Here is a 72,089-nt window from a genome sequence, read left to right on the forward strand (position 1 = left end):
TTGAAGGGTGTGGTGATTGCTGGTGCAGGTGACGGTGATTAGAATTCTGGTGATGGTTCACGGGTGTGCTGTGGTGGTGATTGGCTGGTTGGTGGAGGATCGTGGTGATTGGGGCTGAGGGAACGTGCAGAGGGTGTGACAACAATAATGTAATTTAATCTTTTTTTATTATTATTATTTTGCTTAGTCACTGGCAAAGGGAAAGAGTATCAACACAACATTGCATAAGCAAGTGTTAGCCAGACGGAAATGGCAGGTAAGCAATAAAAACCTATATATTAAAAAATCATTATTATAAATCAATTATTAAAAAACAATGTTAATTTCTTAACTGTTCATTATGTCTGTTTCAGTGTTCACTCATTAGATACAAATCTAAAATGGTGATGAGATCCATATCAGAGTTGCTGGATGACTCTTCAAGCTATGTGTCCCTTGCTGTGCCCAGAAACCTTAAAGACGGTTCACGACCTCCATCGTCATCCTCCGATTCAGATGAAGACATTGATGAACTTCCTTTCATCCCTATGCCTCACACAATGATGTTCTCTGGTTCCCGGATGTCACTGACTGATATCCATGAGGATGATGTTGATGTCATTAGAGGATCCAATGAGTCCTACCAAAAAAATATCAATCGTCTGGAGGACAACACAGAATGTCAGACAACTGATGGACAGAAGAATGTAGACCACCTGGAGACTGCAGAAAGGGCTGTGAACTTGAAAGAATCCTTGCAAAGGGGTTCCAGTGTAGAAGCTGAACAGGTAACAGGCAAATCCAGAAGAGCACTAATGCGGAGAGGGAGTTCTGCTGATAGCGCACTTCTTCTGCAGATCTCACCTGAAGATGGTAATATGAACGATATTACAGAGGAAGGCCAAAAGCATATGAAAAAGGCAGTTTCAATGGAGCTGCCACACAAGAGTAATAGTCCAAAGACAGGAAGTCTGAGCAAGGAAGATTATGCTCTAAAACTGGATCTTATGCGGCAGAGGTTGCTAAGAGGAGGCACTGTTGACAAGAATATGAGTGGTCTTCGTGGCCCCCTCCTTGAGACACTGGGTGTTGATGATGAGAGGCGAACTGCTTCTTTGGATCGTAACTTTAGATGTGCCAGATTGAGTGCTTCAGAAGTTCCTTGGGCATTCTCTGCCGACAGCCCTGAGGATACTTGTCCAAATACTGCATTCAGGAAGAGGTCTTCTTTAAGGGATGGAAACTCAGAGTCAATTTCACTACATAGGAGATCTGGAGCCCCACTAGAGATTCCCTCATTTTCTTCTGGCGACCATAACTTGTTGGAGGCCACATCTGCTATCTCAGAACATACTAAGGATGATCCAAAGCCTGTGTTTCAGAGAGAAATTTCCTCCAAACCACCAACTCCAGACTTAGAAACTAAACAGGTATCTAAGGAAGAGGCTATTGGTGCCGTCCAAATTATGAACACATCTCAGCCTGCATCTATTTTAGATGACACAGATAAGAAGGTAGAGAAGATGGAAGAGCACACATTCTCCCAAGACTGTGTGCCAGGAAAGATAAATGAAAGTACTGAATCTTCTCTTGATATACTTCCACATGACATGTCCTCAAATTATTACAGTAAATTGCAGGCAAATGGCAAAAAGGCATCATCTGTAACATTGTTACCCACCCCGATCTTGAAAATCTCAGAGCCAGATAATCAACCAATCACTGGACATCCAGTTCTTTTTTCTCCTGCTTCCTCTGCATATCACTCAACTCTTAGAACTGATATTAAAGATATTGATTCAGAGGAAATCTTTGAGGCAAGGTTTAAGAAGAAGGAATCATCTTTGACACATGGCCTGAAACGACTGACAAGGACCAAGTCTGAAGAAAACTCACCTGTTTTCCCACGGAAATCAAATGAAGAGGTTTATCGACCTCGCCCTGTAGGTGCCCCATTGGAGTTTGGACCTGGAGGATTAAAGGCAAAATCCAAGTCTGTCCAAGACCTTAGGGAGGTGGAAAAGGAACCTGGCCTTGGACTTATTGGAAGATTCTCAATGCGTGCAAGAAGACTGCAACCAAAAAAAGGAAAAGAGGAGACCTCAGATTCTATGTCTAACAGACGGCGTGTAACCTGGGCAATGGGACGTAGCAAGTCCCTAGACAAAAAAGAAGTTGAGATAGGAAGTTCTGATAACACTATGGATACAGAGAAACAAAATCTTGAAAAAAATAGTAAGATGGTTGCTGAATCACCTCTTCTTGCAGTGCGGCGTAAATTTGAATCTAATGTTTCAGGAATATTTGACAGAGCGCATAGTAAGTCAAAAGACATTAAGGACAGGGAAACTAAACCCCATGGCGATGAAGAAACCCTAAAAGAAGAGAAGCAAGACATAAAGAAAATCAGTGATTCACCAGTTCTGGCACTGAGAAAAAAGTTTGAGTCAAAAGTATCTGGATTTTCGTTAAGAAAACAAAGTCAGTCTGACAAGAGCGAGGAAGAGAAGGAGGTTAAAAATGAAGGACAGAAAACACTTTTGTTTTCTCGTCATCGCCGCTCTAAATCTGATGGGCTCGTTCACAAGAGTTTGGATAATCCAGAGAACCAAGTTCCCTCACAAACTGCTTCTACATCGTCCAAAGAGACACTGATCTCCACTTCCAGTTCACAGTCTATACAATCCTCTCAGAGTATGTATTACGTATTTTTTGCAATACATTTTATTTTATTTATATATAGTAATGTGAAAAGGTTAGGACAACGTATTGAATTCCATGGTTTTCTGTATCAGGACATAAAAAATGATCTGGTCCTTGGCAGGTCTTAAAATTTGGAAAATAAAACCTCAGATGAACAACAACACATGACATTTTGCACTGTCATTTTTTATTAAACAAAAATAAAGCCAAGATGGAAAAGCCATGTGTCCAAATTTGGACAGCTTACGATTCAATTGCCTGTAGATCCATTTTTAGCAACAATAACTTGAAGTAATGATTTTCTGTATGACTTTATCAGTCTCTCACATCATTCTGAAGGAATTTTGGCCCACTCTTCTTTACAACATTGCTCCAGTTTATTGATGTTTATGGGCATTTGTTTATGCACAGCTTTGTCAAAGCATTTCAGTCAGGATGAGGTCTGGACTTTGACTGAGGTATTGCAACCCCTTGAATCTTTTCTTTTCAGTCATTCTGTTGTAGATTTGCTGATGTGCTTGGGATCTGATGTGCTTGTCCTGTTGCATGACCTAATTTCCAACTTTAGCTGTCAGGCAGATGTCCTCACATTTAACTCTAGAATATTTTGGTATACAGAGGAGTTCATGGTCGATGGCAGCAACAATTGCTTATCTAAGCATTGCTGATGTCTTATGTTGCTGATGTTGTAAACTTCAACAGTGTACAAGGCATTACACTGTGTGAAGTTGTGCGCCATCCTTTATCATTACTCCAACTAAAAAGGCAGGCAGTCAAGCTGCATCAATCGATAGATTATAGGCAACAGTGGGCCCACAGCTGAACAACATAATTATAGAAGTGTGAGTTAGACGGTTAGAAAGATACCATCAGGGTTTACACAACATAACATAGACAACTATGTATTTTGAACGATTGCTAGAAAATACAATCATCAATTATTAATCATACTTTCAGGTAGAGATTCAGAGGAGCAAGCCTCTGATAAACTGGGCACTGATCCATCTTTTAAGAGCAAGCATTTGGTGAATCCCGCATTGTATTTCTGGAGTTTGTAAAAGCAGTCAGTAAAATGACGAAAACACAATACAAGATTAGAATTGTACTGCTGAGGTGTTATTAAAAAATAAATGCTAACCACTGATTCTTTGTAGATTTATCTTTTGGAAAACAAATTTACTCTCACAGTGTAGAATACAGCGTCTTCTCGACATGATGTTAACCACATGGAAATTTGACTGTGTTTGTAGGCGGGCAAGTTGTCGCGATGTAGAATGTGGGCGGACATTATGCAAATGTGTTACTTTGTGACGTGCAGCCATAACAGAAAAAGATTTGAATTCCTGATGACTCGTTTAGGCAATTGTGAGCCGACTCTTTTTTTTTTTTTTTTTTTTTGTAGACAGTAACTTTATTTATTGTGCACTGCTTCACAACTTTGCAGGTAGTTTATGTTCACATACAGCTACATGACACACCGCATGAAAGGTCATTTTTGAAAAGGCATAATAGGAGCACTTTAACAGTAAGGATGTCCTAACTTTGTCACACAAGGCTTTCCATTTTGGCTTAATTTATGTTAAATAAATAATGACACATGCAATATATCATGTGTTCTTGTTCATCTGAGGTTTTATTTTCCAAATTTTAAGACCTGCCAAGGACCAGATATTTTATTATTATGTCCTGATAGAAAAGAATTCAATAGGGCATCTTAACTTTTTCACATGACTATATACTGTATATAAAATCAGTTATCCAAAAATATTTCAACAATTTTGCTAAACATGTAAGTATGCTATGCTGTAACTAATATACTGCAAGGTAAAGCTTGCATTACAAAACTGCATTAAAGTGATTCATTGTTGACAGCTCCTGAAACTGACACCAGGTCTAGGTGGGACAGATGGGGTTTGTCCAGAGGAAAGAGAGACAGGACACCATCAAAATCAATTGCACCTGCAGTTCCAAAGGAAGGTGAGACAATAATTTAATTAAAATATTTTTACTTCTAATATGTCAAGGGTAATTCTATACAAATGCTACTATTTTGATCACCAACTCTTACCGATTTATCCCGTTTTTATACTTTTATTTCAGATTTTCCTCCAGTTTTCCATATTACACTAAAGGACCATGTTCTTCTCGAAGGAAATCCAGTGACTCTTAGTTGTCTTCCAGCTGGTAGTCCTGAGCCAAAAATATTATGGATAAAAGGTATTTTTTCATTCATTTGTTTTCTTTTAATTATGAAAACAGTAGTGTTCCAACAATTAACTTTTCTCTTGTGTTCATAGATAAAAAACCTTTGGAGCTTAATGAAAGAATGAGCTTAGTGGCCTGCCCAGATGGAAGGCAACTTTTGATGATCACGAAAACCTCTGAAAAGGATGCAGGAATATATGAATGTGTAGCCTCCAATAACCTGGCCTCTGCTACTACTTCCTGTATACTGTCCATAGCCTGTAAGCTCTGGAAGTTTGCATATTATTCAGTATAGCATTAATGACAAACAGATGTTTGGGTGATTTCTGATCAATATTTGGTGTTTATATCAATTTTTAAGGTGTTCCAAAGCGGCCAGGAACCCCAGAGATTCCACAGATATATAAAAACACTGCTCTAGTGCAATGGAAACCATCAGACTCCAAAGTTCCTTGCACATACACACTTGAGAGAAAATGTGATGGTAGGGAATGTCTAATACATCTGGCACATACTGATTTATCATGTACTGCTGTGTTAAATATTATCTCTTTTTTAAAGTTTCTTGCCATTCACTGTGTGCAGTGATTTAAAACTTCACATTTGGTCTGTAGGTGATGATAAGTGGGTGACTGAAGCTACAGGAGTGACTGATTGTTTCTACAATTCCTCTGAACTTCCAACTGGTTCTACCATCCAATTCCGTGTGGCATGTGTAAATAAAGCTGGCCAAGGTCCATACAGTAATATATCAGACGAAGTGAGAATTAACATTGAAGGTACCGAGCATGCAGTTCGGTTTGACAGCATTAAAACTGACCATTGTTTTGTTTTGTTGGTAAAATTAGCTTTTAAGATCTTGAATATTTCAATTAACTGGATATGTGAATTCATATTTATTTTCTGGATTAGCGAAATACATTTGTGTGTACATAACTTCTACCTCTTTTCTGCAGTGCCTGCACAGTCTGAGATGCCTGTTTTTCACTCTTGCCCAAAGACATCAATCCCTCCTCTTGTTCACCCCAAGCCAACAAGCACTATCAACATGGTTCCTCCTGTTGCCCAAACCAAGACTGTATCTCCAAGGTCACACACAGCTCCACCCTCAATAGGCAGTACAATTTCTTCTGTCCCTTTGTATGTTCCAGTCACATGCTCAGTTGCTCCCAACCCTATCTCTCCTCCTGTGATCCTGGTCAGCAGTATCAGTCCAATAGGAGAAGGAGCAAGCTCACCCACACCAGAGACACCTACGGGAAGAGAGGTATCCTCCACCAAAACTGAGACCACTTTGAGGCAAGGAGTTCCTCAGAAACCATACAGCTTTTTGGACGAGAAAGCCAGGTGAAATAAATCCAATTCCTTTATTTATTATTCCCTTATATCAAAAAAAAACAAAAAAAATTCGGCAAACTTTTTTACACAACTAATTTTTTGACAGGGGTCGTTTTGGAGTGATAAGGGATTGCCGAGAAAACTCAACAGGCAAGATGTTTATGGCAAAGATTATTCCCTATGATCAGCAGACCAAGCAAGCGGTCACAAAGGAGTATGAGATCCTCAAGTCCCTCCGTTGTGAAAAAATCATGGCCCTACATGAAGCCTATATCACACCTCGCTACCTTGTACTCATAACAGAATACTGCACAGGCAAGGATATTCTGTATAGTCTCGTTGAGAGGTGTGTATTGGTCTAGTATGGTCAAGTTTTTATAGATTATCTGCTATGTTTTATGGGCTGTAAAAATTAAGTTCAATGTTCTCAGATGACTCTTGTTTTTCCTTCCAGATTCTGTTACACTGAAGATGATATAGTGGGTTTCATTGTCCAGATTCTTCAGGGTTTAGAATATCTCCACAACTGCCGGATTCTTCATCTGGACATTAAGCCAGACAACATTATGGTCACCAACCTCAATGTGATTAAGATCATAGATTTTGGCAGTGCTCAAAAGTTTAACCCTCTCTCCCTTCAACAATATAGCAGAGAACTTGGGACTCTGGAGTACATGGGTATGCACAGCAGACAATTCTTATCCTGCAATGTTTCATTGCATCATGATTTATTAATGTCTTTGACACTAATTACCTGTTTTCTGCCTTCTTCAAGCTCCAGAATTGCTGAAAGGGGATCTAGTAGGACCCCCAGCTGACATCTGGAGCTTGGGAGTTCTTGCCTTTGTTATGTAAGTGGAGTCTATCAAGGTAGTTGCAACCAACTTTACTATTGTATTTTGGTGCATTTTTGAGAGAAGCAGTAACATGCAATAGAAAGTAATTGTTCTTGCCTTAAAAATATTTAAACTTCTTTACAAAAGGCAAAATATTTTTCTTTCAAACAAAATTATTCATTAATTGAAATCTTATTTCATGTCACTTTGTTTATACTGTAGGCTCAGTGGTAGGCTTCCTTTCCAAGACAAAGACCCAAAACTGACAGAGACCAAAATCCATGCCGCAAAGTTTGACTCAACTAAGCTCTACCCAAAGGTGTCCCAAAGTGCCTCCACTTTTTTAAAGAAGATATTAAATGGCTATCCGTGGTGAGTATCAATTAAAAAACCTAGAGCCACTTGCAACTTAAGTTAAAACTTAACCCTTAAGTACAGGTTTTTTTTTAACTGTTCCTGGACTCTCCACAGCATTGCACATTTTGGATCAGGGGTAGCTTTTGGAGGGTTAATTTCATGCAGAGTTTAATTCCAACCCTATTCAAACACACCTGAATTAGTAGTGAAGGTCTTCAGGATTACTCAAAAGTAGTTATGAAGAGTAAATATAGTAGATATCCCAATGACTTGAATGATTTTATTGACTTATTCCTCAGGTGTCGACCCACCATTAAGGACTGCCTCAGTCATTCATGGCTTCATGACTCGTATCTAAAGAAGCTGCGTCGACAGACCTTGACTTTCACTACCACACGGCTCAAAGAATTCCTGAAGGAGCATCAGTGGAGATGTGCAGAGTCTGCTACTAAACACAAGGTCCTCTTGAGAGTCTACCAGAGTGGGTCTTCATCCCCAGCCTCACCAACCAAGCTTAGCTCCCCAAGCACACCTATCAGTGAGGAAAAACATTGACTTTTGAAAAGGATAAGGTAATGAATTCCTTCAGAGCTGGAAAATGTCTGGAAATTTTACCCAGGGGTTTCCTTGATGACAGCAGTAATTTGAGTAACAAGAACAAAATAGACTCTCAAAAAAAAAAAAAAAACCATTGACTATTTGTCAGTGGGTGATGATAATAGGAAAGTTGGTCGATAGCTGTTGAGAAGGAATGGTTTTTCAAGGAGAAATACTGGATTTAGCTAACTTTGGATCTGTGATTGTTACCCGAATGAATGTTTTTATAAAAGCCTTATTTTATTTTTTATGTAGTTTGCTACTTGTGATGCATCCATTTGGAATTTGAACTGAAAATCATTTTAAGAATTACAGAAGCAGGTAATAGAGCCTATCCATGAAGAAGAATACAGTAATAGTGTTTTCTACATTTCATGAAAACAGATTGTTTTCTTTTGAGAATTCTTAAAAAAAATTGTCTGCAGTGTAAAATGCGGATTTGTCAGTGTTTTATATATAGAGAGTGCAAGTAACATTGGTAAGTTTTATTAAAATTTAAAAACACATTATGCTCTGGTGTTTCAACTTGTTTCAGTTTTATTTATGACAACTTATTGTAAAACCAAGAATGAAAATGTTCTTTGTCTGCTCATTATGTTACTACTACTATGTACATTTGGTGGATGTACTTTTGATTTTATTATTTGTTACATTTGATTTTATATTAACTATTATCGCACTGTGTTTGGCATGCCTTTCAATACATTTTCATCAGATTTTTTGCTGTTTTTGTAAAAAAAAAAAACATGGATAAGGGTACTGTGATACCATTCATATATTTACAAAATGTGTTTTTGATTCTTGATAGAGACTTTTTCCTTTCTAATACGGTATTCTTTCAGCAAAATTTTAAATAAAATTTTAATTTAGGACAAAATGGAGACCATTTTTTGACAGCATCTTCTGACTTTATTTTTCACTTTTTTATTACAGGACATTTTACACCTACAATATCATTAAAAACCTGAAAATGGTTTCATATGACAGATAAGCCTTGATATTTTTGATTTTCATTTAACAAAATTCCAAAAATTTTAAAACATTGAATTTTTTGCATCTATAAAAAAGAACGTTCTGTTAAATGATGATAAATAATATAAAAAAATGTTCCATCCACATAACATACAATATACTTCCTCTTCTTCATCAACATTCATGAACAAGTTGTATTACTTTTGAAAATTGTTGTACTGCAAAACAACAACAACAACAACAACAACAACAAAACTGCATAACACTTTCAGTGTCCATCTTGAGTTTGCAATGACCCTTGCATCCTTCTGCATTCTGTTACAACTTAACTGGTTATTCCATACTGACAACCATCAGGTATAAATTATGACATTTTTCACCCATCCTTTTATATAGTATTCCCCTCTTTTATACTGTAATCATGTACTGTATGTGACCTTTGACAATTGCTACAACACTGTCAGTTTGGCACTATTCTTGGCTTTCCCTGTGGTAAACTTGACTGTCCCACTCATGTCAGTGCTAGTTTTTTTGAATGTCAGTTTATGGACAGTCCCTTGGTTCTCTATTCGGACATCGGTCCCTGACTGCAGGGTCTCCCCATTCAGAGTCCAGATTGGAGGTTTGATGAGGGTCACAGAGACTTCACACTGGAAGCAAGCTGTTTCAGGAGCTCTCACTTCCACGTCCTCCAAATCCTTTACCACTAGAATAGACTGGGCTGTGAAGTCAAAAAGGAAAAAATTTGAACAATGACTTTTAATGCTATGCATATCTCTTAATTTCTGCTGTCTATTTCAAACCATATAAAACTAAATATTGACTTAATCATATGTCCTATCTGATTACCATACTAAAGCCATTGATATATAGTCAACAGTTCAAAACACATGATTCTCACCTTCCACCATCAGCTTGGCTGTGGATGTGTGCTCTCCAACCTCAATACTGTAGGTTCCCTCATCCTCCAGCGCCACCTGGTGGATGACAAGTTTATGATAACAGCCTTCTTGTATTATTTCCATGTGTTCCGTGGATTCCAACTCTTGATCTTCTTTGTACCAGGTGACATCACAGTTTGTGGATGACACAGTGCATTCTAGAATGACTCGATGTTTTTCCAGTGCTGTACGATCCCTGAGGGGACGGACAATGCTTACAGGAAGCTCTGTAAAAATAGACATGGACATAGTATTTTTGCTGGGAACAAATAATCTTTTAAATTATGAATGTAGAATCATATTTTAAAAAAGTACAATACCTTCAACCTCAAGATAAGCAACTGTCTCCACTTGTTTGGAAACAAACTTGATTTCTCCAGAATCCTCTGGCTTGACATTGCATATAAGCAGGAAATGCTTTGTGCCTATTTTAAAAAGGTAATAGATAAATAACACGTCTTTTTCAAGTGCAGTTTAAAAGTCTGATTTTGTACTCAGAAGCACTTCATAAGTACAGAGAAATTATAAAGGATCAGTTCAACATTAGTTGAAGTTCCACATAAGTTTATCCTCACCCTCTGTACGAGTCTTGATGGTGTCAGTGGGGCGTATCCTGCTGCCATTTTTGTACCATTCCCCAGGCGTATCTTCCATAGACAGCTCACACATAAAGACAGCATTCTGGTCCTCCTTAATCCAAAGATCCTCCAAGCCAGTTATGATCTCTAATTCATGTTCTGAACACAATATGGAGCAAATTTTGATGAACTTTTAGCAAAGATCTAAAGAATTTATTTTGTACAGAAAAGTGCATTGTGACTTAGGTTCAAAGATCTATTTCCAAAAATGATTGTGTATTGCACTTATGGATTATAAAATATAACATTTTGCAAGATTGGTAGACTGGATTGGAAGCAGCTCTGTATACAACAAGTGTACTGTCATTAATGTCAAAATTTGACTTTTTGATTAAAGTTTACGAGTTCAAAAGTATATACACAGATGAATCATTCACAAAAAAAAATGTCAGCAAAAGCAAAACAAATATGGTCGGTTTTAATGCCAAGTTTAAACTTTGTCTAACTTTCCTAAAGTTGTAGTAAGTAAACTCTACTTCATTGTCCATCTTGATTTATGAGAAACTGAAGTAAGCAGAAAATGCCTAGTCTCAACTAAAATCCTCCCTAATACAACACATTAATTTTACCACGAGTGTGCATTTTCTCAAAGTTTCCAATAATCAACAATGTGGGAAAGAAATGAAGAATAAAGTGAAAAAGGCTTACCATAGACCTCAAGTTTGCAGGAAGTGCTGATGTCACCTATTTCACAAGTATAAAGGCCTGAGTCACTGGTGCTGCATTCCAAGATCTGTAAACAGCGTTTTCGTCCCATGGAATAAATCCTCAAAGTCTTACTCGATTTGAGCTCCAACCCATTCTGCCAATCGATCCATAGAGAGAAAACAGTTTATTGATAATGAAAGAAAACATATTTAAGAAGGTACTGTGCACTTTTTTTAGGAGTACCTTTAGCCATCTGACATCCACATTTGGCCTAGACAACTCACACTCCAAAATGACTGCAGATTCCTCTTCAAACCTGACATCAGACAGCTTCTTAATGATCGTTACTGGTGTTTCTAAAAAAAAAAGTAATGCAAAATACTTGTTATATTTGTAAATTATGTGAAAAAAAATTAAAGAAGACATATAAGTAATACAAGTCTCAGGTGTCCCCAGGATGTGTCTGTAAAGTTTCAGCTCAAAATACCCCACAGATCAATTATTATATCATTTGAAAATGCCTATTTTGAGTGGAAGCAGAAACAATGTTTTCTCAAAGTCTCAAAGTCTTCTCAAATGCAAACTCCCCGCCCCCTTTTCTAGAATATGGCTGTGCATTTACAGCTCGTTCCTCAGATACTCTGCCAAAAAACATCTGTTTGGTTTAGATTATCATATCTATCGCACTGAAATCACGGTTTTCCGAGGGCACACATCCAAAGCACACTAACAGAGTGGGTGTCACACAACATGTGAGTACTAATCTAAGTTCTTGTTCATGTTTTTTGCGCTTAAACTGTCAAATACACACAAGTTTGTTAGAAAGGATACCAAAACAACTTTAAACGTCCTTTTTAACGTTTTCTGGGTTGGTAGTTGCACTGGGGACACAATTATAGCACTTAATTAAGGAAGAAGTTAGTTTTTCATGATATGTCACCTTTAAGATCCCCTAAACTTATACCCACCTTTGACTACCAGTCTGGCAGTAGTTCTCAGACCTTCTGCAGAGAAGACAATGCTACCGGTATCCTCTAAGGTGAGGTTGGAGAGGGTGAGACCATGTACTCGTCCATTGCAACTAACACGCCAGTTGTTATTGGGTTTGACACGCAGACCATCTTTTTGCCACACACCCTCCACATCGGCATGAGAAAGTTCCACCTCGAAGGATGCCGTCTCTCTCTCAAATGTCTCGATGTCCATCAGACTCTTGCGTATGACAATCTTCCTCGCTTCAAATAATAACAGAGCTTATTTAGTAAATCTTATTTAATAAAAACTAAATTTCAATTTCAGAAATGTTAGGCCAAAAACTAGAATTGGATGATGTTTCTATTGAAATGACAGCAAAATTCTTAGGTGCATTATTTTATTTAAAATTTTTAAAATAAAATATTTAAAAATGCTCTTGGAAACTTACGTTCCACATTGAGTTTGACCTGTGTACGGTCATGGAGAGTCTCACAGCGGTAGGTGCCTCGATCAGACAAGTTGAGGTTATTGATGGTCAAGATGCGTTTGCACCCATTCTGGGTGAGTTTATGTCTGGGTCCTGGCTGGATCACCACCCCCTGTCTCATCCACTGCACCTCTCCAGACTCCAGACTCACTTCTGTCTCTAATATAGCCTCTCCAAACTCCTCAGCCATCACTGCCTCCATTCTCTTTGTGAACAACACCTGTGCCTCTGTATGTAAATGTAAAAGTTCAGTGTTACAAAGCCCTGAATTTACAAAACAAGTTCAATATTAGTAAAGTTAGTGAAGTCAGTATATGCTCTAATTTCGGTTTCAAATCTTGAACATGGCTTCAGTATGTTTAATAAAAAATATTCCCTTTTGGGGTGAATTAATCATCGAAAGGATTTGTTTAGTTACTTTATTTATATTTTATTTACTTACCCTGGACCTTGAGGCTGGCTTTAGAAATGATACCCTCAGCCTCTGCAGTGATCCGGGAGGAATCCAACAGCTGAACCTTGCGGATTACCAGAGTATGGCAGAGGCTATTCTGGTCAATATGGAAGCGATCACTGGGTTTGATGGGTTCTCCATCCATGAGCCAGACCAACTGAACATCATCAGGGGAGACCACACACTTAAAGGTAGCATCCTCACCCTCCATGACTGTGGTATTGTGAAGCTCTGTGAGGAATTCCACCACGCGGGGCACTGCAAATGGAAAGCAAGTGGATAGCATTGACTAAGTGTGTGTGTGTTAGTATCTTCAGAAGAGGAACTTGTTTCACACTTACATTCTACCCTTAATCTGGCGCTGGTGCAGTCATCTTTGGACTCACAAGCATACTCTCCAGCATCTTCTTTGGTGAGACGATGGATTGTGAGACTCCTCTCTGTTCCATCGGCACGGATAGAGAAGCGGCGACTGGGAATAATCTCCAATCCATCCTTGTTCCACTGGACATCTGCTTTGGCCTTGCATACCTCACAGCAAAGTGTGACCATACCATCTTTGTGGGCCACTTTGTCAACCAGTGGCTTCACAAATTTAATACGCATGTCTGTAACACACACAGGTTAAATGGTTATTATTATATGATAAATGAGTTTTAATACTCCTGTGACTCTTGCTTTTAAAGCTGTCTTAAGCAAAAGTGTGATTCCAGTTACCAACCTTTGACCAGGAGGCTGAAGTGCATCTCATCTGTGTTTGCATCACATGTGTACTCTCCTTTGTCAAGTTTCTTTAAAGGGTTGATGGTGAAAGTGCGTGTCAGGCCCAGGCTAGCTATGTGAAAACGTTCATCACTTATTGGAGTCCAGTCTTTAAGCCATCGCACTACGGCATTGGGCCTGGAAACCATGGCAGTAAAAGTGACAGCCTCTGCTTCATAACCAGTGACCAAGTTTACCTCTTCTTTGTTGAGAAACTCAACAGGAGGCTCTGGAGATAAATACAACAAATAAGGCATGTAAAATTTCATTCAGTTCATTCTACAAGGTGTATGTAAACTTTTGACCTCAACTGTAAATACAGTACCTTGAACTTTAACAATGGTTATCATTTGGTCATCAACAGCATTACACATGTATTTCCCAGAGTCAGAAAGGAGGATGTTGGATAAAGTCAGTTTCCGGAGTGTTCCATTGCTTTCAATGTGCGTGCGCTCATCAGGGACCAGTGGCTTATCATTGAATAGCCACTTAACTGGTGCATTGGCTCGAGAAACCTCACAAGTTAGGATGAGATCATCTCCTGTCACCATCTCCTGGTAATCAGGTTCACCAGAGTTGCCAATGATCTTCACTGATGGCTCTGTTTTAATCAAAGGTATGTAATTATGACTTTTGTTTGCTTTAGAGATCATGGACAGTTTCACATTAACACAACTGAAAGACACTTTTTACCTTGTACGGTGACGTGAAATGAAATTGTATCATCTTTGGCATCAAGAATATATTCTCCAGAGTCCTGCAGCTCTGCACAGAGAATGACTAGTGTTCTGAAGGCACCTTCCTCCTCAAAACAGAAGCGTTCATTCTCCTCAATAGGACTTCCATTTTTATACCAATTAACTACACCATTGGCTGTAGACAGCTCACACTCCAATACAACGTCATCATATAATGCAACCTTGTGGTTACTCTTGATCTGATCTCTGTTCAGGATTTTTACTGGTGCCTCTGGAAGAGATAAAGAAAGACTAAGCTTCAGAAAAAAAAGATTTATAACTTTGAAAAAGACTAAGAGAGAAATAATAGTTTTCCAGCATACCAGTAATTTTGACTTTAAAATCCATTGTGTCATCTATGGCATTGCAGGTATATATTCCAGAATCATTTGGAGTTGGAAAATGGATGGTAAGCTTGCGTATCAGGCCATTCTCAGTAATTATGATGTTGCTGCTCTCTTCCACCTTCACTCCATCTTTCATCCAGCACACCTCTGCATTATCACGGGAAACTTCAAGCTCGAGGACTACAGGTTCACCAGCCAAACTCTCTGTAATGCTGCCTGTCTCCTTGGAGCAAGAAAGTTTAACAGGGGGCTCTGTGGGAGAAAAAAAATAATCAGCAGATTTTACAAAAATACAATACTTATAAAGAAAACTAACCCCCTGAAGCAATAAACCCCAACATTAAACTTCTATAAGCTTTGTAAAGAGAATTATGAAATATATTAAATGTTAAAAAAGAGATTTAAAAATGGCATTTTAAAACAGATACTTAAAAGTTTATTCCCACAGTCCTGGCTAATTTCTAACCCTTGTACGTACAAACTACACAAAATTACCTTCTACTTTCACCCAAAATGTGACCGAGTCATCTGCAGTCTCGCATACATATTCTGCAGTATCATCAATGGTAGCACAGGGAATCACCAGCCTGCGGTAAATCCCATCTTCCTCCAGTTTCAAGTTAGCATTCTCTTCCACCTCCATGCCATCACAAAACCAGCAGACTTCTGCTTCTGCTTTGGAAATCTCACAGCTCAGGACCAGCCTCTCAGAGCTCAGTATACACACATCTACCTCTGACTCTCTGGGGGACACAATGCGGACTGGAGCCTCTGAGTTTGGAAGAAATAACAGTGGTTAACAAAACATGAAAAAAATACATGCTGCTGGTTTTTTACAAATAATGAAGAATTAGTTATTCCAGCTGTATATGAAATTAATATAACAAACATTTGGATTAAATAATTTAATTTTTACTATATCAATTACTATTTAATAAACAGCCATACTAATGACTTAAAAATATGTTTAAATATTTAAATAAATAATAAACAATCTTATCTAGAAATAAAGCATAAGAAATTAAACCTATCCTTTGATACTTACCCGTAATAATGAGTTGAAAGAATACTGAGTCGCCACCTGTGTCGCATACATACTCTCCAGAATCCCGTTTGGAAGCACAGAGAATGGTTACCTTCCTGTATGGCCCTTCAGCACTGAGTCTGACATTCTCACTCTCCTGGAGCTTTAGGCCATCTTTAAACCAGTGAGCCTCTCCATTTGTTCGAGAGAGCTCACAGTTCAGGACTACCTCCTCAGAGACATAACGCTCCATGTGGATGTCATCTTTTGGGTCCACAATTGTAACCGGAGGTTCTAAATGTAAGTAAACATCGATTTATTTTAAAATATTAATAACATTCACTATATGCAATATTAGTTAAACTGGATTAAATTAGATTAGATAAAGAGAACCACTCTTTCAACTTTACCTTTAATGTTGACAGAAAATGACATGGTTTGGTCGCCTGCTTGGCAAATATACGTCCCAGCGTCTACCAGTGATGCTGAACGAATTATAAGTCTTTTCATGGTGCCTTCAGACTGGATGGTGACGTTGTCTGACTGAAGGACCGGAACTCCATCTTTAAACCAGTGGGCAGGTGCATCTGGTCGGGAGAGTTCACATGTCAGGACCACAGGGTCCAGTTCCATAGCATTTTTCTGCCTCTCTTCCTCCGCAATCTCTTTGAATGACACAGGGGGGGCTGATAGAAAAAAAAGAACATTTTAATCATGTAAATTATTCATAAAATACATTACACATAGACATAATAAGGGGCACAACTATGTTTTGGTGAATTATTCTATTAATGTTAGAATGGTCCAATCGGGCATTTATGATTGTACAGTTGTACTAGAAATGTGACCACTAAGAAAAAAGAATATAAAAAGTTGTGACAAATTGTCAAGTATGGTGTCCCATACTCAAAATTTTCCCTCTGCATTTAACCCATCCAAGTGCACACACACAGCAGTGAGAAGTGAACACACACACACTGTGAACACACACCGGAGCAGTGGGCAGCCATTGCTCCAGTGCCCAGGGATCAACTGGGGGTTCAGTGCCTTGCTCAAGGGCACTTCAGTCATGGTATTGAAGGTGGAAAGAGCGCTGTTCATTCATAATCCCCACCTTCAATTCCTGCCGGTGTGGGAATCGAACCGGCAACCTTTGGGTTACAAGCCCAACTCCCTCAACTCGCCAACTCCCTCACCATTAGGCCACGGCTGCCCCCCTACTATTGTGTATAGTTTTTTACCTTCAACATTCACATTAAATGTGACTATATCGTTGTTTGATTGGCAGGTGTAGACTCCAGAATGAATGTACTCCGCTGACTGAATGACGATCCTCCTCATGTTGCCATCTGATTGGATATTCAGACCCTCCTCTACATGTAGCTCCTGTCCGTCTTTAAACCACTGAACATTGGCTGTGGGATTGGACACCTCACAGTAAAGCACAATGGAATTTCCCACCTCAGTGGTCTTCTTGGTGTCCATCTCTGACATGGGTAAGAATTTCACTTCAGATGCTGCAAATTAGGACATGGAGAATTTTAGTGAGACTATCAGTGTCATAAACCCTGAAAGGGATGGAATTAAGTATTGGTTCGAAATATGGTTGCATCATTCCAAGCATTATACAGACTTCAAATTGGCATGAAATGAAAATTCACCCTATCTACTTTCTAAATGCATATTGAGCTTATTGTAAAGAATGTATCTATGCATATGTGTCAGTTTTTTTTTCATTTACCCACATAAAGTTAAATTTCACGAGTTCGCCCTTACATCTAATCTGCTTGAGCGAGTAATAAGCATATTTTGGCGTGCTGTCCTGGGGAAGGGTTCCGGGCCCGGAATACAGGCCGGACCCAGAGAACTCCCCTGCTAGTTTAGGATAGAAACAGATTAGAAGTGGGGAGTAGGGGTGGAGGAGGGATGCCAAGAAACTGTCGCTGGATGGAGGTAAGACGGCTGGCAATATATAGATGATGCGCTAATTCAATGATTGGTTAAACGAGTTGCACCTGTGCTGAATGGATTGATTATCTGATCATGCTCCTCCCGAACCTTGTTAATAAAACATCATTTCACAAGTTCGCCCTTAAATCTAATCTGCTTGAGCGAGTAATAAGCATATTTTGGCGTGCTGTCCTGGGGAAGGGTTCCGGGCCCGGAATACAGGCCGGACCCAGAGAACTCCCCAAAAGAAGCTTTTATGCATGGGACAGCTGCCATGAAGCAAGAATTTTTGGTTGCCCCCAAAAATATGCGTAGAACTAAATTTATGTAAAGAAGGAGGAGAGCGCCGAAATTTTTCTTTCTTTTTTTTTTCTTTCTTTCTTTCTCGATTCGATGTGTCGGATGTGGCCCCCCAGCTGCGACCGAAGGGAGCCGCGACTCTGCTGCACCGGGAGGGAGAGCCCACCCGTCGTCGAGTACGCAGCGTAACTCAAGCGACGGATAGAGGGCTCACACTGCGACCGAAGGGAGCCACGACTCTGCTGCACCGGAGGGGGGGGGGGGCTAGTCCGACCCTGAAATGGGCAAAATATGAGGCGATTGGTGGAGGGACCCTCACTGCTTCCGAAGGGAGCTGCTGCTCTGCTGCACCAGAAGGGAGAGTCCCCCTTGAGGGGAGCGTCGGATGGAGGGCTCACGCTGCGACCGAAGGGAGCCACGGCTCTGCTGCACCGGAAGGGAGAGCCCATCCGCCGTCAAGTACGCAGCGTAACCCGAATGACAGACGGAGGGCTCACGCCGTGCCCGAAGGGAGCCGCGGCCCTGCTGCACCGGAAGGGAGAGCCCCGTCCAATGCTGGATAGGCAATAAAATAGGCGATTGATGGAGGGACTCTTCCGAAGGGAGCTGCGGCTCTGCTGCACCGGAAGGGAGAGTCCCCCTTGCGAGGCGACGAGCGTCGGATGGAGGGTTCCCACTGCGACCGAAGGGAGCCACGACTCTGCTGCACCGGGAGGGAGAGCCCATCCGCTGATGAGTACGCAGCGTAACTCGAATGACAGACGGAGGGCTCACACTGCGACCGAAGGGAGCTGCGGCTCTGCTGCACCGGAAGGGGGACCCCCGTCCGATGCTAAATAAGAAATTGAATTTGACGGCTGGTGGATTCTCTGTGCCAATATGATATTTTTTTTTAAACATAAAACGGGTGGTTAGAGTCGACAACAAATTGAGGATACAGTGCAGATTTAGCTTGCGCGTCCCCAAATTGAAAGTAATAAAAAGGGGTGTGATAAGGTTAAATTAGAGAAAGGAGGTTAAATGTCAATGTAGTAGCCTTTCCTTCTTGGTTTGTCTTTGTTTAATCAAATAAGCGATAGTTTCGTTATCCAGAATGGGTAAATCTGATGCCGGTGCCATAACAGTTTGCGGAGGCAGCTTCGCGCATGGATTAGCCCCTGGTTACTGATAGGGAAAAGGAGTAGCAGGAGGGTAAGAGTAAGAGGTCTTGAGCGGCCAGCGGAGGCAGCCTCACTCTAACTCTGCTGCTGGAGATAGAAGGAAAGGCATGGGAAAGATAGGAGGAAAGCCATGACTTACCTAAAACCACTGGACTTACCTAAAAATAATTAACAACACGGCCCGTCTCGCGCTAGCGACTGCTACAAGAGCTGGTGGTCTGACTACATGCAGCGCTGCGGCCGGAAAAGGCAGCGGTGAATAGTTGAGCCAAAGCGGGAAGCGAGTCGGGTTTGCTGCGGTGAGAAGTAGGGCGCGACCCAGGCTTGTCTGAGGCTTGTCGCTGCGACCCGACGCTCGAAAGCCGGGTCTCGTGCGGGACTAGTGGTGTCGAGCGAGGCGAAGTGAATCTAAGGCCGGCAGATTGCAACGGATGATCCAAAAAACCCCGGTACAGGTTTCGTCTTTGTGACTGTGATATTTTGGGGAGTAGGGGTGGAGGAGGGATGCCAAGAAACTGTCGCTGGATGGAGGTAAGACGGCTGGCAATATATAGATGATGCGCTAATTCAATGATTGGTTAAACGAGTTGCACCTGTGCCGAATGGATTGATTATCTGATCGTGCTCCTCCCGAACCTTGTTAATAAAACATCATTTAAAGTTTCTGTGATGTTACATTACATAACCTTTCTAATGACATATGCAGGGCTGCTCCAGTCATTTCACCCATTTGTTACAGTGGACTGCAAGCTTACATTCCTCTGCCTCCATCCAATTGACAACTCATGGATAGTACAAAGTTCCTGTCCTATATTTTAAGTTTTCAATAATCTGTTTCATATGGATATACACCACAAAATGGAAGAAAGGATCTGTCACTACTTTAATTTTATCTTGGCTTTAAGTGGAACAAAATGAAAGAACTTTAGAGAAAGCATGATGAGTGTGATGTCTGTCAACATTTGGACATTATTATTTAGTCTGTCATGATGACTGAAACCTAAAAAATCGGAGTCACCCAAATAATGACCTTTAATCTGTAGTGCCGCTGAATCCCGTACGCCAGTGGCAATGAAGGTGATTTCAGCTCCATCATATACATTAGGCACTTGCTGGATTCGTAGAATATGTTGGTTCTTTGACTGAGTTATGGAGAAGCGTCCACTATCCTGCAGCTGCTGGCTATTCAGGAACCACGTGCCAATCAAATTAGCAGAGAGCTCAATGGAGAACACGGCATCCTCACCCTCAGTCACCACAGCATTCTTCAGAGGGGTTTTGATCTTTGGACCTGGGACTGCAAACAAGAAAATAGAAGACATTATCTCATATTATCGTAACACTTTATTGTACATTAACATATTTACTGTAACCTAAAAAAATATATAATAGTAATAAAATAATTTCTGAAATATGTCTTTAAGAAACTTCAGAGGTATGTGCACTTATCCTAACCCCTATTTATTAAAATGAAACAACGATTTTATCATTCTGTATTATGAATATTGTAGGCTCTTAAGATCTTATGACAAATTGCTTATGATATTTCTCACCTAAAGGTACAGTAAATGAATACATGCAAATGAAATATGTTTAAAATTACATTCTTTACAGTTAATTTAAAGTGCCAAGCCTAATCTTATTGGAGACACACATATTCTACAGTATAGCGCTGTCCATACTGCTTTATTGTGCAGTGATTTGTAGTTATTTAGTCATTTATTTTTTGCTTGGTTAATTCTAAAAGCATAAGCTGTGTCTAAACATTCAACTATTTTATGAAAGTTTTAGCGGAATAATCTGCATTTCTTCTTTTATTGCCGGAACAGTTGGTTTTTCCATAAGAGTCTATTTGTTAAGTAGTAACTGTCACACTTCAAACAGTTTAATACTACAGAAAGTTTGTAAAAGTTTAATTCTTACCCAGATGTACTACTTTGGGGAACTCCACATGTCCACTTCTGCCATATTTGTTAACACAGCAGATACGGAAACGATAATCACCCTCACATGGCACACTGTCACCCAAGACCTCAGCAGAAGTGCCTGTCTCTGTTGTCAGGCATCGCTGCCACTCCTGAGAGCCCACTTCCTGACGTTCTAGCATATACACTGACTTAGTGGAGTTTTGCAAGTTAGGTGACGGTGACCAGGAAAGGATGGCACCATTTGAACCCTCAGTGTTCATTTGGACACTCACAGGACAGATAGGTGGGCAGTGTCGAGCAGCTGAATAAAAACAAATTACATTAGATTCTAAATACTGAATTTCACAATTTAAAAATGTTATTTTTAAAAAATGTAGTCGAAATAAATAATATTTTGCAATGATATAACATGTACGTCACAAAGCCATGTGTATTTTCTTACTTTTGACCCTGAGTTTGGAGCTTGTCGTTGATCTGCCCGCCATAAAAGTGATCGTGCCTGAGTCTTGATATGATGTATTGACAAAGACCAGGATGTGTGTTTTGCCAAAAGACTTGATAATGGTTTGATGTGTTTCTTTCAACTGCAGTCCGTCTTTAAACCAGCAGATATCCATCTCATCTTGTTCCACTTCCACAAAGAATGCTGCGTTCTCTCCTTCCATTACCTCTAACCTCCGTGGAAGTTTCTTCACAATTGCACCTACAGTAACAAAATATATGTAAATGAAATTAGCCAGATCTTTCTATTTCACATGTAAAACTGCAACACAAACTCTCATGGTCATAAGACACAAGTAAAATTATTTTATATTATTATTTATTTACCATTTTTATCTGAAAGTATTAAGAAATTAAAACGAATTGCAGCTAGGCAACACAAAATTTTACTTTTATCTTTTGTAAAGTTTTAATTGTTTTTTAGGCTTTAGGGCTTCTCACACCTACCTTAGAGCAAAAACAATGGTGTTAAAGGCACAATATGTAGGTTTTCGCCACTAGAAGGTGCACATTCAAAACAAACAGAAAACCAAAGGCATAGTTTGATCATGGGAGTTGTTGTCTTTATCCCCACAGCTGATGCAGTCCGTCGGGGCAGAAATCATGTCCATGGATAAGCTATGTATTAAAGACTTATTAAGGTCACTGTAGTATGAAGCAGGGTGGGGCTGAAAGTCATGGAAGTGAAATGAGGATGCTGGAGCGATTGCTAATGAATGATGAACGTGATACATGGCTTAAAAGCAGCATATTTTAGCAGGATATTTTAATCAAAAAAATCGTACATATTGTGCCTTTCAACATAATTAGCTGAAAAAATTACCTTTAACTGCCAATTCTGCAATAGTCTTTCCACCATCAGGCATCTCGCACAGGTAAACTCCATCATCATCTGCCCCAACATTTTGTATGGTTAGTCTTCTCCGTGTTCCCCTCTGTTCCATGTTATACTTATTTCCTTGCTGCAGCCGCTGATCCTCCAAGTACCATGCTGTGGAAATGGACTCTTCTGGAACCTCACATTCCAGAACAGCAACATCCCTCTCCCTGACCTCTGCATCTTGAAGAGCTCGCTTAAATCGGACTGGAGGCCCTATAAACGGGAAAAAATTACCATTAAAAAAGCTTTCATTTTTAGAATAATTGTTAAGTGATTATAACAAGTCACACTGCAGAATGTATTGTGAAACATCCAACTGTTAACTGTCCAAACAAACTATGCAATAAACACTTTCAAATTAAACAATACCTCAACTGGGATATAGCGGGCCAAGGACAGTGATTTAAAAAAAGTTGCGGTCATGCACTTACTAAGAAAGAACATAATCCTACAGGCTTAATTGCACCCTACAAAGTGTAAGCTATGCCCTATTGCATTGTTGATAAGATTGCAGTGATGCTGTCACTCAGGAATGCACTGAGCTCTGTGGCTTTTCTCACCTTTCATCATGCATTGACCATTGGTCAGTGTTCATTGAATACATTGCTCAGTGCATGACTTTACAACTAAATATAGTTACCCACAAAAGTCAGACAGACACTATTATGGTAAAGAAATTGTTTCAGCCAGCAACGATAGCCTTGTGGGCAGCGTACCGATATAAAGCGCAGTTGTGCTACGGGTGTCCCGAGTTCAAATCCCGGCTCGAGGACCTTTCCCAATCCCTCCCACCCCCTCTCCCACTTTGCTGTCTACTCTACACCATCCTATCAAAATAAAGGCAAAAACATAAAAAACAAATCATAAAAAAAGTTTCAAAACCAAATTTCAGTTTGGCAGTTAATTTCACAATCAAATGCACTAAGACTACCAAAACACTTCTCAAATCAACTCTCTTTCATAACACTAGCAAAGGTTTTCAACCAAAAAACACACTTTGTCACTCATAAAACACTATAACACTAACAAAAGGTAGCATTACACAATGTTTGCCATATAATTCACTGCAGTATGAGTTACATACAGTGCATGTTTACATTACAGCTCAAAATTATTCCTTACTTTTGTATAGATAGGAATGGAATTGAAAGACTAACAGTTGTTTAGGTGTTCAGTTACATCAAATTGCTTTGATAGTATTTATTTTCGTAAAATTCAGAATATGTCATTGTGGTATTACAACTGTAGCAAAATTTTGTCTTAGTTAAGTTTAACAGTTTTGTAAAGATTATGTAAACATGTCAAAATTTGCCTTTAGGTACATAGAGTTTTGGTGATGTTAGGGTCTAAGCGAGAAATTAATTGTTGCAATTTGAAAGGTGTAGAACCATTGAATGTATTTTGTGCCAAAGCAATGATAAATGATCCACAGTTTAGCCCACAAGACTGCTTTTAAGGTCACTGTGTGAACAGTTGAAAAAGCGTCCAAAGTATTGAAAAATGTGCCCTAGCAATTGTTAAATAGGAAATCTGAACGTTTAGATTAGGGGCTGAACTGCCAGAGAACCCAGGAATATTAGCTGTTATATACAGATATGTTAGTACAACTAATAAAAAAACATATTTAGCATAATTAAAAATGAGGTTACCTTTAACGGACAGTTGCACAGCACTCAGTGTGTTTCCCAATGCATTTGAGGCGGCACATATGTAGAGTCCTGTATCCTGCTGCTTACAGTACAGTACTTTTAGGGTGTAATACCCCTCTCTATCCTCAAAAATGAGAAACCGTCGACCTGGCTCAATATTCTCTCCATCTTTCTTCCATACAATCTCTGGTTTAGGCTTTCCTGTGACATAACAACGAAATTTGGCATGTTTGCCTTCTGAGACAGTGAACTTCTTAGCCTTCGACACATTCAAGTGGGGCTCTTTTGAGTGTTTGGCCCTCGATTGGTGTGGTGAGTAATGGCCATTGGTGTAGCCATTTGTCTTGCTTCCCTCTCTTTGTTCTGGAATGGGCTCTACCAGGAGCACAGCTCCAGTCATCGCTTCTCCATGATTATTGACTGCTTTGCACATGTAAACACCTCCATCTGGGGCTCTTGTTCTGAAAATTTTCAATTGGAACCAGCCACCATCTTGCTGGCCCACATGGTAGTGGGAACTTTCATAGATCTCATTCAGCTGTTTACCATCTTTCTCCCAAACCACTTGAGGTAAAGGTTCACCTGATAGCTTGCAGGAGAATGCAGCATCTTCTCCACGGTCAACTCTCAAAGAAAGAGGTTTGATCAGAAAACGAGGCTTGTTGTCTTGGAATGGGTCTGCTTTCTGTACCACCCCATCCTGTTGTTGATTCATAACTTTTATTTCTTGTTCTGGTGGAATCACTTTTACTTCATTTTGTTGTTGTGGTGGTGGTGGTGGGGCCGGCTGTGTTTGCTGGAGCTCTTGAGGCTCTTCTTCCACTTTAAGGGTAGCAGCTGCATATGTTTCTCCAATGTTGTTTTTAGCTTTGCAAATATACTGACCAACATCTTCCATTGTCACCCCAGAGATGTAAAGGGTGTATACTTTGCCATCTTGAGTAATACGGTAACGACCCTCAGAAAGAATACACTCGTTTTTCCACTCCCATATCACATCTGGCTGGGGATCTCCACCAATCTGACATTTAAGAGCAGCATCTGTTCCACATTTCACCAGAACTGGGCGCGGGTAACCAAGCACACGTGGAGCACCTCCAAAAACATCCATATTTTTTACTGTCTGGTAATCACGTATTCTGTGTTGTTATTGGAATTAGGAATGGCACAAATGTCTGTGGCACATACCCAGCTCTGGAAAAACAAAAAAAAGTTTTACACTGGTCATCATTTTTCAATCTGACATTTGTAACATTCCTGTCATTATTACTGGTCCTTATGAGTGTGTGTATGTGTGTGTGTGTGTGTGTGTGTGTGTGTGTGTGTGTGTGTGTGTGTGTGTGTGTGTGTACCTGGTATTCATCACGTTATGGGGACCAAATGTCCCCACAAGGATAGTAATACCAGTAGATTTTGACCTTGTGGGGACATTTCTTAGGTCCCCATGAGGAAACAGGCTTATAAATCATGCACAATGAGTTTTTTTGAGGAAGTAAAAGTGTGCACAATCTCAGAACAAGTCATTTTCAAAACTGTGGCAAATGTCAAACACTGTCATTTTTGTACATTCTCTTTGTATCCAGTAAAAGAAAATATTACAAGCTTCCTTGTTTTCCTCTCTCTCTTTATCTATTTCTCTTTTCTCTATCTATTTGTATGTAAATGTAATGTTTGTAAAGCTTATAGTGCATGTTTAAATTCTGAAAATAATCAAAAAATCAGATTTTAAATGTTCTAGATTGTTTTGTATAGCTGATAGTCCTCTGTTAATTTTTTTTACTAAAGGATATACAATTTACATTGCTTGGTTAGCACAAGGCATTCATATGGATATGACTGACGTCAGGGCTTGATCCCAGTGTCTCCCCATCAGTGCATGTCAATGATCAGTTTCAATAGAAATACAAGAACTGGTGAACTACATTTGAAGTTTTGGAGTAGTCATTTTTGTACTTTTTTTCAAACTATTTTTCAAACTGTTTCAGCACAGTACACATGGTAATACACATGTAATAAACACGTAATACACATGTAATACAGAGTACACATGTAGTACGCATGTTAATAACTGTAGTACAACTGCAGTGTGGTGAGATTTCAATGTTACAGTGCTACGGTAATAATTTGTATGCTGTCTAAGGGCAGTTTTCAATGCTGCTGTTATTGTGTTCAAATTACCACACCTGTACCACATTTAAAGGATTGCAGTTTTTGTAATGGTACAATACAATGTATATTGTGAACTTTATGTGCAATAGTGAAACATTCCTTGCACAAGGGAAGTCCTCTTACAGCAGTCAAGATAACTCTAGTACCCATTCCCTACTTAAGCCCTGACAGCTGGTGCTGTATATCAGGAGGAAGCATTTAAAATAGTCTGTCCAAATAAAGACGCGGGAGAGTTGGCCATGTGCAGCACAAGACAAAGCATGTTCAGATGAACTACTTTGACAAACACTCATAGCATCAGGATTCATCACTTTTCTATATTAGGGACTACACATCAACATAGCATCACTGTCATACCATCTAAACGTATATGCAAATTACATTTCACACTAAGGCTGCTTTTCTATTCATGTCAGTATGATATGTTTATATGTTTACTGTTTAAAGCACATTTATACATGAAAGGTTTTTGATTGTGGGTCCATTTACACATAAGCAGATGTTTTGGTTGTTCCATCACATTTTTAGTGGCTTTTGTCATAATGTTATGTTATCATAATTGTAGCTATATTTTAGAACAAATATTGTGACCTGTGTTCTGTTCAGTGAACACTGACTAAATAACACATTGTCTAAATATGTTTAAATGCAAAAAACTCTGGCTCTGTCAATGAAATTCTCAGTTGAATCAGTGAGCAATTGTGGGTGATCTCCATTGGATCAGATTGCCCTCCTTGGCCTGTTGGGCCTTGAGAATTTGTCTGTTTAAGTCCAAGATGACTAGCATATCAGTCAGCACAACATAAATGATTACTGAGTGCATGTGAAAGACATGTACATAAAAACATGCGCATGTTAAAAACTATGCATAAATAGTAACTGAGTCATGCAAATATTAATTGGGTCATGATTGATAAATGTTCTGGAAGTGTCCAGTCAAGTAACATGAACCATACCCTAATAATAGAATTTTTTTTTTTTTTTTTTTTTTTGTCAGATGATTAGCACACACTATCCCTCGGTTTCACAGACAAGGTTTAAGCTTAGTCAAAGAACTAAAATGTAAGTTTAAGCTGTTTCAACTCTAAGAAACGTGCACTGACTGATCTTAAATTATATCAGTGCCTTTGTTTTGTCTCAAGATGGACACCAGTAATGTTTTTTTTTTTTTCTAAGGCACGTTTATAAAAATACTTAAATGCTAGTTTAGAAACCAGGCCCATTTGTACCAATATAAATGTAATATAATTAATATCCATGACCAAAGACTCACAGTAAGATGTGTAAATTACAGAATACTCACTGTGAATACAAATGTGAGGTAGTTGATGCCTGCTTGTAAAATATACATTCAATTACCATATCATTTGAATTAAACCTTATTATATAATATAGGCTTAAAATGTCTAATAATTCATTAATAACATTCAGATTGTTATAAATATCATGAAAGGTTGATAAATATTTATATCTGAATATGGAACTAATGATCGTTTTGTTTATCATATGTTTACATTCAGGAAAGCAATCCGTTATTGCTGCCTGTCCAGGTTATCAAAATGTCATTGTGTCTTTAGGTCATTCATTAAGTAATCTATATCTTATGCTTCTTATTTCTGTGTATGTTTGTAGTAGAACTCAGTTCCCAGTGCCTAATTGTGTTATGTTGTACTTTGACACTAAAATGTTAACATATTTATGGATAAAATGAGACATTCTATTACATTTTTTGTTGACTTTTGATTTCTACAAGGATTATACAGGTTAAAAATTAACATTCCTTATATTTAGTAATGTATACATTTTTGTACACACATGAAATGTGATTACATTTATGTAGCCATTATAACATTTAAATTGTCAAAGAAGACACCAATATAAAAGGTAAACATCTCAAATGTAAACTCACGTGTCAACAGCAGATAGGCATTTAGGACCAGCCAAAACACTAATCTTCAGCACCTCTTCATCAGACTAGGATAGAGGATATTGACCCTGATGTCAGCTTTTCTTCAATAAGAAAAGACCTTTGACCTCTGTGTTTGTTATGATTTTGAAAAAAATATATCATTAGCATTGAACAGTTCCAGGAGGTCATAGAAAATATTCCACATGGAGCTTCTGTCTTCTTAATGCGAAAAATAATCCACCCAGGTTGACCTCCAATTCTTTCTACTTGTGTGGTTTGTTGCTTGAGCTTCTTGATGTGTCTCTGTATTTATATGCTTCTCATGTGTGTCTTTCAGTGTGACTAAGCTCTCTTCTTTATCACCACCACCAAACAATGAATGTGTCGTACGGTACTGGGGCCTGTGTCGATGTCAGCCCAGAGCCAATGAATGCTTTCACAGCTGCCACCCACCCTACTAAATATAGCACAGCTATCATCACTGGGGGCGCGGTAGACTGCAAAGGTTAAATTTAGACCACCTAACCACTTGACCCCTTCTACTTGGTGTCAGGATTCAGGCAGGAACAGACGAACAACGATGTAATAAAAAAGACGTAATTTAATAAATCCAACGGAATACAGGTAGACACGGGAACACCAGGGGAAAACATCCATATAACATTAAAGACCGACAAGAGTACTGGGAAAACACACACCTTAAATAGACAGACAATAAGGGAGAAACCAAAAACACTCAGAACTGCGGGGGAAAATGGGAAAAAACAACAAGAAAGTCCGGGGGTGTGACACTTGGCAGAGTCTGGGTCCTTTCGGAAAAATAAATATACTAAAATATTACCTACATTTCTTCTCTATGTTAACATACTAGTTATACAATATTCAAAGTTACTCGCTGATGACACTTCGCAAAGCTGGAGATGGAAAGGAGATGAAACAAGCAAAAACATTTGTTTTAAAGAAACATAACACAGCAACACTTTTCACTCAGAAATCTGAAACAAAATGTGACAGTGTCACACCCCCGGACTTTCTTGTTGGTTTCTCCCATTTTCCCCCGCTGTTCTGAGTGTTTTTGGTTCTCCGTCATTGTCTGCACGTGTGTGTGTAATTAGTCTGTCTATTTAAGGTGTGTGTTTTCCCCTGTACTCTTGTTGGTCTTTGATGTTATATGGATGTTTTCCCCTGGTGTTCCCGTGTCTACCTGTATTCCGTTGGATTTATTAAATATACGTCTTTTTATTTACGTCGTTGTTCGTGTGTGTTTCTGCCTAATCCATGACAGAAAGACCGACCGAAACAGTTTTTTTTTTTTTGCGTATTCCACCCCGTTTTGTTTTTAGTTCTGTTTTTCAGTCTTTTTGTTTCCGTAGTGTTTTCCCCCATGGATTCCTTCCTCCGTCCTGAATTCATCCTCCTCCGGCTGAAGCAGGGGGATTTACCGCTCGAGGGTTACACGTTAATGTTCCAGCTCGTAGCTAATACCACCAGCTATCCGGACGACGCGCTCTGTGCGTTTTATGACGCCAGTCTCAGCGCGTCTTGCAGAGCGCCGTCGTCCGAGGACGGCCCTCGAGCGGACTTCGCCGCGTTTGTGGAGTGGACACTGGCGAGAAACAGACCCTCGTTCCCCGCCTGTTCCGTGGATAATCTCGCCAGTGCCTCTCCGGACCCAGAGCCCAGCCAGCCACCCCGACCCGTGGAGTACGAGCCCTTCGTAGACGGGAAGCCCGAGCCCGGAGCGACAGTATTATGGGGCGCCAATGGGTTCAAAACTTCCGACCAGGTGCGAGAGCCGGCCTTTACATCTGCGACGGTGGAGTGCTTCGTGGAACAAGAGAGGGCGGTAGAGAGCCCTACCCACTGCACTACCACTGGGGGTGAGCATGAACAAGACTCTGGGGACTTAATGGACTGTTTTACGGATATACCTGTCTGCCTGGATTTCCCACCCACCCTCCCTTTTCTGTCTATACCTGAACCTCCGCTGGTTACGTCCAGCCATCCTGTATCTCCGCTGGTTCCGCACAGCCTTCCTGAATCCCCGTTGTCTGCTGTCTGTCCCCTTGCTCACCCTCAGCCCACCATCTGTGTGGTGGGTTCGCCGCGGGTCTGCCAGTATCCATCGGTGTCATGGCTGGAGGATCCCTAACCATCGCCTCCAGCCTCAGAGTCCTGGACTCCGCCTCGGCCCTCCGACCCTGCGGCTCCACCCCGGCTCTCTGCTCCCTCGTCTCCGTCGTCGCCCGTCGGTCCACCAGCTCCACCGGGCTCCATCGTCCCTCCGGCTCCGCCCTGGTCAGTCGTCGCCCCACCTTTGCCTCTGGACTATACTCCTCCGGCTGTGCCTCGTCGCTCCGTCCCACCGGCTCGGGGGACCTCCTCCCTCCCGCGGGCACAGCCTCGGCCCTCTGTCGCTCCAGCTCCGCCGTGGACCTCCGGATCTCCATCTCCGCCTTGGTCGCCAGAGCCTTGGGTTCCGCCTTGGCCCTCCGGATCCGCGGTGTCACCCATGATCTTCAGCTTTCTGTCTCCGCCTCGGGCTCTCCCACCACCTGCTCCGCCTCCGTCGGTCGGCCCCATGGAGTCGTCAGCCTCTCCTCCACCATGGCTCCTCCCTCCATCGGCTCCACCTTGGAATCCCATCATGGCTGAGTTCTGGGTCCCACCTGGCTCCTCCTGCTCCAGCCCCTTCCTGTCACCTCCTTGGCTCCGCCCTCCGTCACCACCCTGGACTCCATCTTGTGCCCTCCTCCCGGGAGTCCGTCCTCCACCTAAGCTCCCTCCTAAGACTTTGTACTGTTTCCTTTTGTCTGTTTGTCGGCACGAGGACGTGCCTTCCGGGAAGGGGAGGTAATGTCACACCCCCGGACTTTCTTGTTGGTTTCTCCCATTTTCACCCGCTGTTCTGAGTGTTTTTGGTTCTCCGTCATTGTCTGCACGTGTGTGTGTAATTAGTCTGTCTATTTAAGGTGTGTGTTTTCCCCTGTACTCTTGTTGGTCTTTGATGTTATATGGATGTTTTCCCCTGGTGTTCCCGTGTCTACCTGTATTCCGTTGGATTTATTAAATATACGTCTTTTTATTTACGTCGTTGTTCGTGTGTTCCTGCCTAATCCGTGACAGACAGAAGTTAATAAAGTTTTAAGATTATGACGCAACAGATATATTGTTTAAAATTAAGACAAAAAAGGTTTCTGGATTTCAAATAATGTGGAACAAGTTTTGTTTTTAAAATAATGAACCAGTGGTTAATGTGCGAGGATTAGGACACCAGTGTGAGTTTATAGAAAAAAAATAAAAAAAAATGAATGGCTCATCATTTGTTTGCAGATGCTAATTGGTTTGATATTCACATCTATGTTTTGGGGCCAGCGTAGTCTACATCATAATGGTGATTAATGTAACCAAAACCCATGTCATTGAATGCCATAGCTAGCCTATCATCTAGAATTACTGAGCATGGGGAGTGCAATGGCCCAGAGTCAGGGAAACACCTTGGACAGATGGCCAGTCCATCATAGGGACACTCACACACACACACACATTTGCACTCACAATCACACCTATAGACACTTCAGCAAACCCAATTTATCTATTTTGTTTGATGAACCTGGAGTTTGGATTGAAACCCATACAGACATAGAGCATGCAATCTCCACATAAAAAGGACTCCTGGCTCAGCCAGGGCCTTCTTGCTGTGAGGTACTCACAAGCCATTGTGTGGCCCAATGTTATTCACATTATTTAAATACAAATTCAGATCAATAAGTAAGAACTATAAATCTACATTTATTGTCTTTCCTATTGGCCATGCCTAGGTTTCTATGGTGGAAATGGAGTACAACTGGGGAGACTCTAAACTCTTAAAAATAAAGGTGTTTCACAATGCCACTGAAGAGCCTTTTTGTTTAAATGATTCTAAAAAGAACATTTAACATCTGAAGAACCTTTCTGTTTCACAAAAGGTTCTTTGTGGTGAAAGAAGGTTCCCTTCCGGAGGGAACTCTACGCTGCGTCCTGGTTAGGACACTTTGGGAACTGCCCTCAGCGTGACCGGTTCTGAAGCTCTTATAAAACAACGACAATGAACTTGACATTGACCGGCGCCAGCCCATGACGTCATTAACAAGGCGCCTACTAGTATAAAGGGGCGCTTGTGAATACATCAACCATCTTTTTGTTCTTCAGCCGTACCTTGTTCTAAGCTCGAGTAGAATGATGATTCCTAGAGTATACAGTTCAGCAAGTGTGCAGAATCCGTGTCAGAGAAATCTGACACCAGATGACGTGCGCAGCCTGTTTGTTATGTGTTTGGGTGTGAGCACGCGCGCTCTGTTCTTGAGAGTGCAGAGCGCGTTCATCGTGAGAGTTTCTCTCTAAGGAAACTCCGCTCTCGTTTGTCCCCTTTTCCGAGGGAATCGGGACATTTATCTGCCCTACGCGGCTCGGGTCCCGTTGCAGCCGAGGCTGCACGGAGAACGAGCCCGCGGTGGTTACAGATGAAGCGCGCACACGAGTTGAGAGATGTGTAATCTCTCACGCTCGTCAGCCGCAGACGAGGGCGAGCTGCGGGCGAAGGATGTATTATTCTCTGACATCCTTTGATACAGCAGCAAGTGCTCTACTGGTTTTAGCCAGGTAAGCAGGATGTGGCTGTTATGGGCGAAAAGTGATTTTCTGAGCTCTCACAGCCTGCCTGCCCCGCGTATGATGAGCTGTTGTCTGTTATGAGCCGCGCTGCGGTCTGCTTTGATCTGCGGTGAAAGCACGTGCAGGGGGAGGTTGCTCATAGCAATTTATATGAGCAATTTCACCCTGACCATAACAGACCAGTCCCCATATACATCCCATTCCCTCCTGATCTATATATTAGGATCGGGAGGGCATGGGATAAACCATATTCAGCCGCACTCATCTATATCAGCATGTTAGTTATGCTGGTGCAGAGTGAGTGCGTGAGTATGGCAGGCCGTCGATGCCATAACCTGAGGATACGTTTGCTGTCTCTCGGCGTGGGTGGCGTCGACGCTGAGGGCATACGCGGCAGCGGGTCAGGCTGGTGCTGCCTGCACGCAGTGGCAGTGTTGCAGGTGTACCGGGCTGATCTGCTGGAGGATGAAGACCCGTGGAGATGGCTGAGCTGTTTCACACCACAGGCTTGTAGGTGAATTTTGGCAGACATCGGGGAGAAAGATGAGTGCTTTCTCCTCGATGCGCCAGTCTCGCCTTCCGAATTATTCGGTACATCCGTTGTTAAGATGTTCGACTAACTCAGGGAGGCGGAGGCGTGCTCAGCGGCTAATAGATCCTTTGGGGTCTGTTATTTCTCACCGGTCCTCATCTCTACCCGAACGCAGGGGGAGCCTGGCCCCTCCTGGCCTGCGGGCTGGAGGCAGGGCCAGGCGGTTTGTGTGGCCACTCGAGACCCTCCTCCTGGGAGGGGTAGGTCTCAGAGGAGACGTGATGTGCGTTATGGGAGATGGGATCGTAGGGAAACGATCCTCTCCCTTCTCCCTCACGTCGTGCGTCCGCCCGCACCTTTTTTCCCCTTAAGACTCTGGGGCTGGGCTGATGATAGATTGATAAATTCAATCCGTTGGCCCGGTACATGAACTGACATATAGGTGGTTGTGTATATGTATATGTACGTATTCTTTGTCTACCAGCTCCGCTTGGGTGAGACTTTAGTATTTGAGCTACTGAGCTCCTAAGGTCCCTGAGTGTCGAGTGTAGCCAGGTCTTCCCTCGTTTGTGAGTTAGTGTACCAAGACCTCCACTCGTAAATAACTCCTGTAGGGGTTAGGCGTTGTCAGGCTTCCTCTCATTCTGAGAGTTATCCTTTGAAGCCTCCGCTGCTTTTGAGCTCGGCTTAGGCACTATTTATACCTGCATATGCATGTCTACACACCTACTGGGTGTGGCAGTCTACCCCGTCCCGTGGTAAGAGTCCCTCTAGACTCCGCTCGTCTGAGTGTGAAGACCAGGAGGTTTGGGTAGGTTCCCCACCCTCTTTTAAGAAGATAGGAGCAACCCAGGGTTGAGCGCATGGGCTGCCTCTCTTTGTGAGTCAGTGCACTGAAGGCCCCGCTCCCCAGGGCCCTGTCTAAAAGGGAAAGAAAGAAGTTTCTTTAGTGAGAGAGGAAAGTTTAGAAAAACCCCCCCCCCCCCCCCTAAGTGTGAGGATTTTTTCAGGCCTCCTCTCTCTGAGAGTTGCGCTGACGAGATGCCCCTCTATGGAGGTTCTTGTCTAGGCTGATTTCTCACAGTTCTATCAGATTTGGGCAGTTCTGGTAGCTGGTAGGCTCTCGTGAGCCTCGCTCTACACCGAAGCGTACAGTGTTAGGTCCTCCTTGGCGGAAGCCCTGGTCTGGACCTCCAGTTTTCACCTTTGAACCCTGTATAGGCGCTTACAGCTCTGTCCAGATAGCATTTAGGGGGTTGAGTGTAGTAGGTCTCCCCTCATTATTAATGAGCTCTGTTGGTTAGCACCTCCACTCCTAGACTTTCCTGCCACGGTGAGCGTTGTCAGGGTGCTGCAGGCTTCCTCTCGATTGAGAGTCCTTCTGTAGGAGCCTCCGCTCTTCGCTGCTGCTGATCAGACCTCCTTTCGCCTAGTGGCGTCATGATGTAGGTCGAGCGACTGGTCTTCCCTATGGTTTAGACTTAGAATGGTTAGATGTGTTCTCCTGCATGAGAACCGTCCAGCTGCAGCCCTCGCTCCCCTCAGTGCTCCGCTTACAAGTACATACTTGTGGTATTTAGCTGGTAGGCCTGCTTAGGCCTCGCTAACTGCTGTGCTCTGTGCTTTGAGCCCTCTGCCAAAGCTGAGTATTGTTAAGGCTCTCTCTTTCCAGACTCGAAGCCTCCACTCTACAGATTCCTGTGATGTGGGTTCATGTACTTGTAGCGTTGAGTGTAGCCAGGTCTCCCCTCAGTGGGTTTTTCGTAAGACCTCCACTCTCGAGCATCTCTCGCTAGGGACTATTAGAATACCGCTCACCAAGACCGAGTGTTGTCAGGCTTTTTTCTCTCTGTGAGATTCGTTTCAAAGCCTCCACTCTACAGGGCCCTGCTCTGAGCATTTGGGCCCTGCTGTGAGTCCCGGTATTCTCTGAGCGTTGAGTGTAGCTAGGTCTCCCCTCACTAAAAATATTTGGGTGAGATCTCCACTCCATAGAGCTAGGAGATTGAGCGTTGCTAGGCTTCCCCTCATCCGAGGGTCTCTGTGAAGCCTCCGTTCCCCTGAAGCTCCGCTCCGGGTACTTTCAGACGTGAGTGTAGCTAGATCTCCCCTCACTGTATATTTGGTGTGAGATCTCCACTCTGTAGAGCTGGGAGGTTGAGCGTTGTCAGGTGTTCCTCTCATTCTGAGAGTCTCTATGAAGGCCTCCGTTCCCCAGAAGCTCCGTTTTTAGTACCTCCAAGCGTGAGTGTAGCCAGGTCTCTCCTCACTTAGAGCGTTGAGGCCTCCACTCGTAAAGAGCTGGCGGATTGAGCGTGTTGGGGCTTCCCCTCTGGTGAGGCCCCCGTTCTCCAGAAGCTCCGCTTCCAGTCTTTCCCTCCAGGCGTGAGTGTAGTCAGGTCTCCCCTCACGAAGGGTTATTGAGATCTCCACTCCTAAGAGCTAGTGGATTGAACGTTGTCAGGTTTCCTCTCTTTTTAGAGAGTCTTCTGTGAAGCCTCCGTTCCCCAGAAGCTCCGCCTCCAGTACTTTCAAGCGTGAGTGTAGCCAGGTCTCCCCTCACTGAAGGGTTATCTGAGACCTCCACTCCTAAGAGCTAGTGGATTGAACGTTGTCAGGTTTCCTCTCTTTTTAGAGAGTCTTCTGTGAAGCCTCCATTCTCCAGAAGCTCCGCTTCCAGTACCTCTAGGCGTGAGTGTAGCTAGGTCTCCCCTCACTGAAGGGTTATTTGAGACCTCCACTCCTAAGAGCTAGTGGATTGAACGTTGTCAGGTTTCCTCTCTTTTTAGAGAGTCTTCTGTGAAGCCTCCGTTCTCCAGAAGCTCCGCCTCTGTACTTACAAGCATGAGTGTAGTCAGGTCTCCCCTCATACTAGGGTTTATGTTTGAGACCTCCACTCTTACAGAGCTCCGAAGCTCCAGGCTTTGCTGTCGCCTGTGATAATTATATGGTGTTTCCCTCGCTATGCTCTGGGCACCTCCTCAAACCCACAGTAAGTGGTGAGTACTCACGCGAAGCTTTTGAGCACTCCTTAAAACCCACGTGAAGTGGTAAGTGCACACGCAAGTCCTTGGGCACTTTCTAAAATCCACATGAGTGGTAAAGATTCCCCCCTAAGGTTGGGTTCTTTTGTAAAATCCTGTATGGTATGGGTTACGCATTATCCTCCGTTCCCATTCTAGAGTTGGTTCTAAAAACCCCTGGGTTTTTCCAACTCCACTACAGACAGCACTACTTATAGGATCGAGTGTCGCTAGGCTTCCTCTCATCTAGAGAGTCTTCTTGCAGAAGCCTCCACTCTCCTGAGAACTCCACTTAAGTGGTTCTATTGCTTAGGCTCCTGGAGCCTCATGGATCACCTCCAGTGTTGAGTGTAGTTAGGTCTCCGACCTCCACTCCCAGAGTTCCCCGCAAGCACAGAGTGTTGCTAGGCTTTCTCTCGATTAGAGAGTCTCTTTAGAGCCTCCGCTCCTCAGAACCCCCGTCTAGTGTGAAGGCTTAAGGGTAAGCTTCACTACTAGCGGTGAGTGTAGGTAGGCCTACTCTCGCTTAGAAGTATCAGGCCTCCACTCCTAGGAGTTCCGTGCTTGGGTGGCCGAGCCAGCTGTGACGTCGGCCCGAGCGATTCTCGCCGGTAGTGGGGAGTGATGTTCCTTCTTGACTCCTCAATCAGTCAGTTGTTCACTTACTCCTCAGCATGGCGGCGTGGGTATATCGTTCCCAAAGTGTCCTAACCAGGACGCAGCGTAGAGTTCCCTCCGGAAGGGAACGTCTCAGGTTACGTAGGTAACCCTAGTTCCCTGAGGACAGGGAACGAGACGCTGCGTCTCGTAGCCATGCTTCGGGCCCCACTTACGTCTCCATCAGACAAAAAGATGGTTGATGTATTCACAAGCGCCCCTTTATACTAGTAGGCGCCTTGTTAATGACGTCATGGGCTGGCGCCGGTCAATGTCAAGTTCATTGTCGTTGTTTTATAAGAGCTTCAGAACCGGTCACGCTGAGGGCAGTTCCCAAAGTGTCCTAACCAGGACGCAGCGTCTCGTTCCCTGTCCTCAGGGAACTAGGGTTACCTACGTAACCTGAGACGTTCTTCAGATTATAAAAAGGTAAGAAAGAGATGGTTCTTTAAAGAACCTTTGACTAAATGTTCTTTGTGGAACCAGAAATGGTTCTTCTATGGCATCGCTGTGAAGAACCTTTTAAAGCACCTTTATTTTTAAGAGTGTGTAGATGGAGAGTCATAAGCATTTTTCAGTGATAGAAGTCTATTCAGATATAAATTTCTCTTTGAACTATAAAAACATTACAGTTATTTACATTTCATGTTTCCTCTAAGTTTAATGATTATAAAATAAATAATTATAAAATAATAAAGGCTTTCGAAAGATTTGTCAGTATGAAATGAACATTCTCAAGCAAAAAACTAAAATGTAGAATATATGTATATTTAAAACATTCAGCTGCTGCCAGCCATGCTAAAACATGCCCCCAACATATGAAAAGAGACAAAATAAATAAATAAATACATGACTCCATTTCATTTAACTGTGTATTAAATTACACATTTGGAGTGAGATTTACGAACAGCTTGCGCCAGCACAAACAATTTTTGGCATTAAAATAGCACTGTCAGCATTTACTAAAGACATGCAGTGAAGAATTGGATGTGGACACAGTTGTTATTGGCTATCACATCTCTGTCAAACAGCATTTACATTAAACCCCAAGATTATTTTTACATAGCAAACAGCTTTATCTATATCAGTTATCAAGTAACATATCAGTTATCCCCCTTTAAAATGCACTCTAGGGACTATATTGTCACGTTATCCTGACATATTGTCACGTGTCTGGGCTGTGGTGTCTCCCTTCCCCACCAGAGGTCACTGTCTCCCTTCCTTCCGCACTTCCCTCCTGATCGTGTACACCTGTCTTTGATTGTCACTCGTGTCTTCCACAGCTGTTCACTATTATCACAGTCTTTATAATCTCCACTTTCCCCCCACTCTGGTGAGTCTGCATTGTTTCTGTTTCTGGTTACCTGTATCCTGTTTCCTGTCTTCAGTTTTGTGTATCCTGCTCAGATCCTGTCGTGTGTGCCGTGTTGGCCGTTTGTTTGTTTATTTGTTTATTGTTAATTAAAAATCCTCACCTGCATTTGGACCCAGACCTCATCCTTCACCCGTGACAGAATGCAGACTCCCAGAATGGGTCCAGCGGGGAGATTGCTCAACCTCCGCCAGGGAGATCGGAGCATAGAGGATTATGCCAGGGATTTCGTTGACGGCAGTCGACCACCGAGGGGACCTGCCTCTTGTTTTGTTTTTTTTTTTGGGGGGGGGGGGGGGGGGTGGGGTGTCTAGCTGAGCCCTTCAAGTCCATAGTTTCATACTGGCTTCGCGAGGAGTCACTGGAGCAGTATGTAAATCGGGCTCTGTACTTGAAGGGCTCGGCCTTCAGGGTGGAGTTGGCTGCGGAACCCACTCACGTTCCTCTGGTGGCGGCAACCGCTCACTCTGTTCCCGAAGCGGCGGCGACCGCTCACTCTGTTCCGGAAGTGGCGGCGACCGCTCACTCTGTTCCCGAGGCGGCGGCGACCGCTCACTCTGTGCCCGACGCGGCGGCGACCGCTCACTCTGTTCCCGAAGCGGCGGCGACCGCTCACTCTGTTCCCGAAGCCGCGGCGACCGCTCACTCTGTTCCCGAAGCGGCGGCGTCCGCACACTCTGTTCCCGAAGCGGCGGCGACCGCTCACTCTGTGCCCGACGCGGCGGCGACCGCTCACTCTGTTCCCGAAGCGGCGGCGGCCGCGGAGGTTCCTCTGACGGCGGTGCCCGCTGGGGTTCCTTTGACGACGGCGGTGTCCGCTGGCGTTCTCCTGGCGGCAGTGCCCGCGAACGTTCCTCTGGCGGCGGTGCCCGCTCACGTTCCACTGGCGGCAGTGCCCGCTCACGTTCCACTGGCGGCGGTGCCCGCTCACGTTCCTCTGACGGCGACGGTGCCCGTTCACGTTCCTCTGGCGGCGGTGCCCGCTCAAGTTCCTCTGACGGCGGCGGTGCTCGCTCACGTTTCTCTGGCGGCGGTGCCCGCTCAAGTTCCTCTGGCAGCGGTGCCCGCTCACGTTCCTCTGACGGCGGCGGTGCCCGCTCACGTTCCTCTGGCGGCGGTGCCCACTGAGGTTCCTCTGACGGCGGCGGTGCCCACTTACGTTCCTCTGGCGGCGGCGGTGCCCGCTCACGTTCCTCTGACGGCGGGGCCCACTTACGTTCCACTGACGGTGGCGGTGCCCGCTCACGTTCCTCTGGCGGCGGCGGTGCCCGCTCACGTTCCACTGGCGGCGGTGTCCACTGGCGTTCTCCTGGCGGAGGTGCCCGCTGACGTTCCTGTAGCAGCGGTGCCCGCTGGCGTTCCTCTGGCGGTGATGCCCGCTGACGTTCCTCCGGCCGCGGTGACCGCGGACGTTTGTCCTGGGTCCGGTCGTGCCCTGCCCAAGTTCCCGGGTCCTACGCTGGTCTCACCCAGCCTCCCGGAGCCTTCGTCTACGGCCCTGCTACCATTACACGGGCCTGGCCCGCCATCCCTCCCCCTGGTCCACCAGTCCCCCGTTCCTCCTCCCTCCAGACTTTTTTTTTTTTTTCGGCCTTGTGGAACGTCTGTGAGCCGTTCCGTAGAAGAGGGGTCCTGTCACATGTCTGGGCTGTGGTGTCTCCCTTCCCCACCAGAGGTCACTGTCTCCCTTCCTTCCGCACTTCCCTCCTGATCGTGTACACCTGTCTTTGATTGTCACTCGTGTCTTCCACAGCTGTTCACTATTATCACAGTCTATAATCTCCACTTTCCCCCCACTCTGGTGAGTCTGCATTGTTTCCGTTTCTGGTTACCTGTATCCTGTTTCCTGTCTTCAGTTTTGTGTATCCTGCTCAGATCCTGTCGTGTGTGCCATGTTGGCCGTTTGTTTGTTTATTTGTTTATTGTTAATTAAAAATCCTCACCTGCATTTGGACCCAGACCTCATCCTTCACCCGTGACACATATTGTACAAGACATAATTCATGGTTTTCGAAAAACAATAATAGAAACGTATTAATATGGTTATTTATTTACATTTACTAACAGGTCAAAGGAAACAGACGCTAAAAGGTATTATTTTCTTTTATTTTACTTACTTTTTTTACATCTTGCACAAATGTTTTCCCCCTCTGGTAATCAAATGATTGTCCTTACTTCTCTACAAGCTAGTTGTTATAAAGTGCCTTATCTTTTTAACATAGTAGTATATATATACGCTAAAATGTACCTTTTATTTGTTCATGCATCACTGATAAACCTCTGGTCACAAGTGGTGTGACTGAGCTGAGACCGAGAGACTCTTAGACATAATTGCTCAACATATCATGACCAAATACTCTTGCTGTCGAAGTGGAACAAAGGTGAAAAAAATGAGTTTTGCAATCATACTACCAAGCAGCAAACAGACCAGACACAGAGATTTACTGTACATACGGAACAATACCAGAACACAAAACAGATCCAAAGAGCTTGCTTTTTAAGGTATTGTGTGATTATTATTACTATAATTAGTCTTATTATGATTTCTTGAGAATAATAAATTAGGTACACAAGTAATCCTTTTTACTATAGTCAAAAAAGTCTTCAGCTCTATCCCTATGATCTGTTAAACTTTACAAAGGATTTTTAGCTTTATATTAGATTTTAAACTTTAAATATTTCTGTTGTCTTCTGAAACTAGATATTAGATATTATGTTCACAGTATCAGTTTCCTGTTATTTGTCTATTTAGATACGTATATACAGTCAGGTCCATATATATTTGGACACTGACACACTTTTCATAATTTCGGCTCTGTATGCCACTAGAATAGTTTTAAAAATTATACAATCAAGATGAAATTGAAGTGCAGACTTTAAGCTTTAATTCAAGGGGTTGAACAAAAATATAACATAAAATGCTAAGGAATTACAACCATTTTTATACACAGACCCCCCATTTTCAGGGGCTCATAAGTAATTGGACAAATAAATATAATCATAAATAAAATGTTAATTTTTAATATTTTGTTGAGAATCCTTTGCAGGCAATGACTGTCTTATGTCTGGAACTCATGGACATCACCATAGACTGGGTTTCTTCCTTTGTGGTGCTTTGCCAGGCCTTTACTGCAGCTGGCTTCAGTTGTTGTTGGTTTGTGGGTCTTTCTGCCTTTAGTTTTGTCTTCAGCAAGTGAAATGCATGTTCAATCAGTTTGAAATCAGAAGATTGACTTGGCCATTGCAGAATATTCCACTTTTTTACCTTTAAAAACTCCTGGGTTGCTTTTGCTGTATGTTTTAAGTCATCGTCCATTTGTACTATGAAGAGCCGCCCAAACAACTTTGCTCCATTTAACTGAATCTGGGCAGACAGTATATCCATATACACTTCAGAATTCTTCCGGCTGCTTCTGTCTTCTGTCACATCATCACTAAACACTGGTAACCCAGTGCCACTGGAAGCCATGCATACCCAGGTAAAAAAAAAGTGCACTAAAATACACTTTATTTAAGTATACTTAGTACACTTTTCAGTAATGTACTAAAAGTGCTCTATTTTCGCACACTAATTTTGTACTTAATGTACTAAAAGATAGTATTAAGTATATGTTAAGATAAACTTAATACCATCTAAGTGTACTCAACTGTGCTATTTTGAGACACCCTGAAATTGAACTAAAATGTGCTTTTAACATACTATATCTGTATTTTAAAAAATATATTTAGTTAAAACTAGAAATACACTTGAACCGTAATTTTAAACATTTATAAATATATTTAAGACTAATTTAAAGTATAATAGTAATATATTAAAAGAATATTCAAAATGTGAAAAAAGTGCACTAAAATACACTTGATTTAAGTATACTTAGTACACTTCCCTAATGTACTTAAAGTGCTCTATTTTCGGGCACTGATTTTGTACTCAATATACTAAAAGTTATTCTTAAGTACTCCTTAAGATAAACTTAAGATCATCTAAGTGTACTCAACTGTGCTATTTTGAGACACCATGAAGATGAACTAAAACGTGCTTTTAACATACTATCTCAGCATTTCCAAAAATGTATTTTGTTACCACTTATAATACAATTGAAACATATTTCATAAACCTTTAAATATACTAATTATACATAAAAAATAAACTTACTGATTATTTAAAATACAATAATAATATATAACAAATGTATACAAGGTGTATTTATAATGTATTGCCCACATTTTTTTATTAATAAAAAATACACTTATTAATTATTTAAAATACATGAATAATATATAAAAAATGTATACAAAGCGTATTTATAATGTATTGCCCAAATATTTTTATTAATAAAAAAATACACTTGATGATTATTTAAAATACATGAATAATATATAATAAATGTATACATAGCGTATTTATAGTGTATTTTTTATTAATAAAAATATGTGGGCAAGACATTATAATTACGCTTTGTATAAATTTATTATATATAATTGATATATTTTAATTAATTAATAAGTGTATTATAACGAATAAAAATGTATGGGCAATACATTATAAATACGTTGTCACGAAACGTGTAGGAAAGCAAAAAATAACGTCTTCAATAAAAAGTCTTCAATAAATCCTCAGGCAGAGTAACAATAGACAGGAATGGCGGGAGAAAACGCGCACACAACGAAGGAACATAGGTGTAACACTTGTAGCCGGACAAACAAACAAGGAAATCAAACAAACTTATAAAGGGGAGATAATTACAACAACAGTTGGAGGGGATCACACTAATGAGCAGGAAGACCAAAAAAGGGCATGGGAGAAACCAAACAGACAGTCCAATGGGGGAAACACTGGGAAAAACCAAGACAAACAGTCCAAGGGCGTGACATACACTTTGTATACATTTATTATATATTATTCATGTATTTTAAATAATCAACAAGTGTATTTTTTTTGTAATAAAAATATGTGGGAAATACATTATAAATACGCCTTGCATACATTTGTTATATATTTATGTATTTTAAATAATCAACAAGTGTATTTTTTATTGATAAAAATATGTGGGCAATACATTATAAATACACCTTGTATACATTTGTTATATATTATTCATGTATTTTAAATAATCAGTAAGTTTATTTTTTATGTATAATTAGTATATTTAAAGGTTTATGAAATATGTTTCAATCCTATTATAAGTGGTTACAAAATACATTTTTTGGAAATGCTGAGATAGTATGTTAAAAGCACATTTTAGTTCATCTTCATGGTGTCTCAAAATAGCACAGTTGCGTACACTTAGATGATTTTAAGTTTATCTTAACATATACTTAAGAATAACTTTTAGTATATTGAGTACAAAATTAGTGGCCGAAAATAGAGCACTTTAAGTACATTAGGGAAGTGCACTAAGTGTACTTAAATTGTATTTTAGCACACTTTTTTCACACTTTGTATATTCTTTTAATATATTATTGCTATACTTTAAATTAGTCATAAATATATTTATAAATGTTCAAAAGTAGGGTTCAAGTGTATTTCTAGTTGTAACTAAATATATTTTTTTAAATACAGATATAGTATGTTAAAAGCACATTTTAGTTCAATTTCATGGTGTCTGAAAATAGCACAGTTGAGTACACTTAGATGGTATTAAGTTTATCTTAACATATACTTAATACCATTTTTTAGTACAATAAGTACAAAATTAGTGTGCGAAAATAGAGCACTTTTAGTACATTACTGAAAAGTGTACTAACTATACTTAAAGTGTATTTTAGTGCACTTTTTTTTTTAACCTGGGAGAATTACCACACTCAAAATCAGTTTAAGTGTTAGTGCTAATAATGCATTCATATTAAGTGTACTTTAGTACAACTTTTGAGAAAATGTACTTCTACTACAATACATTACTAATAGATTTTTAATAAAATCAATTTAATATAACTTAAAATTACCACACTCAAAATCAATTTAAGTGTTAAGGCTTATAGTGCATTCATATTAAGTGTACTTAAGTACAACTTTTGGGAAAATGTACTTCTACTACAGTACTTTACTAATAGATTTTTAATAAAATCAATTTAATGTAAGCTTAAAATTACCACACTCAAAATCAATTTAAGTGTTAGTGATAATAATGCATTCATATTAACTGTACTTAAGTACAACTTTTGGGAAAATGTACTTCTACTACAGTACTTTACTAATAGATTTTTAATAAAATCAATTTAATGTAAACTTAAAATTACCACACTCAAAATCAATTTAAGTGTTAGTGATAATAATGCATTCATATTAAGTGTACTTAAGTACAACTTTTGGGAAAATGTACTTCTACAACAATACATTACTAATAGATTTTTTATATATTAACTTATTTTAAATTTAGGATTAGTATGTAAACAGTGTACTAAAAATCAACTAATGTTTAAAGCATTTAAAGCACACTTTTGAAAAACACACTAATAAAACTCTTTTGGATGTTTTTCTGTAGTGTACTTTATTGTAGTACACTAAAAAATTATTTAAGTATTACTGGTATTTAGTATACTTTTGTCAAGTGTACTAAAGTCCTACTGAAGTATAAACATACTTTTAATTAGTATATTTATAGTGTATAACCATCAAACTTTTATTTAACACAAAAAAAAAACAATGTACTAAAAATGTATTTGCGGGTATTTAAGTGTATTTTAATTGCATTTAAGTATATTTTTTTTTCACCTGGGTACTCATGCCATTACACTGCTCCACCATGTTTCACAGATGATGTTGTAGGCTTTGGATCATGAGCTGTTCCAAGCCTTCTCCATATTTTTTTCTTCCCGTCATTCTGGTACATATTGATTTTAATTTCAGCAGTCCAAAAAATGCTTTTCCAGAAGTGGTCTGGCTTTTTTAAATGTTTTTTGACAAAGTCTAATCTGGTCTTGTTTGCACCTTGTGGTAAACCCTCTCTATTTTGCTCTGGTGAAGTCTTCTCTTGATTGTAGACTTGACAGTGACACACCTACCTCCTGGAGAGTATTCTTCACTTGGTTGGATGTTGTAAAATGTTTTATTACCATGGAGAGGATCATCCAATCATCCACCATACTGTCGTCTTTTGTGAACATCCAGGCCTTTTTATGTTGCTGAGCTCACCAGTGTGTTCTTTTTCTTCTCAGAATTCACCAAACTGTTGATTTGGCCACTCCTAATGTTCCTGCTATCTCTCTGATGCATTTCTTTTGTTTTTGAAGCCTAACAATTGTCTGTTTTACTTGCATGCAGAGCTCCTTTGACTGCAAGATGGGTTCAGAGCAACAGCTTCCAAATACAAATGGCACACTTAGAATCAACTCCAAATCTTTTACCTGGTTAATTGATGTAGAAAAAATGAAGGAATAGCCCACAACTGTCCATGAAACAGCTTTTGTGTCAACTGTCCAATTACTTATGGTCCCTTAAAAAGGGGGGGAGGTACATATTAAAGAGCTGTAATTCCTTAACCTTTCTACCAATTTGATGAGACTGCCCTAAAAATTAAAGTTCAGAGTGTGCACTTTAAGCCCATATTCATTGTATAACTGTAACTTGAATATGTTTTGGTCAACAGCTAAAATAATAAAAATTGTGTCAGTGTCCAAATACATAAGGACCTGACTGTATTTGACAGTGCTATATGTGTCCCTATTAAGCAATACCTATTGCTTGCCACTTGAATATATTTTAGATGTTATTGTTGATGCTACTTATTTACTTATGTTATTGAATGCATTATTTGGTGTATCTTTGAAGGTTACTGGAGCTATACCATTGATTACAATGGAAAATGCCAAGAAATCCATTGATGTGTTCTCAACCTCCCTGTCAAAGTAAATGTGTTTGCATTGTGATTAAATTAAACTTCATTACATTTATGTAAAATTAAACTAAGATTTTAAGTGAGCTATTTTGTGCCTGTGTGTGTCACCTCCACAGATGCATATCAGCCTGTGGATCTATGACGCAGCAGCTCTTACCACGTTGGCCTCAGCACTGCAGACCTTTCCGGGTCATCAACTCTGATCGCTCCATTAAGAAAGGGGTCATGGCAGATGACCTGAGAGACCTACGGAACAAGGTGAGGACAGGAATTAAAAGGATCAGAGAAACTAGCTTTTGCAAATTACCAATTAACATTTGACCATCTGACACATTTGAAAATAATTGCTTAATGGTACTATAACTTAATATATGAAATTAAGATAATGTTTAACACTATTACAGCAGAGTCAAATGTCTAATTATGTCAAATAAACTACATTGGATCACATACATTTCAATGAGATGTTATTTACTTTAATAAATTATTAAATGTGACAAAACAAAATTTGGAGGGCTAGTGTCATATATAGCCAACCTAGTAACAAGAGCACTGCTTGAAATTCCATCACAGTTGCTCTAAAACTACATCTACAGTCAAGTTTTTATTTATTTATTAGAAATTACACAGACGTCTCCCAGAAGATAATAAGACGATGTACATGAGGCATCATTGTGGAAAAAATTATTACTTATCTTTTATTTACATTTGATCAAAAAGTGCCATGTCCAAAATTATTCATACCCTTCTCAATAATCAATAGAAAAGCCTTTATTGCTATTACAGCAATCAAACGCTTCCTATAATTGCTGACCAGCTTTTTGCATGTCTCCACTGGTATTTTTGCCCATTCATCTTTAGCGATGAGCTCCAACTCTTTCAGGTTGGAGGGTCTCCATGCCATCACCCTGATCTTTAGCTCCCTTCACAGATTCTCAATTGGATTTAAGTCAGGACTCTGGCTGGGCCACTGCAAAACGTTAATGTTTTTGTCTGCTAAACATTTCTCCACCACTTTTCCTGTGTGTTTTGGGTCGTTGTCATGCTAAAATGTCCACTGGTGCCCAAGGCCAAGTTTCTCTGCAGACTGCCTGATGTTGTTGTTGAGAATTTTGATGTATTGCTCCTTTTTTATGGTGCCGTTTACTGTGAGGTTCCCGGTCCACCGGCTGAAAAACCCCAAAACATTAGGTTCCCACCACCATGTTTGACAGTGGGAATGGTGTTCTTAGGGTTGAAGGCTTCTTCTTTTTTACTCCAAATGAAGCTACATTATTGTGGCCAAACAACACAATTTTTGTTTCATCTCACCATAAAACAGAAGACCAGAAGTCCTCTTCTTTGTCCAGATGAGCATTTGCAAAGGCCAAGCGGGCTTTTGTGTGCCTTATCTAGAGAAGTGGTGTCCACATTGGTCTGTGTCCGTGGAACCCAGCGGTGTGCAGTGTTCGTTGGACTGTCTGCCTTGAGATGTTGCCACCAGCAGAGCCCAGATTCATCAAGATGGCCTTGGTGGTGATCCTTTCTTTTTTTTTTACCTCTCTCACTATCCTCCTGGCCAGCACAGGTGTCACTTTTGGCTTCCAACCACGTCCTCTGAGATTTTTCACAGTGCGGAACGTCTTGTATTTTTTAATAATACTTTGCACTGTAGTCACAGCCACAGGTCCTCAGTGAGCTTCTTTGTCTTAGCCATGACTGTTCACAAACCAACAGCAGAGAGCTTCTGTTTTTCACCTGTTGAGTTAATTAAAACAGCTGTTCTCAATGAATCAGGGTAATTAGGATGCTTTAGAACAGCTTGGACTATTTGGAATGGTATAGAACTTTGGATTTTCCCATAGACTGTGACAGTGCCACTTTTTGTTCAAATGTAAATAAAAGCTGAGAAATATTTTTTCCACAATGATGCGTCTTGTACCATGTCTTATTATCTTTTGGGAGAAGCCTGTGTCATTTCCAGTGAAAAAATAACTTTCTGGTTGAATAAAAGTAACTTTAAGTCCGAATTTGCCAGGGGTATGAATAATTTCAGGCTTGACTGTAGCTAATGGGGTGATTCAGGGTTCAGATCTTGGACCACTTTTCTTCTCTGTCTACATGGCATCACTGTTCTGTCATTGAGAAATGTGGCTTTTCATATCACTGCTATGATCTTGACACTCAGCTCTCTCAACCCAACTCAACTACCTCTCATTCCATCCTGATGATTTGCTTGCATCTCAGCATGACTAACAGACATTTCTTGCTGGATGAAGAACCATCACCTTCAACTCATCTGCCAAGACAGAACTGCTTGTGGTTTCAACCAACCCATCACTTTATCACAATTTTTCTATCCAGCTAAGTGCACCAACCATGAAACCTTCCAGGAAAGCCAAGAAAACTTGGAGCTGTAATAGTTAGTCAGCTGAATTTCAAAGACCACATAATTAGAACTGCCAGGTCCTGCATGTTTACGATATACAGCATTGGCAGATCAGACCCTTAAAAAAAAAAAAAAAAAAAAAACTCCTTGTTTAAGCTCTTGTATTGTCTATTGCAGTGCTCTCTTGGCAGGTCTTTCAGCCAGTCAAACCTCTGCAACTAATTCATAATGCGGCTGCAAGATTAGTCTTTAACGAGCCAAAAAGAGTGCATTTCACACTCTGTTCATCAATTTGCACTGACTACCAATAGATTTACATAAAATTCAAGGCATTGATGTTTGCCTACAAAACAACCACTGGCTCTGCTTCCTTTTACTTAAATTCATTACTTATGTGCCCTCCAGAAGCTTGCATTCTGCAAGTGAATGGCACATTATAGTGCCATCCCGAAGTGGCACAAAATCACTTTCACAGGCTTTTATTTTAACTGTTCCCTGCTGGTGGAACGACCTGCCCAACTCGATCCAAAAAATGGCTAAATACACATCTCTACCATCTTTGTCCCTTTAACACTAACATGCTCTATTCTATTTATATTCTATCTATTTGTTTTCCTTTTAGTTATTTAAATAATGGACCCTCTAACAATTCTATATACTTATTTTCTTTTTATTTATTAAAAAAAGCCTTGTACTGCGTTGGACTTGTCACAGCACTTACATATCATTGCTCGCTTGTTAGTTGTCCTCATTTGTAAGTCACTTTGGATAAAAGTGTCTGCTAAATGACTAAATGTAAATGTAAAGCTCTTTGAATGATTTTTCCCTTCTAGGTGATGGACGTATTCCACTTGCACTACATCAGTGCTTTTGTGTTGGATGAGGATGGAACTGGAGTGGATACAGAGGACTTTTTTCAGACCTTAAAAGACAACACTGTCCTCATGGTCTTAGGGGAAGGACAAAAGTGGGCTCCACAGCAGGTCAGTGCTTTCATTTGAGGTGGATTAACAGCACAGTGTCATTTTTGATGAAACTGACTGTAAAAATTGCAATGAATTCTGTGATGTTGGGGATAGTAAGATATGTACATTAGACCTAGAGATGACATATACTGTTTTACCGGCTAGGCTTGAATGCTTATATACTGAATACAGTAGTTAATACATCTGCCAAATTAAATCTAGCATAAACATAAGCAGAGGTGATACAATATTTAAAGGCTGCCATAGTACCCATTCCAATAAATAAAGAGCTTTATCAATTCAATCTGTTGAACAAGGGGCAATAATAAATCAGAAATATATTATTTATATGATAGTAATATGGATTTGTAATAATCCTTGCCTGAGGAAGCTTACAATATACCAGTCTGAGAATTATGCATATTTATAATTTTCTCGGGCTGTGTTCATTTTATCAGCTTTCTTGTGCTCAAATGATTGCTTTCTGTCCTGTTCTTTTCTGTAGCTCCCATAGTGAAATTCTATAATTACAGCACTATATAGTGGTTTATAGTAGCACAACCATAATGCAAACATAATACACAATTCCATAATCATTTTGGTCTACTGACAAACAACATAATGCCTTATATTAACCATTATGAGGGACATACATTTATGTTCCCCATGCACATTGATAGCACCCGCTGGTGGAACCCCTGAACTGCACAAACTGATTTTAGATCTTGTGCAATAGACATCTGAGTCATGTCTATTCTCAGATTATTGACCTATTTCTTTCAAAAATAGCAGTGTAACAGCTACTGAGTCAAGGAGAAGAAGGTGAGGAGGTTTAAAATGTTAATGCAAGAATGTGATAAGACTAGTTTAGTCTGCTGGTTAAAAGACTCAGAATTACTCAAACTATTATGCTGCATTATCTCAAACATGCTGCTAAGGGGTAAAAAAAATAGGTGTCAACACATGCATAAAGGACACATTCTTTTTTATATTTTCAGAGGCACCTTCCAGGTCAGAAGAAAGTAGAAAGGGTAAGTGTGAAGAATGGACTGGACCTCCTTTTAGCATATCTCATGTCAAGCAGCTTTTATTGTCATTCTCTTAAATAAATATTTAACATACAGGCTCTTTTACCATACAGTAGATTCCTTGCTCTCTTCTGCCTTCTAAGAAGCCTTTTTAAAGGTCACAATACCTCACAAGTGATCAATGGAATGCTCTACATAGGCAGCAACTCAGTCATGTGACCTTTGCATGTTTCTAGGCAACCAGTGCATGCTCTTCAGGATCAGGATTAAGGCTTTCACGTCGAATTTCAGACAAGACATAGATTTGTGATTTTACACCAGATCAAAATGAAAATCAAAGAGTAGCTACACAGGTTGAGGCCTGCGGTTAATTGCTATGAACAGCACAACAACAAAAAGTAGATACAGTACAGAGGAATTGGTGGTGAATGTTATTATTGTTTCTATACATTGTTTAGATTATATTTATAAACATTGTCTATCTTGATTCTAAGCCAGCAAAGGATGGTTAGATATATTCAATGGTTTCTTAGAATTCAACCAAAATGAGTTTTATTAGTAGAATATTTAGGATTTTTAAGATTTAAGAAGTCTATGTATATACAAGTAGGGCTGGGTAGTAAAACAGTTTGACTTTTAAAGTAAATACATTAAAAAAAAATGTTCAATAAAAATGTATTTTAAAAAACCCTTTTGTCTGCAGAACTACCTTTTTCCTTCAATTCCTACATGTCCATCCTGCACATTACCTCCACACCCCACTCCCTCCAAATATCCTTCTTCATTTTGAGATTTTGACTAAAATGCCAAATATCACATTTAAGTAAAATCTTGTTTTTTCCTCTCTATCTCTCTCTCTTCATGTTATTATTACAAGAAACATACAACCAAGAATGATCCTGGATGTGGCTGGAAGAAACCAAGGAAAGATGTTGCCAAAATCACTTTTGATCTTTACAAAAACCACCCAAAGGATTTTATTGGCTGCCTAAATGTGCAGGCAACCTTGTATGGAATGTACTCCGTTTCATATGATTTGCAGTGCTATAAGGCAAAAAGAATGATAAGGTAAGTGTTTTTTTTTTTTTTTTTTTTTTTCTCGATTTACTCTTTAAGTGATCATTACATGATGCCTGCTCTTAGGGAGAGTAACAACAATCCAGAATTTTCTATATTTGTAGACAGAGTATCTTATCGAGGATTCATGAATCCCACCAATGGTTTCATAGTCTCTTCCAGATTTGTGCATGTTTCAAGTCCCCTAAAAGCTTTTAAAATTAAGACATGGTTCACACTAGCCACTCTTTCTTGAGATTTGATAAAGAAAAGGCTTTGTTTGCCACTATAAAGACTTACCTATTTTGTATACCTATTCTCTTAGCTGGTATACAAATACAGTCTTGTATAAATTGCATATTTAAAGTGCAGTCAATAATAAATGATACAAAACAATATATCATAAATAATCTCTGTAATTTACCTTAATATATTATAGTAAACGCAAAAGGCTTATGTCTCACTAATTTTCTTTTCTTTCTGCAAAAAGGGAAGCCATAAAATGGACACTCTTCACTATGCAGACTACTGGCCATATTCTAGTAGGAACTTCATGTTATATTCAGCATCTTATTGATGAGGATGAAAAAACTGAGGTGCAACTGATATCACCTGCATGTTTCATCAAAGAGTTAAAACATTAAATATTGGTGTTTCACAGCTTGGGAAAACTAACAAGAGTGCACTTCTTGTAGATGTAATGGTTTATGAAAAAACATATTTGTGAGTTGTTTACTTCTGTGTAAACAGTAAAATGTACAGTTAAATTGTGCATATAATTTTATATTTTACTCCTATTGTATTTCTAAGTATTAATTCTTGATTAAATGTTTCATGTGTTTAAATTAGAGTTGACAAAGTTAACAGATATAATACAAATACTTTTTTATGTTTAATGTTATTTCATTTAATTTGGTCTAATTATAAGTTCCATTCTCACAAAATTCTAAATCCAACTCTTACGTAAACTGTGTTTTGTTACATTTTAAAAAGTAATTAATCTACCAAAGTAATTGAACCACAATAAATAAAGGTAATAGTTGTGTTTAATTGTTTTAGTTAATCGACAGCTGTATTATAATGGCTTAACCTTTTCACATTGTTAATCTTTATCTAAAATTGCAGAGAGTATTTTCTTTACTATAATCCACTTAATTTTAGCTGATTTTATACATTACATCATTAATATTCTTTGACAATGTTAACAGACTAAAATTACTTTTATGGTGTGAGAATTGTATTACCACACATTTCCACAAGAGGGCAAATAGAGATAACAGAGAGAGAGGTGATAATTCCATGGCACACAGTAGGTCTGTCCATGTTCTGTTAGTAGTGCAATACCTTTTCAGAACCAGTGGTGGCAAACACTTGTACTGTATGTAAACCCAAAACCAAACTGTGGTATTGCTACAGTATTACAGGTAAAGACCTTAAAATAAATAATTTTGCTGGGAGCCACAGTCATTCAGTTGAAACATAGTTGAGAATTTAAAGATAAGCAATATCAATAAAATTCTTTCTGAAGAATAGTATTTTTCTCTGTCTTCTATATTTATATTTGATTTTTAAGGCACAAGTCCTGTTTAATAAACTCATAAAAATAAAATGCCTCCTGTTCTTTTAACATATATGCGTTCATTGTACTTCAAAACTTCTCCCTCAATGCAAAAAGAGTAGGTTTTTTTTTTTTTTTTTGCAACAGTTTGGTTTTAGTAAATAGGCCTACTCTATTTCCTAACTCCGTTCACATGGTGGAAAATGTCAGCATAGGAAATGTATTTCCACAGCAACACATTAAATGGCTACTTTCTTCCTGCCATACCTACAGCCCAGAAAATGAAATAAGAAACACTAGGGGTACTTTTAAGGGTTGTTCCCACAGGACATGCTCTATCACTGTTTGACGTCTTTGACCATTGGGAACATCTCTTACACTTTAAGACACTGATTTAAATTAAAAGAAGAGTTATAGGTGTTCAGCAATCCCATATACTGTATCATTCCTCTGGCCCAGCTCCAGTCCACACATCCAGATTTCCAGATCTGCATTAAAGACAATGGCCTAACCCTTATGCAAAAAGAAGTTAATTCAAGTGTGCTATTAGTATACCTCTAAACTAAAAAAAAAAAAAAAACAAACAAACAGGAAAGTACTTTCAATATACTTTGTATGTACTTCTCAGAAATGTGCTTTATATCCTTCTCATAAATATACTGTGGAGGGAGGAGCAAACGACAGACACAGTGGGTGTGGCGTCAGGCCTCAGAGAGGCTTTTATTAAACATAATAAAATAAAACAAGTGTCCAAGGGGTAAAAGTGTCCAAAATAAACAGGGGATCTGGTGTCCTCGAGTGCTGGGGATTCCGTGAAGGAGGGGAAGTGTTCGGTAGGGAAGGGTCCAGGTAAGGGGCGGAGTCTGGTGGCCGCACGCGCTCCCCGTTCCAGTCCGGGGCGCGAGGGGTGGCGGCTTCTTTAGTGGCGTCATCCTCCTCCGCCTACACGGTACCTCCAGGGATTCACGGCCCGGCATCCTGGCCCGTCAGCCGTATGTGCGGTAAGCTCGTCTCTTGGCGGCGCTGGTTCCCTCTACGCCCCTTCCTGGACCCACAAGGACACCAGAGTGCACGCACGGGGAAGAGACCGGCCTCTCGAGGAGAGGCGCGCTCGGCATTTAAACAGCTTCATTCCGGGTTTTCACGCATTTTTGTGAGCGAGAGGGGATGATGTCATCAGGTGTTGCCCACTGCGCTGTCTAAGCTCCGCCTTGCCCACATTCTCCACCAGTGTGGCGTCAGGCCTAGGAGAGGCTTTTATTAAACATAATAAAATAAAACAAGTGTCAAAGGGGTAAAAGAGTACAAAATAAAGCGGTGACATCCTCCTCCACCTACGCGGCACCTCCATGGATTCACGGCCCGGCATTCCTGGCCCGTCAGCCGTATGTGCGGTCATCGTCCGGATCGCGGGTCCGGCAGCTCATCTCTTGGCGGCGCTGGTTCCCTCTATGCCCCTTCCTGGACCCACAAAGACACCAGCATCCACGCACGGGGAAGAGACCAGTCTCCCAAGGAGAGGCGCGCTCAGCATTTAAACAGTGGCCGTGATGAGGCTTCATTCAATTTAGATGATCCTCATCACACGCCGCCAGCCTGGGATGTTTTGCGCCCCTCCTCTCTCCCACACACACCCACTCCCATCGAGAGCCTGGTGAATGGCGGCGAATAAGGGACGAGGTGGTGATGATAATTAGGGGGGAGGCAGCCGACTCGTCACAATACATATAAAATGATATTTAATTATACTAACCTTTACTTTTAAGTATATTTGAGCTATACTTGTGCTCCGAGAATCCGTGTTTTCATTGTTATACGCTAGGGGCACTATTACACTGTATCTTCCATACAGAATTTCCGAAACACAAGTGAAGAAGAAATTGAAACAACAGAGGCTTCCACATGTAATCTAACACAATCGTTAGACATAAAACAGCATCAAAACCATAGATATGTAAATCTGTGTAATGTTATAGAATAATATGTCGACCCATGAAAAGGTAATAATGACTGTCAAGCTTTGGGCTCCATCTACGTTTTGATTATCATGAATAGTCTTTTGTCTTTAGTCTTTTCAAAATGTTGTTTGTTTGTTTATTTATTTATTTATTTATTTTTTATTTATGAAACTTGCCCACATTCAAGTGTTTATAAAAAAAAGCATGAAGCTAGAATAAAATGTTTTTGTTTACAAGCAGATACCGTTCTTTCTTTTGATGTTTTGTATGTTCAGAATTCATATAACAAAATATATACAAATAAATACCTAAATAGGGACAAAGTACTTAAAGTAAGATGTAAAGTTCACTTAAAGAAAAGTTATGATTATACTTGCAGTATAAAACTACTAATCTAGTAGTTTACTCAGACTATACTTCAAAGTATACTAAAAATGCTGAAAAATACTAAAAAAATATTTAATTAGTAAACTATTAGTACACCTATATAAGTTTACTTTTAGTATACTTGCAGTACAAACTGAAAACATAGATGTAAACTAGTTGTGTACTCAAAGTTTACTACTTACTTAAAAGTACACTTTTATATACTAGAAAGTGGGCCAATTTAGTCCCAATGAGTATTGAAATAGTACACTTAATAGTATACTACTAGTACACTGATATTTGTATACTTACACTGCTAAAAATGCTTTTCTTAGATTTTTGTCTTGTTTCCAGCCTAAATATCTAAAAATTAAAGTAAAAAGGGTATTTTTTGCCTAAAACAAGCAAAATAATCTGCCAATAGGGTAAGCAAAATAATCTAGTTTTAAGCAAAATTTTTGACTTTTTTTCTGAAAACAAGACAATAATTTTCACTTGTCTAGAAAATTCTTCTTGATTTAAGAATTTTTAGATATTTGGCTGGAAACAAGACAAAAAATCTAAGTAAGAAAATAATTTTTTGCAGTGCATAAAGTATACTTAAAAATATACTTGGACTTTACTTAAAGGTTGTATCAGCGATTCTAGGCTGAAACATAAAGTGTCACATTTAGCTGACCTTTCTTCACGATTCCACTCGCTGCCTGCCCCATAAATTGGCTGTAAAAAAAAAACGCATCTCTGTGGTCAGCCTAGGGTCCGAGATATGCCAAAAAAAAAAAAAAACAATCGGTGCTACCAACCATTCCACAGAAAAACAAACAGTGTTCCAACCAATCACCGTCAGGGGAACACTGTTTGTTTTTCTGTGGAATGGCAATCATGCCAGTAAAATACATTAAACTGAATTAAAACTTAAATCACAACCCACAAAACCTGAAGAAATAAGCTAAACAGCCTGGTCTCGTTGTACATAGGAGCTGAAAGTGGTGCCATCCTGAGTCCAAAATCATCCCCATACTCTTAAATAGGGTACTGTTTAGGGGGAAAAATGGTTGTAGTGATGTGTCTGAAACCACAGTGGAGTGCATTATTGAGTGCACTCATTTAATCCTATAATGCACAGCAATAACAAATGCCTCAGATCGATGCTTGCGAGATATCTGTCTCCCAAGTCTGCATTGTCCCTCAAGGCCCCAACATTACCCTGGGAATGACGGATCTGAGAACCGTCATTCTCATCAAGAAGGCTTCGGCCAAGAAGTCCTGATATCTGCAGCACTGGACTTCTGAGAGCAGACCTCTCTGAGGAAGATATCATATGGTGGCATTTATCTCCTCAGGGCCCTCAGGAGATCAGTCTTTCAACCCTGCCACCCCCCGGTGCTTCGGGGCACAGCGGTTTCCAGCAAGCACAGCTCTCAGTGTCCGCCTAGAAATGTAGTAGCTTTGGGAGGCTCACATTCTCCAAGGATATTAGAGCAGCCAGCTCGGTCGTTCCCTGCCAGTCATCCGCTTCAGGGCACTGAGTTGACTGCTCAAACTACACCAGAGGTCAGTCTCAAGAGACTGATTCCCAAATTGGTTCTCGTCCGACTTAATTCAACAGGGTCGTTCCCACTCTGGTGGGCCCCAAGCAGGAAAGAGGCACTCTCTTGAAGAAGGAGGCCTATTTTAGATTTTCGTCTTGAAGCTCAGGTTCAAAGTGCTGATGCTCAAACAGATTATGTCTCAAATCAGGTCCGAGGACTGGTTTGTCATGATAGATCTATAACAGGGGTTTTCAGACCTGTCATGGAGGCCCCTCTGCCCTGCACATTTTGTATTTCCCCCTATTTAGACACACCCAAATCAGGTCTTGCAGTCTCTACTAATGAGCTGATGGTTTGAATAAGGCTTTCACCAAATATATTTCAGTAAGCATTAAAATTAACACACTCTAACAAGGAACAATACTTTTTATTGTCTTTTAACTTTCATAAATCTGAGTTGATGTTACAAATGGACTCATTGTAAAGTGTTACCATTTCATATTAACAGTCATGCTAAAGATGGCCATTTAAAATATCTACACAAAGAACATAATATTGAAATTACATTCATATAAATATTGTATGTATACTCTCACAGTTTAACTGCTTCTATTCTAGAACACTTAAAATTATCTAAAATCTTACCGCACCACACAGCGCCATTCATATAGTTTTACCTTACATTATATTTGTCCCAAATCGTTGTTAATGTTCATAAAGACTTCACTCTGGGCTGGAAGTGTGTATTGTGCATTTTAAGTGTATGTATTTCCGTAGCTCTAATAAAGTCTGTATGCTTCATATAGAGAGCTATATTTTATATTTTAGCCTTTTCTTCAGGCCGTGAAACATGGTAGTGGCTTTGCATAATGTTATGACAGCGGAGTGTGAGCCGATGCAGCAACGGATGCAAAAACTATTGGCACAAATAAATGCTGATAACGTCCCAGATTACATATGTAACACTGGTTCCCAGAGGGAACGAGACACTGCATATGTGAAAATGCTATGTGGAATGCCTTAAGCGTAACCACACTCTGAAACACCTGTGTAAACAGTCCAATAGAAAAGAGAGACATCACGGGCGGGCAGACATAGAGGCCAGGAAGCTATAAAGCATGTGCAGTGAAAGCAGCCAGCAGCTTCTGATAGAGAGAAGGAAGCGCTCACAGGCATGCCAGAAGTATGGCCCAGGAAGCAGCGTCTAGTTCCCTCTGGGAACCAGGGTTACATACGTAGCCTGGGACGTCCCCCTTCAGGAACTCAAGCTGCGTTCAAAAACGCTATATGGAACAAGATGCCCATGCCACCAGACTTACAAATCACTGCCTAGTGTGGAAGAGCACAGCTAGGGTGAGAGAAGAAGAGCCAGGAGTGGCGCAAATTGCAGGTAAGAACCTGAAGACACAGCGAGGACTGTCCCGTAGCATGCTGACTTCCTGTTTGTTGCTACTGCATGCTTTTAGTAGAAGCTCCATCGAGTTAATTTTTTATTGTGTATGTTTTAATCTAAAATCAGTTCTATACACCATCATTTTCATTTTTCATAGCATGTGAATATACCCCGAAGTGAGTCCGCTACTAGCTTATAGCCTGTTAGCATCGCCAGCGTGGTTGCCGCTAATCTTGTATACATTGTTTACTCTCTATCTCACATTTCAAAACATTAATTTAATCTAACCACTGTGCTAAATAAAAACCTTGGATTGTTTTTTTTTTCTATAAGTTGGTGGATATGCTTAGCTCTAGCAGCTTTTAAAGCCTGTCTATAGCTGGACATACTGTTTTTCCATGCAATTCTAAAAACTTCCATGTTAGTTTTTCTCCATTTACGCTCAAGATTATGAGTTTCTTTTTTGAGAGAATGGGTATTATTGCTGTACCATGGCACAGTATATTTTTCTCTAACATTTTTCAGCTTGATGGGAGCAACAGCTTCTAGATTAGCTGTATCAGCAAGATGGCGGCTTCACGTGCAAGAGGTGCGGTCTGCCCTCGAAGGAAATCTGGGATTTTAATTTATAAAGCAGCGGATGGAAAGGTGATAGTTGAGGATGAGCTTCTGAACTTCATTGTGATTAAAATGAGAACTTTGTCTCACGATGAGATTATTTTGCTAGTTTCAAACAACTTCCCGTCTGAGTGGATTGAGGAATCTAAGCGAATTTTGTTTGAAACATGCACGACTACGATACGCTGTATTAAGCACAAAGGCCCTCAGAAGGATACTAATAACATCAAGGACTGTTTGAAGGTGCTAAATGAGAGTGGGGAAAACATACCCAGGTTTGTATCGCACTACCTGGATGAACTTCCACTTGTCGGATTTGGTAGCATGGACGCATCGGCGCTGCTCAGTAGAATGGAACAGCTGAGCCGGGAAGTTTCGAGTCTGTGAGAGGCCCTGGAAACTCAGGCAGATGTGAATGAGAACTTGGGAGCAACTACAGCGGTCATTGATCGCCGGGTGATGGCTTTGGAGGAGTTACGTGGATCTCCTGGCCGAGCAGACGAGACAGGTGCTGGGTTAGCATCTCGTGAAAGAGAGTTGGATCTGGCGGCACCTGTTCGCCGGGTACAGAGGGAGGTTTCGAGCCCTCTTCCACAGTCCCCGGCGTGGAGTACTGTTTTGAAGAAAGGAGTACGTAAGTCCCGTAAACCTCCAAATGCAAACGGGCAGCCTGACACCGTTATCTTGCAGACTCGTTCGAAACGGGAGCAGCGGAGGATAAAGGGAATAATTGGTACTGGTACCGAGAGTAACATCTCAGTGGTTACAACAAAGATGGTGAGTGTGTTTGCTACTAGATTTTCCCCTAATCTTGATGCTGACACACTTTGTACTTATTTGTCTGAGAAAATGGGCAAATCAGTGACATGTCGGAAGATTGATTCAACTCGTAATAGATTCAGTTCATTCCATGTAACTGCTGAGTGTAATAAAGTAACAGACATGTATGACCCCCAACTTTGGCCGGCAGGGATTTATGTCCGCCGTTATTTTGAGGCACGTAAACCTAGGGGTAAGGGTGGCAGTCCAGTTCGTGGAGTAGGAGGAGGGGCTGTTTTGCAAAAGCAGCGATCAGCGTCTGATATTACATCTGTGGCTCTACAGGCAAGCAGTAGCCATGTGGGTGTTCGGGATAATCCACAGTAAATGAATATCAATATTGTGTCATACAATGCCCGGGGACTGCGCGTTGGGCATAGCGAAGCAGATAAATCACGCCGCTTTGTGGTGGAAAAACTATTGGACACCTGTGATGTTCTTTGTGTTCAAGAGACTTTTTTACCTAAGCAGGACTTGGAAAGACTGAATTCCCTTCATAAAGATTTCTATGGAGCGGGTGAATCTACCACTGACCTAAGCACTGAAATAGTTCATGGTAGAATACCAGGAGGCGTTGCTATATTATGGAAGAAAAAGTTTGATCAATTAATTAAGGTGGTCAGACTAGATGTTGATTGGGCCATAGGGATTGAGTTTAGTAATGGTGGAAAAAGGTTTATTATTCTGAATATTTATACACCATATGAGAGCTCTCAGAATGAAGATGAACATCTCAGTAGGTTGGCTTGTGTTATGTCTTTTATTCAGGATAATGCTTCCACATGTTTTTTTATTTTGGGTGATATGAATGCAGATGTTTCTGATGGTAATTCCTTATTTGCAAATCATTTAATGCAGTTTTGTTCTGATAATGGTCTGATTCTGTCTAGTAAAGTAGGTTTACCTGCTAATAGTTACACTTATATTAGTGAGGCATGGCATACAACCTCCTGGTTAGATCACTGCATCTGTACAGCAGACGCACATGATTCTTTAGAGACCATGAGGATTAATTATGAATTTGCCACTACTGATCATGTGCCACTCTCTATATCTGTAAATTTGGGTAATTTACCTACTGTTTTGCCTCTGAATAATGACATTCATGAGGCGAGATTAGACTGGTCTTATTTATCTGAGGATGATCTTAGGGTATACTGTGTTCAGTCTGACACAATATTGAGTAATATTGATTTGCCGAAAGATGCAGTCGTATGTGGTGATATTAATTGCAAGAACCCGCAACATGGCATTGAGTTATGTTCCTTGTATAATAATATTGTGGAATCTCTCCTTATATCAAGTAGGTCCTTGTGTAAGTCCAAGGTGCATAAGGTTAGGCCAGGATGGAACAATTATGTTGAAGAGTTCTATGTTGAGGCCAGAAGGGCTTTTTCAACTTGGGTTGAGTCAGGTAGACATAAATATGGCCCCTTATTTGAATATAAGAAACGAGCAAATGCTAACTTTAAATATGCGCTGCGTCACATTAAGAGGAATGAAAATAAAATGAGGGCTGACTCACTAGCAAGGAAATTGCAAGATAATAATTCAAATAATTTTTGGAAAGAAATTAAAAGAATGAACAAGTGTACAACATCCTTGCCAACAAATATCAATGGTGTAAGTGGTTCAGAGGAAATTACTAACTTGTGGCAAAAACATTACTATGAACTGTTTAATTGTGTTAAGAGTAAATCCTTTGTGGTGGGCAATATTGATAATAATGAAGATGTGACTGTTTCTCCTCAAGAAGTTTTGGATGCAGTTATGATGTTGAAAGATAATAAGGCATGTGGTATGGATAAGATATTTGCTGAACATTTAAAATTTGCAAGTAGGAAACTTTGTATTCTGCTTGCTATCTGTTTTACTGGATTTTTAGTGCATGGTATTTTACCTGATTCTATTTTGTCTGTTATGTTAGTGCCTATTATTAAAGATAAAGCTGGCAAAATAAATAGCATGGACAATTACCGACCCATAGCTTTGGCCAGCATTTTATCTAAAGTCCTTGAGAGGACTTTGCTAAATAAGTTAGAACTGTTTGTTTTGTCCTCTGATAACCAGTTTGGTTTTAAATCTAAACATGGCACAGATATGTGTATTTTTGCTTTAAAGGAGATTTTAGATTTGTATAACAGGCATAACTCTACAATGTTTGTATGTTTTATTGATGCTTCTAAAGCCTTTGATCGTGTAAATCATGAAAAATTATTTTGTAAATTATGTCAAAGAGGGGTTCCTAAGTTTTTAGTAAGAATTTTGGCTTTTTGGTATGCTCATCAGTTTATGCATGTGAAATGGGGTAGTTGTATGTCTGCTCCATTTTCTGTGGGTAATGGAGTTAGACAGGGAAGCATTTTGTCTCCCTTTCTTTTTAATGTTTATATGGATGACTTATCAAAGATGTTAAATAACTGTGGAACAGGTTGTATGGTTGGTAATACTGTTATCAACCATTTAATGTACGCAGATGATTTGGTGATCTTTTGTCCATATAGTGCAGGCCTTCAACAGTTATTGGGGGTTTGCTCTCAATATGGCTCAGATTTTGATATTAAATATAATACAAAAACGAGTAATGTCATGATAATTAGGAGTAGGGAGGATGGGAAACTCTCTTTTCCTGAATTTTATTTGTCTGGTACTGTCCTTGAAATATGCAAGGAGATTAGATATTTAGGACATTACATAACGGATGACCTGTCTGATGACAGGGATATTTATAGACAATGTTGTATGTTGTATGCTCAAGTAAATATGCTGATGCGTAAATTTAGTATGTGCTCAGGATCTGTTAAGACTACACTTTTCCGAGCATTTTGTACCCCTATGTATACTGCCCATTTGTGGCGGCGTTATAGAAAGAGTAGCATGCATAAACTTAAAGTAGCGTACAATGATGGGTTGAGGCTGTTGCTTAAGGTTCCACGATGGAGCAGTGCAAGCCAAATGTTTGTTAGTGTTGGTGTGCCAACATACTCTGCCATGTTGCGTAATTTGATGTACAAGTGTATGTGTAGGTTATCAGACTCTGTAAATGGTATTATTTTGACACTGACGAACCCGGCACTTAGTTCAGTTAGATTTTTCTCCAATATGTGGAAACATTGGCGAACTAGTTTGTATGTAAATTTGTGATGTTGAGGATTCTGTCTGTTTTTTAATTATTAATTGTCTTGTTGTATTGTTTGTGTATTTGTTTTGGACCATGATGTGTCTGTAATAAAGCTCTACTACTACTACTACTACTACTACTACTAATGTATTAGAGAAGATAGTGCCCATGTTACTAATCATTTTGTCTAGTTCGTGAGTATTTATGGGTACACAGAGCAGATGAGATAAATCAGGCAGGTTATTTGTGAATCTATCTTTGGTGGCAGGAACAATAGTTCTGCCCAGACGATATCGCGGAGCTATTTAGTTAATATCAGTAATACACAACATGCATGATACAAGGAAATGATCGATAACATCATTGCTATGAGGTACAATATCTATATCAGTAAGATTAATTCCATGCGATATAATTAAATCTAGCATATGGTTAAAATGATGAGTGGGCCCGGTGACATTTTGCTTGACTCCAAAAGAGTTTATTAAGTCAGTAAACGCAAGTCCTAACGCATCATTTGTATTACTAACATGAAATGTTAATATCTCAGACAATTAGTGCTTTATCAAAATTAACCAATAGGTCTAAAAGGAAATCTGCAAGTTCTTTTAGGAAATCTGTATACGGCCTTGGCGGTCTATACACGGTAGCCAGAGCAAGAGATATAGTCCATGGGCCAAGCCAGAATTTGGTACCACCTAAAGTGGCAAAATCTTGTTGGTACCAGTTTGTTTGTAGAGTCCATATAAGTACTTTGAAACATGATAACCATTTCAAATGAGTAGCTTTACTAATCTTTAGGGACAATCATTATTTTTGCCATTATCATCCTGCCACAGTATCTGCATTATCATTATGCCACAGTATCTGCACAGCAGGTTTGTATGAAGTCTATTGTAAGAGGTAGTCATACATGCTATATGTTGATTTTTTTCTGGACAGTCAGGGCTATTCAGATCTGCCATAATTTGATGTGATATTTATTGTATATGTTTTATATTAGCCTTCATATTAAAGAAAACATCCCAGGTTACGTATATAAACCTGGTTCCCCGAGGGAACAAGACGCTGCGTCTGAAAACGCTATGGGGAACGCCCGCAGCGAATCCACACACTGAATCGTGTGTGTAACCAATTAATGGAAGGGCGTGACATCACAGGTGGGTGATGTAAGCGACCAGGAAGTATAAAAGCACGTGCTGCGGAACGGGCGCCAGCTTCTGCAAATTGAAGCAAGCGCTCTAGGGATGCCGGAATTATGGCCCCGGACGCAGTGTCTCGTTCCCTCAGGGAACCAGGGTTACATAGGTAACCTGGGACGTTCCAGACAAAGGTAAGAGGCGTGGACCACCCTGCAACGTTGCAGATGTCCTGTACAGGGACACCTGCCAAAAGGGCTTTAGAGGCAGGCATGCCTCGGGTAGAGTGAGCCTTGACTCCCAATGGTGAGGGGAGGTCAGAGGACTCCAGTAGACTCATAGAAGCAGAGATGGCATCAACGATCCACCTGCTGATAGTTTGTTTAGAAGCTTGCACTGGACACACACAGTTATACTTCTGCTGGTCAGGCTCCACAAATGGAGAAAGACAGAAAGCCTGAAGCACTGATGACGGGACCTTAGGGACATACCCCGCTCAAGGGTACAAGAATGCTTTGGCGGCCAGTACGGGGCTACTAGTAGTAGTCGAACCCCGTCCCGGCGCACTCTCTCCAGAGCCCCAGGGGAGCTGGATGAGTCAGAGAGTACCAGAGGGGACATTGCGATGTCTTCCAAGTCGCAAAGAGGTCCACCTGAGCCTGGCCAAACACTCTCCAAATCTGCTTCACCACCTCTGGGTAAAGCATCCATTCCCCGGGCCTTGGCCCCTGCCTCGACAGGACGTCTGCTCCCACATTGAGATGTCCAGGAATATAAACTGCTCTCAGCAAGAGGAGTTTTACCTGGGACCACAGAAGGATCTGGTACGCCAGCTTGTACAAGGGGCGTGAACGCAGACCCCCCCTGGTGGTTGATGTAATAGACCACTGTTGTGTTGTCGGTGCGAACCAACACATGGCGATCTCCCAGGTCTGGGAGGAAATGCTTCAGAGCCTGAAACACGGCCAGCATCTCCAGGCAGTTGATGTGCCATGAGAGATGGCGACCACTCCAGGCAGGCAGGACTGCAGGCAGGGTGGTCACTCATGACCGCTCCCCAACGCAGGGACACGTCCGTCGCTAGCATTACACGGCGACAAGGAGCTCCCAGCACCTGGTCCTGAGACAAGAACCAAGGTTTTTTCCACATGTCAAAGGCACGTAGGCAACGCCGCGTGACCTTGATCATGCGAAGTAGGTTTCCCCTCGGGGAGAACCCCTTGGTCTTGAGCCACCACTGTAGGGCCCTCATATACAGCAGTCCAAGAGGTATCAAGTTGGACGCTGCTGCTATCAGACATCAGAGCAGTATTTGAAACAGTATTTTACAGTGAGTGACTGGCCTAGTTTGACTCTTCTGACTGCAGTGAGGATCGACTCATTTTGAGCAGGTGACATACGTGCCTGCATTGTGGTCGTGGTCAAATACACACACTTCGTGAACGTACGGGGTGAAAGCCCTAGGCCGAATGGAAGCACCCGAAATTGGTACACTTCGCCCCTGAAAGCAAACCTCAGGAACTTCCTGTGTTGAGGAAGGATGGAGACATAGAAGTAAGCGTCTTTTAGATCTATTGTGACAAACCAGTCCTCTGACCTGATTTGAGTCACGACCTGACTAACAGCTGAACTGGATATAATAACCCTTCTCTACAGTACGCAGGACCAATGTAGACACATTTGGCAGTAGTTTCCACGCTGTCAAATAATCTACTAAGGGAACCAGCCTCTTGAGACTGACCTTTGGTGTTAGCCGAGCTGCTAGTTTGGTGTCCTGTAACAGCGAACCGGAAGGAAGCACCTGAGCTAACTGCTCTAGGGACCCCTTTAGGGGTGGCAAGCCCCTCAGCTCCACTACGTTGCCGGGCAGAAGAACCAGAGGTTTGTGCTCGCTGGAGACTGCCACGCCCTGTAATACTGGCAGGGGTAGCTGACAAGTCTCCTGAGGGCCCCGAGGAGAGATGGACACCGTGTAATGCGGTGCACCCCACTCGGGCTACCCTTAGCGGTGCTGGCGCACAACCGCTTGGTCGAGGTCTTCCTCGACTGCAGAACGACCCTCAGGTCGGGCCTCGTCTTGGAAGCCCCCTCTGTTTTTGAGTCTCCTTGTAGGAGAAGCTGGTACACGGTTGGGGCTGCTCACGCCCAGCAGCCCCAGAGGCTAGGACACGGCGGGGAAGGTACCGCTGGAATGCCGCCGCCTGTTTGCAAGCCTCCTGGTACCTGCTGACGACAGAATCTACTGCGTCACCAAACAGGCCAGAAGGCTCAAGTGGGGCATCCAGAAGGAAGACCCTGTCCTTTTTCTTCATATCAAACAGGGTCAACCAGAGATGTCTCTTCGCAGCTACAAGGGGTGCCATAGACCGCCCGTGCTTGGTAGCGCGGAGAGACCAATCACCTCGGTGTGAAGATGTTGGCGGAATGTATCTAAAGTGCTAGAAAAAAGAGTCTATAGTTTCTGTTGCATCATCAAGTTTTTCTGAGCTATTGGATATGCTGAGGAATTCAGATAAGTCAGGAAGAAAACTTACAAAGCAGTCTCTTGAGGTAGAAGTGATGGTTCTACCTTACTTGTAGCAAGGAGTTAATTTTACAGTTTTAGTTATCTGGAGTATTTAAAAGGGAGGTTAAAGGGATGTGTCTTTAATCTAGATTTAAACTGACAGATTGTGTCTGCCTCCCAAACAGTGTTAGGTAGATTGTTCCAGAGTTTAGGTGCTAGATAAGAAAATGACCTGCCGCCGGCAGTTGATTTTGATATTCTAGGTATTATCAAATTGCCAGAATTTTGAGAACGCAGCGGATGTGAGGGACTATAATGTGATAGGAGCTCACTCAAGTACTGTGGAGCTAAACCATTGAGGGCTTTATAAGTAATTAGCAAGATTTTAAAATCTATACAATGTTTTATAGGGAGCCAAAGCAGTGTTGACAGAACCAGGCTAATATGGTCATACTTTCTGGTTCTAGTAATGTGACAGTATTAACTCTAGAGTATGATTTTGACAATGAGTAGGTCCTGACATGTTCAGAATGTCTATAAATGCTGATCCCAATGCATCTTTTTCATTATCAACATGGATGTTAAAATCACCCACTATTAAGACTTTATCTGCAGCCAACACTAACTCGGATAGAAAATCAGCAAATTCTTTAATAAAGTCTGTATGGTGCCCTGGTGACCTGTATACAGTAGCCAGTACAAACATCACGGGAGATTTATCATTAATACTTGTTTCTCTGGATAATGTTATATGGTACCCTGGAAATCCAGAGATCTCGCGAGAGCACAATTTGAATAGTCTCTGCAAGACACTCTGGTCTCGAGCAATGATGCATGTTACTGCAATACGTAAGCAATTCTGGGAACCAATCAAATCGGTGTATCTGATGTAGGTGGGCCAGAGGCGAGCTAAGCTGATGACGACAGCGCTGCGATGTACGGAATCATTTAGTAAACATTGAAAGAGATCTATTTTACAGATGAAAATCAGTTGTTTGAAACGGCTTTGGCAGCTACAAAAGAGGAACAGAAAGCCGCGCTCGAATCGTTCCTTTGCAAGAAGGACGTTTTTGCTGTTTTGCCGACTGGATACGGCAAGAGTTTAATCTATCAGTTAGCTCCGCTGGTAGTTAAGCACGAAGAGGAACAGATCCGAAGCGGGCAATGCCAGATAGCATTCGGCAGTCTCGAGTCCTGGCTGTTAAAAAAGAAGTGGTGATAAATGTTATCGAACAAGGTCTACCGGGACAACCTGATCGGGATTGTGGTGGATGAGGTCCATCTCATTTACAAATGGTAAGAATCACTTGGTAAACTTACTGTAACGAAAAACGGAACTATTCAATAGTAATACAGTAGCCTAACTTGAACAGGACGATATGTCTCGCTGCTGAATGAAACGCTAGTGCTAGCGTCTATCCACATATTAGTTGATAGTTAATGAATAGTTTGATCGGACCTAATTGTTTTAATGAGATTGATTCGGCTATCGTAATTAATAGTTATTAATCTTGTCACATTGTTTATGTTATAACATTGAAATCCACTCTTATATGTTCACCGTCGCTCTGGATACGTCACACCATGTATTGTTGTGATTGGTCTGGAGTTATCCAATTGCGTGCAGTGAGAATTTCAAATGCATGCTTGGTGCCGCCCCTCGAGTTAGGTCCTTTTCATTGCTTGAGGCCAGACCCATAATCTTAATAGATTAGGGTCTGGATTTTTCCAGGCTAGTTATATGGAGCACCATTACTTCAAACGAGTTATACTTAAAGCCCGTTCTCTGAGAAACACTGAAAATATCGCTATAAATTTTTAGAAACACCTCCCCCTTACCTTTTACACGCTGCTCATGTTTTCTGTCAAACAGAGCACATCTGGGTTATGATCAGGAATCATATCATTTACAAAAAGTGCTTTCGTAGAAAGTGACCTGATATTTAATAAGCCAAGCTTTATCATTTGTTTCTCTGTATTATATACATTTTTTTATTTGTTGAACATCAATTAAATTGTTACTCTTAAATTGCTTTGGAGGTTTATTGTATTTTCTAGCTCGGGGAACAGACACAGTCTCTATGGTGTGATATCTAGGTGAAAGGGTCTCTATGTGCTGAGAATTAACTGATTTCTGTGACGTGAGGCGGCTAGCAGACGGTCGGTTTAGCCAGTCTGTCTGCTTCCTGACCTGGGCCCCAGTTAGTCAAATGCAAATTCTAAGACTATGTGCCATATTTCTAGATAGGAGAGAAGCTCCACATTTGGAGGGATGAAGACCATCCCTTTTCAACAGGTCGGGTCTGCCCCAGAAACTTGTCTAATTGTCTATAAAACCTATGTTATTCTGCGGGCACCACTTTGACATCCAGCTATTTAGTGATGGCAGTCTACTATTGTATCTCGTCACCACGGTAAGCAGGGAGGGGACCAGAGCATCTTACAGTGTCTGACATCTTACATGCAAGTTCACACACCTCTTTAACATTATTTTTAGTGATCTCCGACTGGCGAAGTCGAACATCATTAGTGCCGACGTGAATAACAATCTTACTGAATTTACGTTTAGCATTAGCCAGCACTTTTAAATTTGCCAAGATGTCAGGCGCTCTGGCTCCCGGTAGACATTGAACTATGGTGGCTGGTGTCTCTATTTTCACGTTCCGTACGATAGAATCGGCAATAACTAGAGCACTTTCATCAGGTTTCTCAGTGGGTGCTTCACTGATGTTCTGAACAGAACGGAAGAGCAGTGTTTTGACCCGCGACTATGGCGCCTCACAGTCACCCAGTTGCCCTGCTGCACGGGCACTGTAATTACCGGAACCAAACAATTTGCATGGCTCCCTGGGCTAGTCACATCCAAAGCCGTATCTAAGGCCCTCACATTCTTACTATCCTCCATTAAAGTTTGGATGTGTGTCTCTAGTTCTGAAATCTTCTCTGTCAGCCTAGCTATTTCCTTGCATTTATCACATGTATAACGCTCACTGCCAACAGAGATAGATAAGCTATACATGTGACAAGTGGTGCAAACAACAATAGCAGGAGAAGAAGCCATTACTCACCGTTATTGTAGAATGGTTCCAATTTACCACTGTTGTTTTGATGAACTCTTGGTGAGAGGAGCTGGAGAAGGAACAACAGAGTGAATAGGATGTAAAAGGAATCACGATTCGGAAGTTAATCGGAATGCTAACACGCTGCAGATTGTGGTTGTAGAATAAAAGCGAACGATCAGCGAGAGAAAAAGGAAAACGGCAGTAGGCGCAAATAGAGAACGTGAATGTAAATGTAAGACGCCAGTGGCAAGTTAAATGGCTAACGGAATGCTAACGCGCTGCACTCGCGGTTAACGAGTCAAGGAGAAACAAGCAATCTAATATGCAGTCTGCTTATATGCAAACAGCATCAATCTCCTTGGAGAAAAATAGCTGTAGCAGCACGAGCTCTCACTCACGAGAGAGAGCGCTAGATCTAGGGAGAAAGGCAGAGATATGGCGAACCCATCTCTAACCTGTCCACCATATCCGTGCTGCGATCCCTATGACCTCAGCCTCCGCTCTGCCTCTGCAAAAGCGGGACTTGAGCCACGGGAAACGCTTGCGAGAGCTCTCTCCTCAAAGAGAGCCCTCCGGGAGCAAAGCGTGCGCAGCAAGAGTCAGAGCAGTCAGCTCCCTAGAAAAGTTGACTCCGTCTGCTTCACTGCGAGCTCTCACTCAAAAGGGGAAGAACCGCAGCGCAGGCTTCCAAACCCCGAGAGACAGAGAGCACTGGATCTAGGGAGAAAGGCAGAGAAAAGGCGAACCCGTCTCTAACCCTTCCGCCAGATCAATGTGTGATCCCCACAACCACAGCCGCCTCCCTGCCTCGGCAGAATCAAGACTGAGATCAAGATATGGGCAGTCAGCTCCCTCGAGAACTCCCATGCTTTTCCCCCAAACAGACAACAAATAGATTGTGTGCATCCACACCCGAAATAGCGCGGACAGAGAGGGACACACAGTCTATAATGCTGCTGCTTATATTCATATGAATGCTTATAGGACATAGTGACACTCAAGCTGTGCAAACTGGCACAAAAGAAACAGAGCCACACAGAGCACTTGCTGAAAGACAGAAGCTGCCGACTGCTTTCACCGTATGTGCTTTATAGCTTTCTGGCTGTTCAGTTCTTTTAAGATTCTCCCCACTGAACGGGGCACCAGGAGAGGACACGCTGTTGCAACTCTTTGTGGTTTTTTATTTACTGATTGATTTTTCATATACAGTTTATTTAGTCCACAAATAGTAGGTTATAAACCGTTTGCGCATCTCTCCTGACGAGACAACATGCCAAAACTAGTGCTCACTCCCGCTTATAGCCCGTGCTCATTCATTACTAGATTCTAACATGCCGCTCTTGTTAACCTATGTTACATTGCTGTTGATAACCCGTGACGTAGTGAATGCAACACTGGCCTCTACGTCATCTATCTCTGGTGGGGGATGTAATGTGTTATTTGAATTTTCCCAGTACACATGTGAGGTTTGCTTTATTAAAGTCCCTGAGAATGATTATGACTGAGTCTGTGTATTACTCTGTGTCTGCGATCTGATCAGCCAGCTGTTGCAGTGCTTCATTCACATTTGCTTGCAGAGGAATGTAAACACTAACCAGAAAGAACAAGGAACTCCTGCAGCAAGTAAAAAGGCTTACAGTTGATGTAGAGCACTTCCAGACTGGGGCAGCATATATCTTCAACACTGTTACATCTTTACACCACCTTTCATTGACGTAAAAGCATTTCACACCGCCTCACGATTCTGTGTCATGATCCGCTCTGAACAGCTGGAAGCCCAGCAGATGTAACACGCTGTCCAGAATGGCTTTATTCAGCCAAGTTTTTGTGAAACATAGATAAGCAGAGTTCGAATAGCAATAAGCCTATAGTTACTATAAAAAATACTGGAAATATTTTTTGTTTGTATTGACAAATAAGTAATAGGCTCCAACAGCTTTGTTACCTCTTAAGGCACATTAATGCAGCATGAATGTTGTGAATGTCCTCAAACATGAGTAACTCCGGTGAAAGTTAGTAATAATCTGATTCATAGTAATGATACTATTACAAATGTTTTAATAGTATCATTACTATGAATCA

The 72,089-nt window shown here is 41.0% G+C and overlaps 3 protein-coding genes across 3 annotated transcripts in view; 2 read left to right on the plus strand and 1 right to left on the minus strand.

Annotated features, from left to right (window-relative positions):
- Window positions 1-7,985, plus strand: part of spega (striated muscle enriched protein kinase a) — a 63,794-nt gene extending 55,809 nt beyond the window's left edge. The window contains exons 25-37 of the mRNA XM_073851190.1: window positions 188-256; window positions 354-2,673; window positions 4,555-4,659; window positions 4,783-4,899; window positions 4,980-5,147; window positions 5,249-5,371; window positions 5,502-5,666; window positions 5,844-6,234; window positions 6,332-6,571; window positions 6,680-6,903; window positions 7,001-7,076; window positions 7,284-7,433; window positions 7,718-7,985. Coding sequence (XP_073707291.1) covers window positions 188-256; window positions 354-2,673; window positions 4,555-4,659; window positions 4,783-4,899; window positions 4,980-5,147; window positions 5,249-5,371; window positions 5,502-5,666; window positions 5,844-6,234; window positions 6,332-6,571; window positions 6,680-6,903; window positions 7,001-7,076; window positions 7,284-7,433; window positions 7,718-7,973 — 4,404 coding nt within the window. The 3' untranslated portion in view covers window positions 7,974-7,985. The remainder of the gene's footprint in view (window positions 1-187; window positions 257-353; window positions 2,674-4,554; window positions 4,660-4,782; window positions 4,900-4,979; window positions 5,148-5,248; window positions 5,372-5,501; window positions 5,667-5,843; window positions 6,235-6,331; window positions 6,572-6,679; window positions 6,904-7,000; window positions 7,077-7,283; window positions 7,434-7,717) is intronic.
- Window positions 7,986-9,436: 1,451 nt separating this feature from the next.
- On the minus strand, window positions 9,437-28,697 carry obsl1a (obscurin like cytoskeletal adaptor 1a). Its single transcript, XM_073851191.1, has 24 exons — window positions 28,447-28,697; window positions 24,369-25,562; window positions 22,663-22,932; window positions 21,781-22,041; window positions 21,334-21,639; window positions 20,441-20,707; window positions 17,242-17,517; window positions 16,411-16,686; window positions 16,022-16,294; window positions 15,472-15,747; window positions 14,953-15,228; window positions 14,586-14,861; window positions 14,218-14,493; window positions 13,852-14,121; window positions 13,472-13,738; window positions 13,119-13,388; window positions 12,638-12,904; window positions 12,183-12,449; window positions 11,458-11,570; window positions 11,215-11,368; window positions 10,504-10,665; window positions 10,249-10,353; window positions 9,889-10,155; window positions 9,437-9,708 (listed from the first exon to the last, which is right to left on the minus strand). The coding sequence occupies exons 2-24, from the start codon at window positions 25,477-25,479 to the stop codon at window positions 9,437-9,439; spliced, it is 6,558 nt and encodes a 2,185-aa protein (XP_073707292.1). The 5' UTR covers window positions 25,480-25,562; window positions 28,447-28,697.
- Window positions 28,698-41,053: 12,356 nt separating this feature from the next.
- cidec (cell death inducing DFFA like effector c) lies at window positions 41,054-53,521 on the plus strand. The gene is made up of 7 exons (XM_073852292.1): window positions 41,054-41,185; window positions 46,452-46,528; window positions 46,635-46,776; window positions 49,720-49,869; window positions 50,850-50,882; window positions 51,757-51,947; window positions 52,426-53,521. The coding sequence occupies exons 2-7, from the start codon at window positions 46,479-46,481 to the stop codon at window positions 52,577-52,579; spliced, it is 720 nt and encodes a 239-aa protein (XP_073708393.1). The 5' UTR covers window positions 41,054-41,185; window positions 46,452-46,478; the 3' UTR covers window positions 52,580-53,521.
- Window positions 53,522-72,089: the final 18,568 nt, after the last annotated feature.

The sequence above is a fragment of the Garra rufa genome, chromosome 12 (assembly GCF_049309525.1).
Source record: "Garra rufa chromosome 12, GarRuf1.0, whole genome shotgun sequence".
Taxonomy (NCBI): Eukaryota; Metazoa; Chordata; class Actinopteri; order Cypriniformes; family Cyprinidae; genus Garra; species Garra rufa.

Bases quoted from the DNA above. Each gene is read 5' to 3' on its own strand.
- obsl1a (XM_073851191.1), bottom strand. From the start codon at position 25,479: ATGGATGTTTTTGGAGGTGCTCCACGTGTGCTTGGTTACCCGCGCCCA. The intron at 16,295-16,410 runs GTAAAGTTGAAA...ACTTACATTTAG, and splicing joins ATTTTCTGTCAACATTAAAG to AACCTCCGGTTACAATTGTG. The intron at 14,122-14,217 runs GTACTGTATTTA...ATTTATCTCCAG, and splicing joins AACCATTGTTAAAGTTCAAG to AGCCTCCTGTTGAGTTTCTC.
- cidec (XM_073852292.1), top strand. From the start codon at position 46,479: ATGGAAAATGCCAAGAAATCCATTGATGTGTTCTCAACCTCCCTGTCA. The intron at 46,777-49,719 runs GTGAGGACAGGA...TTTCCCTTCTAG, and splicing joins TGAGAGACCTACGGAACAAG to GTGATGGACGTATTCCACTT. The intron at 49,870-50,849 runs GTCAGTGCTTTC...TTATATTTTCAG, and splicing joins AAAAGTGGGCTCCACAGCAG to AGGCACCTTCCAGGTCAGAA.